We start from the raw sequence: 60948 nt of genomic DNA, 5'->3' as shown, positions 1-60948 counted from the left end.
ACTTTTTACAACTTTTGCAGTCAGGATGAACACTGATGTTTGATGGCTTATTACTTTCAAAAATTCAGAAAACATCTTCCATAGCTATCTTCAGTTGGTTATCTTGTACTTTGTACTCACGGAGGACACTGGACCAGACAAAAGGCTTCCAAACAAACAAAGCCTTTAAAAGTCCTGGGCTGTCCCAGCCTGGAGCGGTCTCATATGATTCCTGAGAGAAACCGCTTTTCACAGTCATGAGTTAGCATGTTTTTCTGACTTGCGGCAAGTTTCCAACAACAAGGCCTGTGTATTTACAGCTGTAAATTAGAGAATGAGAATGGCGGATGCCTCAGAGAGCATATACAGTGTGTATTTATGTGTGTGCATATGTGTTTTTAGGAGCTTACTGAAGTACAGTTTGTGTAATATGGCTACTGTTTATTTTCACGTTCTCTTATGATAAATCAATAGCAGTATCTCTTACAGAAATTATGTTTTAATCTGTATTTGACGCCCCCTGTTAAACAAAAGGCCAAGGAAGCACCTATAGGACCCTCAGAAAAACTTGAAATGGGACACCGACCTTGGGGACACATGGCGGCCATGAGACAAATCTATTTTACAGCAGATCTGTCCAAAGCCCAGACTGCTTCTGGACCTGCTCTCCCAGAGGAGCGGAGGATGGAGACCACACAGATGGCAACAAGGCATCGAGTTTCACGAAGGAGACTGATGTTACATATCAAACAAACCAAAGAGATTGCTAATCCAATTGTCTCACACTCACTTGTGCAGCCAAATATATCAAAATCAGATTCCCTCTCACTCTTGCAAAGTAAAATTTGATACAATCAAATTTCCCCCAATCTCTTTCATGACTTATGATCTAGCAAGGTCTCGCTGAGTCTTTCCATATTGTTAAAAGAGATCTTTATTTGTCATTGTAAATCAAATCTGGTGTAAGCTTGAGTCTCAAAGCATTCAGACGTTGCACCTCATGTCATTGTCTTGTACCTTGTTTACAACTTATGTTCATGTGTTCAGCAACACAAATAAATGAATTGTTCTGGAGGAAAGGCACGATTTGTGCCGTGTCATTTTTTGTGTGTGTGTGTGTTTTTCAGGTTTGTACAAGTTTACCCTCTTTCCCACAGTTTTACAAAGCTCACTAACCGTCCTGACCAGCTTGGTGACGCAGCCTGAGAAATGAAGCAGTGTGAAGTGTATCAGCAGCACGCCTAATCACTTCATAAATAAACTAATGTTGATGCAGTCAATAATGTGTCTTTATCTGGCCCTTCTCTCTCTTTAGCAAGATCAGTATCTCTTTATCTCGTCACATTAGCAGATTTGTTAGCCTAACTGTAATTCACGTGTGAATATGTGTATTTTTGTTGAGCGGAGTAGGTGACAGCTGCCTCCAAAGCATGACAGTAATTAGCCATGCCAGTAGCATGGCTGAAGGAATTGCAGTGGTTGCTCGCCACTGTGGTCCAGACGGAAAAATCAGATTATCATGTAACTTTGTTGATTCACTGAATTTTCTAGTGCTAGCAGAAGGTAAATGTTTCCACTTACCCTATGAAACATTTCAACATTGACTAGGGCAAATACTAATACTGAGCAAATATTAAACATCAACAATGTTATAAAAGGCTGATTTTGATTTCTAACAGTATGTGCTGTAGTGGAGACATGCATTTGACAGACTTACAGAAGTACTGACTTACAGAAGCTACTGGAAGGTAGGAGGTAGGCATTTGTAGTTCCATGCTCATGTGACATCATGACCTGGGCTCTCTATAAACACTATACTTGATTCTTAACTTCCTTATGTTAGTATTGTTGTTGGGAATATAGTATGTGGATGTCAGCACAGGGTTCTAGCAAGGCCTAATCATTTTCTTATGCTAATATAATTTTTTAGTCTTTATCTGGTATTTAAAGTGGGGAACGTAAAGAAGGAAATAAATTCACATCAGATACATCACCAGTTCGGCAACAGTTACTTTATAACTGTATGTTCCCTACCACACTTTGCATGCATGTCTTGTTAAGCAAAGTCCAGTGAATAGCAGATTTGTTATCATTATGAGGAGATCTTTCTTCCGCCCCACACACCACAAGGGCTCCATTTTTCTATCAAACAAAACCTCCCATTGAACTGTTTTGGGTACAGTTGTTTCTTTTCTAATAAAGTTGAAACTTAAAAAAAATATTATGACATAATTAGAAATAATGTGGGCTTTCGTAAAAAAAAAAAAAAGTTATTTGTTCCACTTACAAGAACCTGCTGACAGACCACAGTTCACATCTGACTTACTCAGTTATTGCACTGAACCCTCAATGCAACAATTATTTTCCATTTTTAGCCCAAGTACAAAAAACCCCAGATCCCTGAAATAGCAGTTCACACAGTTTTTGCTGCAAGAAAACCTACATGAAAACCTTAACTGTTGATCCTTAGCAAGCAGGTATGTTTACCAGTAGCCTCAAGCAAATCTCTACTCACTCTCCATCCAATACAAGCTCCTCTGCAAGTTCCCCTTGAAGTTGCAGCTGTAGTTTGGAGCAGATATTGACCCTGCTTTTGTATTAGCACAGGTCTGCCTTAAGGGTTTAACAGTTTGAGCAAACAGAAAAAAAAAATAAAACCAGTAAAACAAGACTGAATAATTACAGCAAATAAGGGAAAAGTTGCTACAATTTAAACTCCATATTGCATTTTCAAACAAATATTTGTCCTGTTGAAATGATGAAATATATTGTGTCATGACTGCAGTTAAAGTTTCAGTTAAACAGCATGTCAGCAAATCATTTGTCAGATTAATGTTCTGGAAAGGTTGGCCTTTCAAGATGGTATTAAACCAACTGCAGATGTACCCAGCTATGGTCTGACGCTTCACAACACCACATTTTTTTACTGGCAAAGACCATTTGTGGGGCACACCCCAGCAGGTTATTAAGGTCAGGGTTAAAGCTAAGGAAAGAGTGTCTGGATCCCGAAGATCTACCCATGTCTGCAAGTAAGTATCATCAACTCAAATCATGTTGACTTTCCTCATGTTTAATTTTATCTCCAACCCTGAAGGCACAAAACATTATCTAGATGCTATCTCCCTCTACTGGGCTGCAAAGGTTCCTCTCAATGGTAGTGTCAACAAATACTGTGGAGCTTTCTTTTCACATGATTAAACTTAATCTTAAACTTAAACAGTCACACAAACCGTCACACTGAGAAAACTGGGCGGTATAATTTATGCCTTCATAATTGTTGGCAGCTTGTTGGCTCAGTACATGACAACCTGGAGGTGAGATTGCTGCCCTCCAATGGCTTTCTTTCAGATTGCATCTGCAGTACTGACACAACTCACTCTGCAAACTTTAAATATTGATATTTAATAAACTATGCTATTTTGTGTCATCACTACATTTTATTGCTAGTGTTACATCTAAGTACATCTACCGGATAACACATGCTTGTACTTAAGTATGATACTGGACTTGTAATGGAGTATTTTCACAAGGAATACATAGTTGCATTAGTACTCTTTTTTATGTTAAAGATCTGAGTACTTCTTCCTACCACTAGTTATGGGTGTGTATTCCTGTGCTTTTATATATACTACATGCACATGCTCATACACAGAGAAGGCCTTTCTTTTACTATTCATGTGTTGTTCACCTGAATAATATATTGCCAAATATCTGTAATGAGTACCACTCATCAAAACGCTCTCTGGTGTCATTATTCTTGTCTGCATCTTTTATTGCATCTTATAACCTTGTGGATAAACACTCAGCATACTTTTTTATTTCATTTTTTCCCCGTATATTATCCCCACATACAGATGATATTTCTTTTTGTTTTATTAGTTCTGCTGTTTTGTTATAGCTGTTTAATACTTCAAAATCAAAGACAAAGAAAAGATGTTTTTTTTAATTATAAATCATTTATTGCAATATAAATCATCTGAATGTACATGTAAAATAATGAAACACTGTATTAAATCATCATGTTTGGGGCGATTACCTATAATTACAGATACTGTACCATCAAAAACACATCACTCTGCGGCACAAACATTCACATCCTCGCTGCTTTAAACATGTAAAGCTAAAGCAAGACCGTTTTTTCAGCTCAGCCTGGCTAACTCTTCTGCAACATCCAAAATAACAAGGAAAAACAGGAAAGTGCAACTGATTGCAGATTATATCACAGTCAACAGGGATGGTTACAAAGAGTCTACATGTCATTGGTGTATGACATCAATGACATGAATCTGTAGATCATCTAGTGTCTTAGTATAACTAGAACCTGCTAATAGACTCCAGGACATCGGATAAAATATGAGAAAGAAGGACATAACCTGCTAATAAAGCATTGCTATGGGATATACAGTAATTAACATGTTTTAGGCCATACTCTCATGTTTATTGGTAGTATGGTCCGTACGAAATTAGTTTTTCTTTTGCCTTACAGATTTTATGATTCCCATGTCATATATTACAAACGCAGGGACAATTGTTTCCTTTGTTGTAATGCAATCATCAAAAGCACTGGCTTCAGAAGCTTAATGTGTGCTTACATAAAATACTTGAGTGTTATCCCAATAATTATCTTTTATAAAACAACTCTGGAGCTATTTACAATACAATCACACTTTGTTTAATCAAAGCCCATATGACAAATATGCCTGAGGTCTTGTCAGGGATAGAATGTGAGAACTTTTAGTTGTATTTGGGCAAAAGGTGAGACACTGCACAGATGCATGCCACTTAAAAGCAGTTTTTCCATGACCATTCAAACAGCTATGGTCAGTATCCACTCTGTATTCACAAATAATACATGTTTACAAAATGATGAAGTAAAAAAATAAAACTGAATTACTGCACATATTTAACCATTGAAAATACTATATTGTCATATACAAAAATGCACATAGTCCAGATTTTGTGCTTTTATTGCTACTGATTGTGCCAGCATCAGGTACTTCTTTTGCAGCAGGTGAATGTGGAGTGAGTTTACCTACCAAAATTGCTGCTTTTATCTGACTAGTCTAGTTTAAATAGTGCAGTTGTAGTGGTTAAATATGTATCATATGAATGATATCATGTGATGTTTGTTCATTTAGAGCTGCTGACCAATGTGTTTGATTCATCCATTCTTGCTTATACTGCTGTTAAAAGAATGCCCAATAGAATAAAGCTCTGCAAATTAAAAAGACAATCTTTTTATCTCTTTTATATAGATAGGTCCAATGCACAGGCTCAGTGGCTGTGGTTATTTGAGTCCTTGATGTTTTCATCAATGCTCACCCGCTCCTCCAGCCCAGAAGAGGGCACTGTCCAGGGACAAGTGAGAGGTATACCATACTCTCACCACCAGCTTATCCAGATTGTAAAGTGGTTCTATTCTGTCCTCTGAAAGGGATGACAGGAGGAGGAAGGATGACGGGGCTAGAGGGCAGACAGCAGTGTCTTTGGTTGATATACAAGTCTTTCTCTAGCTTGCTGTGTCCTTACATCCCTTTTCCTTGCTGCTCCCACTCCACAGGCTGGGCAGTTGTCACAGAAAGCTGTCCTCCACCAAGTCACTACAGTCCAGACACATCTCGTCCAGCAGTGTGATGTCCTCCAGAGTCTCACCCTCGCGCTTTGCAAAGGTGGAGCTGCTGGAGCCCGTTTCGATGGCACTCTCCTCAGAGGTTTGAGAGCTGCAAAGAATGTGATTAACACTTGTTAGTGCCATCTTAGGTGCAATATAGACAGTAGGAGACTGTAGGACAGGTACATGTTTGGTCCATTTACCTGTGTCTGTTCCTCTTTCCATACTCATCATCAGATGCAGGGTCCAGGTCAGGGAGGGGAATAATGTAGCCGCTGTCAGAGCTCAGCCGCTGCTCATCAAAGCCACTTTCCCTGTCCTTCAGCTTGCCCTGGTTCTTATAGGTGATGCCGATGTAGGCGTCATCGTTTTCCATGCACACCCGAGTCACAGCAGGGTGGTCGCTCTTCAGGAACTCGTGATTTACCCTCTCATAATGCTGCACAAGGCAGGCAGATACGTTAGATTTAAAAGCTGCTCCGTAGTGGAAACAGAAAAGATATCAAATTTATCTTCTTGCACAGAAGCAATGATGATACAATATAGTTAGTGTACAATGGTAATAAGGCTCCACAGAGTCACACAAGAACTGTGTGTGAGTGTGATAACTGGGTGTGTTGCCAGCTAGATAGTGTGATCCAAAATGAAAATCACACACCCCATCCAAAGCTGAGGTGCTAAAACAAGAGCTGGTTCCTCCTCTGCCCCGAGCTATTAAAACTCTGTGAAGGAGGCAGAGGTGAAGCTGTTTTTGATGTGCCATGTGTGGTGCAACCTTTAACTGCCTAGTTAGGGTTAGGTGGTGAAGGCAAAAACTGGGGCTGCGTCATCACCCACGCTGAGGGCAGTCACTCTGACATCCAGCTGCTGCATTTGCACTCTAATCACTTGTAGTTTGGGATTTTACAGCAACACAGAGAGCCCTCAGAAACACTCCTAATGTACTCTCAGAGGAAGTGGAACACTTTTTAAATGCCACTCTCAAAGTGTTTTTAAATGAGTCTAAACTTTGTTAGTCAACATGATAAAAAAAAAAGAAAGCATGAAAGAGGATATTTCCATGACAACTAAAAAGTCAGCTCTCTGCCTGAAAATGAAAAAATAAAGAGAGGAACAGAATGCACAGGTCCAGCAATGAGGTCAAGTATGAGAGGTGGTAAATTAGAAAGCAGGTGTTAAGAATCCAGTGAGGCTTGAGGAAATAGAGACTCACCCTCTTGTAACTGGAGGGCAGCAGAGAAGCTACAGTTTCACTCAGACCAAGGAAGGAGGGCCTTTTTTCAGGCTCGCTGTTCCAGCACTTCATCATCATCTCATACCTGCAAAAGGGAATACAGCCAATGTTACCATGGAGACCAGTACGACCTGTACTGCACCTGTATAATCACAGCTTGGAGACAAACTGCTCTGAGTTTTCAGCCAAATTCATCCCTTGTTTGACAGGATGTTAGGAGAAGCTTTGTGCCACACACAGCAGCAGGGAAACCAGCATGTGAGTGATCACGTACACATCATGAGGTGCATGCTCAGGTTTGGACATCCTGTATCCACTCTTGATCTTGTTGTAGAAGCTCGAGTCCACGACCATCCCTGGATATGGGGTGCCACCTTCAGAACAAAACAATATTCTCATGATATGAGTATGCTAAATCTTCAGAGGAACTCAATTTGTTTGCTCTACCCAAAAATTTGCAGGGACTCACCTAAGGAGAATATCTCCCAGAGGAGGATGCCATAGGACCACACATCACTAAGAGTGGTATACAGGTTGTCGAAAATACTTTCTGGGGCCATCCATTTCACTGGCAGAAAAGTCTGTGTGATGAAAGAAAAGAAACAGTTGATCGTACATGAAAAACCATTGAGGAAAAGCACAATAAAATTACGCTTTGGTCATAAAATAATGTACAATCACTTACGCTGCCTTTGGAGACATAGTTGTTGTCGTGCATGATGTCTCTGGCTAATCCAAAGTCACAGATCTTCACTATCTTGCCCTGAGACAGAAGGACGTTTCTGGCTGCAAGATCCCGGTGCACGCACTGAAAAAACAGCAAAAGTGATTAGCATCTCGTTGTCTCATGCACATTTGTTCCATCCAGTCTCAAACCAACATATTCTGCTCCCGCGGATACTGACTGCATCTATTTCTGTTAGTATTTCATTTTAGCTGAGCTCATTTTTAATGCTGTTTTGTTTTGCTTTATAAAGCATGGGCTTTGTGTAAACATGCCAGTTGGAGGGATGGCTATGACCACTGGATATTTAGGGATAATAACTATGAAGCTGAATGAATAGTTTCTGGCTACAGTGTCCCTGCCTGGTAATTCTAGTCCTGGCTGTGCCGCTACTATATTCAGCCCCTGGCCTCTCTCCTGAGTGGACTCAGCAGCCTTCATGGGATGGCTTATCATACGACTGCCCCCCCCTCCTCCTTAGGACAGCATGGGATCATGTAGCACAAAATCCACAACCAGTGGGATCTACATGGTATGCAAACCCTAGCACATGTGTGTGAAAAATAAAGGTTTGATTTTCATTAAAACATACATTTTTGGAAGCCAGGAACTCCATGCCTTTGGCCACTTGGTAGGTGAAGCTGAGCAGATCGGTGGTAGTGAGGCCCTCGTTCATGTCGTCTGAGAGCAGGTTGTCCATCTCGCTCTCTGGTTTAGAAAACATACAAACACGCATGTAGAAAACACCATGAGGTGGTCCATGAGTATCATGTATCATCATGTATTATAAATATAGCACTGGCTGCTCAAACCTGGCTTTTACTAATGGTAGGGAGAAAACCGGGCATTATTATGTGTGTGCTACAATTATCCTCTCCATGTAATTACAGGGCTGTACCAGTCCTAAATTCTGACAAGGGTGTACCCCTCAACCAACACTGACTCAAAAACAGCATTAAACCCAAGCAAGTACACACCAATAACTCAGAGAAGGACAGACAGAAGAGAAAGAACTGCAGTGCGTACCACTTGAGTCTTTCTGGGAGGGTGGGTGGTCGTAGTTAGACCTCTGGATGTCTGAGTACTTGGAGGTATTGCTCATCTCCAGCATGGGCACATACTGAGTGTTGTCAGCTTGCTTCATATCCATGTAGTCTCCTTTGTTCTCGAATGACAGGATCACATAACTGTGCACAAAGACAAGAGAGGAATGCTGTTACCGATGACATGAAAACGGGTTGCGAGCCACATAAAAACCTATGGTGTTTATACATTATGTTAAACAGTTTATTCAGTTCCCTTTTTTGCGTGTATGTCAATGTGTCTATGTCCTTAAATCCTCTCACTCCCTGTGGCTGAGGCTGGAGGAAGATGTGGTTGAGGCTAACATGGTAGTCAGGATTAAATCATGTTATGGTCATTTCGAGGTGTGGTCACTGTGAGTCATCCATCAACACAGATGAGCCTCGAGGAGAGAGGGAGAAGGAGAGAGAGGGCTGCTGTTTCACCACGAATGTCTGGGTGGACGAAATTAACAGGTACCTCAAGTACAATGAAATTAGGCTGAAAGCTTAGACCACTTCAGGCTGCAATTTGATTAGGTAAAGATGCCAGGCAATCTCCTCAGCCATGGAGAAAATGGTGATAGAGTTACAGATTAGGGGAGTGTATGAGACTGCTGAGCAAACTGTTGGGTGGTTGTAATTTCTGGGAGAGTGCAGTGATATATATATAAAATGTGTTTATATATATATATCACCATTCCTCAACATTTTCCAATCTTGATTAAGGTGTGAATGTGAAGAAAAAAGCTTAAAATACATGTAAAAATGAATTCGAATTCAATTCGGTGGATAGAAATAGAGCATTTGAGATAAAAGTGAAATGTGGTACCTCCTGCTGCTCTCATCTGCAGGGTTAATTCCAAAGATATCCAACTCTTTTTTATTTTTCTCTGGGCTCAGGCTGAGGAAGTTCTCTCTGTTCTTGTGCAGGTAATTGACGAGGTCTCCATAGAAGCAGTACTCTGTGATAATGTAGATAGGACCTGGGAACAACACAGCAGATAAAGTTTTCCCTCGGCGTCAGTCTGCAGCCTAATCTTATCAGAGGTTTGTAAAGGCTAAAAGCACAGCCAAGAGACAGAGCTTCCACTTTCCCATAAAAAACCTACTAAAACACCACACCCACCAAGAGCTGAGACAGGGGTGGCAAAGTTTTTTGGCTGCGGGAGCTGCCAAATCTGACTGAGCGTGTGTATGTGCATGCATGGTTTTTGCAGCGTGAATGTGGGTGTTTTTGTACGTGTCTGTGAAGTGGTGACTGAATTACAAAGGAGAGGCAACAATGGTTGAGCTAAGCTGTTGTTATACAGCATGTGTTTGCTTATGATTGAGTGCGTGTGTCTGCATCTCTAATGCGTCTTTGTGTTTTTCACCTGACTTGGTGCATGCTCCCAGGAGATTAACAATGTTGAGATGGGGTCCCAGATGAGTCATGATCTTCAGTTCAGACATCAGGGCCTGCTTCTCACTGGATCGTGCTGTGGCTGAAAGAAGGTACAACAACCATGACTATCATCAGTGCAAACATGCCTATCAACATTTACTCCATACTCCCCTTTGGAAAATTCCTTTATAACTAGGTATAAAGATACATATCAAATGAATGGTAGCAGCATGGCTTAAAGTTCAGAGATAATGCATTAAACTCACGTTTAAGCATCTTCACTGCCACCTTCATGACCGGTTGGGAGCGGCTGAGTCCGTACGCTGTGCCGTCTACAACCTTCCCAAAAGCCCCAGATCCCAGGATACGACCTGAGAAACAGACATACATATATGTTTGCTTTGGACGCCTCTGTTTTCTCATCTGTGACTCCTTAATTGGCTGAATGTCCCCTTGATAACTGAATCAAACCAAACCCCAGCCAGCAATCCCCTACAGCCCAAGCCAGATTATCTTATCAGAACCTCTGACTGAGAAAGAACATCCCTGCATGGAAGCTGCAAAGACACCAGCACAAGACCACAGCATTAGCACATTAAACAGTCAGCTCACCAAGTACAAGTCTATCACGGGGGAACTCCCATCTGGAGTCATATGGAAGCTGCATAGGATCCACATAGATGTACTCATGGCCGTCTGGGCTTACAGACTCTATGACCCTCCAGCGGATCTCATATCGTGGTTTCTAGAAGGCACAGAAAATATAAAGAGCTGATTGATTTACCTCTGTCAAGTTGCAGCTGGCTGTTGGATTTGCTGCCAGGTGTCATGTTTATCTTTTCACACTATAGTCAGTAATTTTCTATTGGCCTCGTAAAATCCTCAAACAAATGCAATATTATTTCTTGGCTCAGAAGACATTTGCTTAGATTAGGAGCATTGTTACTTGCTGGAAATCCACTTTCATGTGAGCTTACTATCCTTTAACCAGCCACAGTAACAAACCAAACACAGCACTTAATAAGATACATTAAATACAATGCTGGTAATATCTGATTTTAAGAACAATTTGTCATCATAAAAAGATGACTATCAGTTTTAGACTTGATATTCCATGCTAATGTCTTTTTTCAACACACTTATTTTTAAATCAATATGAACGCTCCATATGGGTCAATAAACGAATGACTTTGAGAGTGAACATGTGAGAATGAAAGCAGAATGATGACAGGAGTACCTGTTTCCAGATTACAACCAAGACAATGAGTGAGATGATGACAATGACCAGGAGTACCAGCACAGCAGCAGCTACAGTCAGCTCAGGGTGAGGGCCTGTTCAGGAGGAGAGCCAGCAGTCACATTAATTACATTGATGCAACAGGTTTTAACTGCAAATTAAATGTTTAAAATACATTTTATGTGGTGTGTAAGAAATTACATCTGCCAGGACAAAGAGGCTATTAAATCATCAGGGTGTTTACTCTGCCCAAAAGGCATGCTGGCAAGATAACATGGAAATGGGGGATGGGAAAGGAGACAAGGTAATGGCCTAGAGGGGAGTGGGCCTCATAGAAGGAAGTGAAGATGGGGGTGTAAAGCTCAGCTAGATGGGCCAAATGGTCTAACGATCTCTGGCTTCCCTGAATTAGCTGTCAGAATAAGAGCCCCTTCCTCATTGACCCCTCACCACAAACTCATCATCTGACAGCTGCTGCAACACTGAGAGCCCTAGCCTGGCCCCAAACACAGTCACTGACAAAGCCTGTCACACTTTGAGTGTCAGACACAGAAGGAACTTAAGAAAGGAAGAAAGGAAAAATGGTGCAAACATCAACAACATCGTCAAGTGTCAACTCAAAGCTGGGTAAAGAGGAGAGTTACTTCAAACAAACAGGGATGAAACGTGTGCATGTTCTTACCACTGGACACCAGTTTGACCTCCCTGCTGACAGCAGCCATTTCATTCCTGGCCAGGCAGCGCACAGCTAGTGTGTTTTCCAGATGACCAAACATGACCTGGCTTTCCAGGTTTTTGTCCTCATCGAAATGTGACTCCACTGTTATCTCTGTAGAGTTGGCAGGGAGGGGCACCCAGGAGGATGAGTCATTGGCACAACTGGGTGGTAATAAAAGAAAAGATACACAATCAATTGATGTGTCATGACTGTATTTATGTAGATTGAAAAGTATTTATGTTGTGCGAGACAAGGCTGAACTTACAGTTTGATGTTCTTGCAGATGAACCACTCTACTACAGGACTGGGCTGCCCTCTAGTAATGCACACCACAGACTGGCCTGCAGCTGAGCCATGGTGTATGTCCATCAGGTCCACAATCACTGCAGGCACTGTAACATAGTCCCACAGCCAATGGTAAGCACAGATAGAAAGACACATTGGGTTGTGTAAACAGCATCTAATGAAATAAAGTAATGAAGGGCTTGTGGCAGTCCCCTCTCTGACCTTTGACTTCAAGCATTAAGCTGACATCTTGACTTTGGTTTCCATTCTCCACTCGCATGGTGTAGTTCCCGCTGTCCTCCTCTTTGGCCCGGATCAAGGTGAGAACGCTCAAGTAGCTACACAGAACATCAAAACCAGAAACTGCAATGAGTACACAGTCACAGTATTGGAATGTTACTTTCAGCCTGTCGTTTGTGCTGCTGCATTAATGGACCTCGAATGGGAGTCTCACCTGGTCTCGCTGAGCTGCCGTAGGCTGGTGGAGATCTCAGCTGTGACATCACTAAGTGGGATACCATCTTTGAGCCAAGTGACATGAGCAGTGGGGAAGGAGCTGATTTCGGCCGTGAACTCACGGACTTCGTCTAAGCCTGCCGATTCATATTCTCCAAACCGTGGCAAGATGGACATAAACTCACTTGCTGTTGGAAAAGAGGCAGGGTTGAAATGCCACTCATTTATCACTACAAGAAAGTAGAATTTATGAAATAATAGCACATGCTATTTATTTGTAAGTACATATTATATATCTTTCATACCAAAAACTCTGATAGCCAGCTGCTTTGTCTGGCTCTCATTGCTAATAATATCAGTGATGGAGCAAGAGTAGATGCCACTGTCTTTGGTTGACGCTTGCGGGATGGTCAGGGTGTAAAGGATCTCGCGATTCCTCTTATTTTCATGCACTGTTTTGTCAGCACGATTAGCCTGTCAAGCAAAAAGGGACACCCGGTCAGCCACGACCAACAGTCATTTCTGGGTAATAGAAAAAACACATACACACAATCAATGTGAACCATCTTTTGTGATGCAAAGGATGACTTGTGTCCTCACCAGTTTGCCAGGGTATTTCCAGTGGTCTTCCAGAATCTCTGATCCCCGGGCCAGACACATGACAGTGATGGTCTCTCCCACAAGCAGAGCAGTCCGCTTGGCTGTCAGCTCAACATGCAGAGCAGCATCACCTAAAATACAACAAGGTTGAGTCAGGTTACAGATCTGCCACCAGATCTGAAAGGCAGAATAACAATTCTTGAGTTATGTCACATGCCTCCACTGACACAGATTTACACATCCACAAACTTTTGAGCACATACCTGTCCAGCCGTGAACAATATATTCCCCGCTATAGTGTTCTTCTCCGTTTATGAGGGCCTTGCAGACGTAGGTTCCAGCAGTGAATACCCCCAAAGCACCCCTCTTGCTATCATAAACACTAGGCACAGGCTCCTGGGTGTCAATGTTAATCAGGGTCACATTAGCACTGGGATCAGATACTCGACACTGGATCTCCATCTCCTCATGGTCAGACAGGATATGATTACCAAAAGGCACCGGTGATGGCACAAAGGGAACATCTGGATCTGAATTGGCGAACAATAAGATTCTTACATTCAAAAAAAATAATAAAATAAAATAATAAAACAAAGAAGCAAAACCTGCTGTGCACCACAAACCTGGCACATAGATGTAGATGCTGCTTTCCTCTATCTCCTCAGTGGTGTTTTTGCTGTAGAAACATACGTAGAAGCCAGTGTGCATTGCAGTGGCGTTGTTTACGGTAATTGTGCTGACAAACAGGCCGCTGTTGTCCTCCTGTGTTTGCTCGACTACATGGAGCGGTGTCTCCCAGGCCAAATTTGATTCTGCTTTGCAGGTCAAGGTGAAAGCAGTGTGAAGAGGCACCACCATCTCCTCTATTGGTGGCAGCAGCACCGGGGCGTAGGATGGAGGGAACATCATTGTGGTGGGAGCTAAAAGACATGTGTACAGCGCTCAGTCATAGATCATAAATACTTTAGTATAGACATATGCATGTATGTATCTTACCTTTCACTTTGAGGGCAAAGGAGAACTGAGCACTGCGAGAGCCACTGAGGGCTGTGATGGTATAATTCCCATTATCTTTTTCCAGAGGCCGGAGTAATGTCAGAATGCTTTGATACCTGTGTGAAGAAAATCAGTAAATCAGTAAAATACTTTTCTTATTCAAATGAATTGTTGACATTTGATTTGCTTTCTTGCTGAGAGTAAGATAAGAAGATACCACTCTCATGTCTGTATGCTAAAAATGGAGCTACAGCCAAAAGCCTGTTAGCTTAGCATAAAGACTGAAAACAAGGGGGAAAATTGGCCCGAGTGTAAGATAACAAAATACATACACATTTAAAGCCCGCTGAGGTCATGTATTAGTTACATATCATTGACATCTTATGGTTTCACAGGTCATAATGTGCAGCAGCTACTGATTTAGGAAGTTACTACCCCCTGCCAAGAAATAGTCCAGCTCCTTTTGGCTTCAATTTCACATTTAACATACAGATACTACAGTATTAAAGTCCCCTAATCCTCTTCAAGAAAGGCTTAATTCTTTTCAGCTATTCCTTTAAATGTTTTAACTATTGACAGAGACTGTCTACTTACAAATGATGAATTTTATTTTATACTCACTGATTGCCTTCAATGTGGCTTTTAGTGAGGACGTAGTAGCTCTTTGGTAGAGGTTTGCCATCTTTCAGCCACGTCACTTTGGGGGGTGGGTAGGCATCAATGAGGATTGTGAACTCAGTCTCCTCCAAAAGGCTGACAAACTCCATCGACAGAATCCCACTGTAGTCCAGTACCACGAAGGAATTCTCCTCTGAAGATGACACACACAAAAGAAAGAAAATAATAGTGATCATGAATGAAAACAGGTAAAGAAAGGATTTGAAATGAGTAAAAACAAAGGGACAGTGGAGCTAGGCAAGGACTGAGATGACGACAGTGACAGAGAGGGCCGGGGTGAACTGAAGGCCTGACACACATCTGTTGAAAACATCCCATAAAACACAGTAGCTGATGTTGAAAGCAGAGGTGAAGCTTTACAGTCGAGTGGTAGATAATGACTTCCACACACCTCTGAAAGCACATCTGTGAAACAATGACTAATTTAATTGAACGATGCTGAGGATGTTAAATGTGGATAAAGTGACTGTAAGTGGTCTGAGCACTTATTCACATTATTACAGTATTGATGAAAACTCATCGAGGGTGTCTGGGAAACATTTGTGAGGAACGGCTTACCAAAGACGCTGACAGCCACGCTGCTGGCTCTGACCTCTCCGCTCATTTCATGGGTGATGGAGCATTCATAGGTGCCAGTGTCCTGAGACGTGGCTTCTGGGATACTGAGGGTGTAGATGATCCGGTCAGGAAATGTCTGTTTCATCTGAACTGCATCCACAGCCTATATGAGAGATGAAAAATATGAGTTTGAGATAGTCCACAGCATTAAAAAGTTATTGGATTTCTTTTTTGTTTTGGCTTTCATTGTTTTTCCGTTTTACAGGTACAGGTCTTAGAATCTGTGTTTTATTCTGCTAAAGACTAATGGTTAAAACACTTGCAGGGCCATAGGAGATAAATCAGGATCGCCGAGCCTTTTAAAAGTCAGTAATTGCAGCTGAGCCCAAAACCAGGAGCCAAGCATCCTGCCCTTACCATCTCTGGAAAAGGACTTATACAAATCCCATGCAGAAAAACAGGCCATACTCTGCAGTTTAAGAATCTCAATATAAACATAAACAAACATAAATTGCACTTGAAACTCTTTCAGATCCCTGCAGTTAGGACTTCAAAACCATCAAATGTTTAGCCGGCTGTCTTGTGTTGACAGCATCTGTCCTACACGTCTCAAGGTCACTGATGTCAAAGGATTTACTATCTTGTTTTGTCTTTTGAACTGTCTATTTCCCTCAGATCCATTTTTCCTGAACTTTAACTTTCCTGTCAGTTTCTTTTGCATGAAGCCGAATGCACCACTTCATAATGAAGACACATACTTTGTAATCACTAAGGGCTGTCCTCAATGCTATATTCCACTTGCCACTACTAGGTTTAGGTCCAAAACCATTATTTGCTAAATTTAAGGCTCAGTGCTGCTGGGTAGAAAATGACATGGAAATATGACAAGGGGTGGAAGAAAATAGTGCAAGACAGACAGGGTAGACGGATGAAGCCACAGAAGAGACAAAACAGAAACTTGTAAGCACACAGAAAGGAAAAAAGACTCCTTTCTTGCCTGTTTTTTAGGATGGAGCCACTGCTGCTGAAAGCCCAGTCCAGAGGGAGCAACACAGGTGATGTTAAAAGGCTGCCCTGCTCTCACTGTCTTCTCACTGGCTTTTACTTCCACACTGAAATCCTCCATCTCTGCAGGGGCTACAGGGCGACCAGCAGAGAGCACATATCAGCACAGCCACTTCATAGTTCCCGCGATAGTGGCGACTTATTAAAAAGAGCTCATTTATCATCGAGTGGTGGCTCAATAAGCCGTCATTACTCACTCTCACACACATATACACTGTAAAAACAGGCGTCTTAAGTCATCTCCCCCTGTGATAATAACATAATGTCATGTTGCTCATGCAGTGAGATCATCCTTCAACCCTCTCATGGTCAACAGAGTTGGGGAGTGCTTCCAGCTGTGCAGTTTTTAAGTCCATACCCCTCATTTTAGTGCTTGTTGGAATGCTGACTTCATTATTAATTGTAATGTTTTCATCTCATAAAAACGATGCTTATTAGTTACATGAGATGAAGATCTCAATAGTGTCCGTTTTCCTCTCATACGACACATTCAGAGATTTAAAGACACAGTGTGATGTCTTGACTTACCCCAAGTTCTCACTGTATATGTGGCACTTCTGACCATCTGCCCATTCACAGAGGTCTCACACTGGTACTGCCCAGGGGAGAGGTTCCCGAAGAAGCCCACCTTGTTGTCGTAGTAGGCAGACATCTCCTCCCCGCTGGGCACACTCCTCAGGGTGACGTGAGAGTTGGGGTCAGACACACGACAGGGGATGGAGACTCCAGCCATTTGCATGGGCACAACTAAGTTGTCAGGGCTCTCGGGAACAAATGGCACCTGTTGGTCTATGTGCACAACAACAACTGAGTCATGATTGGGTTTGATTGAAAGGTACTGTTGTGAGCCACTGAAGTCCTTAAACTTTATTTAATAACTACTGTGGGAAAATACTGTGTTGAGAATACAATAAAAAATATCCACTGTTCCACCCAGCCTCACTGAAACCTATGGGGGGCTGATGTTTGGCTGTGGATGATGCTGTGTTAACACTCACTTCATGACCCCTGTGCTTTTGTGTTACTGTTACACTGTTTCAGCATTTACTGTTATCCCAGAATGCTAAATCTGCTTGTTGCCATAACAGCCCCTGTGCCAGTGACCAAGTCTCTCTCTCTTTCTGTTCCTATAGGCACCATGTTGAAAGCCATATTCACCTGGCACAAACACATATATTTCCGCCTCATTCTCCTCTTCCGTTTCCGTTTCCTTCTGCAGGTCACCGGGCTGGGGGTCGGTCACACACGTGTAATAGCCGGTGTTTTCCACTGTCGCGTTGTAAATGAAGAGCGTGGCCGTGTAGTATCCCGGAAGAACGAATGTGTTTTTCGGTAGCGGTTCGGCCCAGACGACGTTTCTCTCCCCGGTGCAGCTTACGTTGAACACGGACAGGGGCTGCAGGACGAACTCCTCTTCGTTGGACACGATGGCTGGTGACGACAGTCCGGAGGTAACTGGGAGACGGTTGTGAACACATTAGAGGGAGCAAACACAAAATATATAAAAACCTTCAACACGCACAACATTTGACTCACCTGAGAGGAGCACCACCAACATGCTCCCAAAGACGACGCACGTCTTTACCCCACCCATAATGTCCCGGCCTGTGAAGACAAAACGAGTTATTTAATCCAAAAAAAAAAAAAAAAAATCTGCCATATATATTTAAATTTTTGTCCTTCCCAATAAAATGTGACACCACTCATTCAGCTTTTTATCCACTTTGACCACATTTTCACTTAATCAGTAAATCCAAGGCCAAGTCACTTCTTAAGTCAAGCCCCAGTTATAATATATAATAATATATGTAATATTCTCTTTCAATAATCAGCCCATAAAGACCCACAGAGGGAAAATAAGTTATGGACCCCCACATCACTTTAGTGCCGAAATCATAAAGTCATCACAGAATTACATGAAGGTTGAGATAACATGAATGTTGATTCTCCTGAGTTAAAAAGAAGCCACAGGATGGACAGGACACACCGGGCGCTACAAGTCAGCATGAGGGCGGGCGGTAGAGGGCGACACAGTTCATCTTTTCAGGGCATCCATCCTCCTCGGATCCCAGCAGCCACAGCTTGCCCAATGAATTTTCACTCGTTTTTTTTTTTTGTTTGTTTTTTTCCTTTTACTGGAGAAAGACTTTACCGGTGCTTTTTATTAATTTATTCTTTTTGGACTAATGAAATCCCGGAATAATGGCCTACACGAGTTATAAATTTCTACTACTTTTGTTTAATCCTTCTTTTTTTTTTTTACAGGACCGGACACTTTTTTAAACGATATATCAAAATGAAAACGTCCTGAAATACAGTCCAGACTCCACACAATTCATCACATATATCCTGCCGTGTTTAGCTTTGTTACGGAGCTCTGCAGAAGACAGCTTTGGTCTGTCTGTCTGCGGTTGGACCAGGGGCCACACAGCTTGAGACGCGCTAAATAAGAGAAAACACTTCGACACCATTCGACATTTCGACAAAACATTTCAGTTCTTGCTAAAATCACAACGCAAGTCACTTAAGAGATGTTTTTTGTTTTAAAATAGTTATATTTCTTAACTTTGTAACTTTGGGTTAGGCCTACTGAGGACCTGTGGATATTCTATGGGATCTTCAGGGTCCCTCTTCAGCGTCCCCAAACAACAACACTTGGCCCTGAGACTGCGCTCTGGCTCATCAGAAACAGCCTGAACTATTCATGAGCAACCTGGTTTTGTTTAGCTCTATAATTAGTGGAGGCACTCAACACAAAACTACATATTCGCGTGGGAATCCGCTGACAAAATGTTTAATCCGTTTTGACATGTGTGTGCACACGCCCCATCTCAAGCAATTTAAAAGTGTTTTTCTCTTTTTGTTTATTTTTTTTGTTTTGTTGTTATTGTTGTTTTGCCTAAGCTTGGCCCGGATCCTACAGCCACTGCGCGTAAATCTGACTGGAGTGGCAGTCAAGCCTGCTCAAATGTCCTGCTCTTATTTTATTCCTCCCGCTCTCCCCAACAAGCGACTCAACAAATGTGCAGATACCAAATACATCGCTCTGCTCTGTTGGATGCATATGAGCAACAGCTGATGTGGCCGCTCTTAACTTTCTGCAGATGGAGAAATGGTTCAGTTGCGCGTCAGAAGTTTGATTTTCATGGTAATAGTGAAAAACGACAGTATGCTGTCTGGAGAATACCGTTATGCGATATGCATTAAAGAACAATAAAAATGTTTTGTGTTCAGTTGGCTAAATATTTGAGAAATTTCAGTAGTGTTCCTACGCCACATTCTTTAGTGACCCAACAGGGTAGGTGGTTAATGAAGAATGCGTTGTAGCTCCAAAAACACTCTCAGCTCTTCTTCCCCCCCCCCCCCCCCGAATCCATTCAGCTGCAGCTCTGAAGCTTCAGCCTCATTCCAGTGCCGATTTTCCATTTTAATTTCCCACATTCCAGGGACGGACGAGACAAATATGTGAGGTACAATTTCCAATGTGTTCCCCATTAAATGCCAGGAAGCATCCCACAATGGTTGCCTTCAGTCTATCGAGGTGACACCTCCAGCTGTGAGGCCCGAAAGCGAGAGCTTTTATCCAGCAGAGTCAGCGACATCTTCCAGCTCGGCGTCCAGGGGGGAGACCATACGGTGCATGGAGGAACCGACATCTAATCTAAAAACGTGTCATTTACTGTCCAAGGAGGAATTTGGATAGAATTTGCAGATTAGGAGATTCCCAGTTTAGTGAATGAAACTTAGAGAAACTTTTCCAGCACTGCCACCTAAAATGAAAAGAGTGGAGGGTAATCTAATAATTGGATAAACCAATTAAGACCGTAATTAAACTCCCCCTAGACCTATACAAAGCTATTCTGTCCAGCGTTTATTCGATAACAAAACGCCCAAAACCTTTCTAAAAATGTTTGATTCATCTTTCGGATTCCGGCGCAACCTTTCAATTACCTTGTACTAATCCGCTCTTTATATTCCTATGGTGTTAAGTATATCCACAGTGAATTGGTCGCTCCAAAAGGCGCAGTAAGGGTCCTTTGCAGCGGTAATAATCCTCAGAGATCCTGCGCTGTGAGAGCATATGTGCGACCCTCTGTCCGCATCCACGACCGCGCTCACAACTGCGCTCCAGCTACAGCGACCTGTAACTGATTCAATGTTACAGTCCTCCCCCTAACCCCCCCCCCCCCCCCCCCCGAAAAAAAGTAATCATCTGGCTGAAAGTAAATAACTCTCAGGAAATGACACCCCCCTCCTCTCCTCTCTGCTAGCGCTGCACCCCTTTTCAAAGTAAGAGTCTTTTCGGGGCGAGATGCAGATGAATTTTCTTGCTTTAAAAACGGGAAAATGGCATTTTCAGTTTTTTTTTTCCGGGATAAAAGAATATTTCCTAACACAATAGTAAGTCTGATGTGTGTTTGCAGAATTTGTGTTGCATCTAATCGTGTTTCACCCTAACGCTTTCTCACAATTGTTCTTGTTTTGTGGCTGCAAATGTTGACGTGTCACCGCAGCAAACGTTTTTTCCAAATTCCAATAAAAGCATTGCACAGATTTGTTTCTTTAGGGTTGCATGGCAGCTGGGTAATGAATGGACATACAGTATTTTGTGCATCAGTCAAACTGCGTAACAGAGAAGCGGTGAACTCACAGAGGGCGCTCTAACACCGTCCTATCACAAGCAGACATCTCTTTCCCTCATTCTCTCTCTCTCTCTCTCTCTCTCCCCCTCTGTCTCTCTCTCTCTCTCTCTCTCTCTCTCTCTCTCTCTTATTTCTTTCTCACTCACGCACACGCACGCACACTTACACGTTTTACAAGAAATTGCAAGCATCATGATAATTCGTCTTTCCTGCACCACAGAAAACTAATGAAGCCTGTTTACTTGCTTGCTTGTTTACTTGCGTCAGCTGTTTACCAAGTCCTGAAGCACAAGCTTTTTTTTTTTTTTTTTTTACCCCATTGCCCTTTACCCCCCGGCTCTCCTTAAGGCTAACAGAAGAAGAATGGGCCCCTATGAATCACCCACTGTATCTCTGGGCAAGCACAGAAGAGGGGCATCAGACCGGTGTCTCAGCATGGAGCAGCAGAGCCCCGGGGCCGATGCTTGCCGACCCCCTCCTCCCCCAACTCCGTGCAGCCGCTTGGCGCAATTACTTCCACATGGTGCCGAAAAGAACAGTGTCCTTGTTCTCTAAACAAAGGATTTCAACTTCGGAGGGGCGATGTTACCTCAGACCGGGCTGGGGCTGTCACTTTGGAGGGAGATTCTGCTAATGGAGTTCACTTAAAAACTCTATAACCTACATCCACTTTTGAAGCCAGGTGAAACACTTTACAATTTATTAAACATTTTATTTATATATTTATTTATTTTTTGTTCTATTGAAGAAATAAAGCACAATAATAATAATAATAAGAATACCTATTTAATTACTATAGTCAGGATGTCTGCACATCATGCCTAAAAGAAGAACCTTGCCCTACTATCTTCTTCTTTCTGGCCCTGCCTCCAACTGTCCACCAGGGGGCTTTGGGAAAGTTCAAAGCTGTATTTTAGCAATTCTCTATACCGTGTGTGTACGTTCAGTCCTTACAGGGCAAAACAAGAAGCACATTTAAATCACAGCGAATACACCGGGACGTTTTAATTTGACACATATTATGCCCTTTCCTGTTTTGACCTGGACCAAATACCCGAGAGTGACAAGCACTCACACGCCTAGCGCCTGACAAAAGCAGTGCGTAATGCTCTTCACGCTTTTAAAGAAGAACAAACAAGTGAGGGTAAACATATTCCTGCAAATTCCCCCCTGTTTTATGCCAATGGATGTTAATTAAACTCTGATCAACAGCCTTCCGCGATAAATTAGTTCCTTGTGTCAGCCTCCGAGTTGTAAGTGAATGATTGAGAATATTTAAGATAATAGGTCTAAATGCAGTAAGCTATGTCATGCAGTCATGTAGACGTGGCAAGTGTGTGAAGATGACTCCGCAGACTGGCCGTGGCCTTTGGGCCCTGTGGGAGCTGTCCAGCGTGCTGAAATCTGTCTTCGCAGGGTTCGCCTCTCCGCCGAACTAGAACTATCTATTTGTTGAAGTTATAAAAATTCTAAAAATTCTCTCTCCTGTATTTTTCAACAGCTTTGGCATCCCTGAAACAGTGGCGTGCACAGGAAGGCCTTGTGGAGAGCTAATTCAGTCATCCAAACGCAAGTATGGCTGAGTTTATTTTAAATAATAAAAAAAGCGAGCAGGTCTTGCATAAATAATAAATAAGCAAAAATTTATATATGTTGGATACCACGAATCAGCTATGTAAACGAAACAGACTACGAAGTACCAATTACTGTAGCAGGCAAGGGTGAGTACCTGACTGGCTACGTCAGATTTCATAAAACGCATTTCTTATCTAACTGCACCACGCATAGATCAAAGTTAATTCTCAGTGTCATGAATAAATATCTAATGTGCCACTGGTAACCACAATGGCAGGTGACCTGTCCAGGGTGTACCCCTGACTTTCACCCAAAGAGAGCTGGGATAGGCTCCAGCAGATCCCTGTGACCCTAAATAGGAATAAGCAGGTATATATGATGGATGGATGGAGGTAACCGCTATGATTAACAACCTCTTTCCCTACATATCCACACACACACTTAAAGAGAGAGAGGTTAGACCATCAACACTGTGGCAGGATGTTATTTACAATATACCAAGCCTATCCCACTCAGAACACGTGGTTTGAAAATAGGAGGCCAGTATCAAAGTTTAAGATGTAGCCTACATGTAACTCTACAAACGGTTTAGGGTTAGTTTAGAAGAAATGTCTTGTCTTTCGCAGGGCTCTTTACCACCATAATGTCGGGTTTAGATGAGACCTATAGGAGGATGAATATTGCACGTGTGGTCCATAAATAAAGTGGACGTCTCTTCGAGAAAACGCTGTTCCCCTCTTTCCACACTGGTACTTCAGCGTCTTCTAGCCTGTGTGTCTCCGCATGAGACAGCAGCTGCAACCGGCTCAAAAGCGCTCTTATTAATTGTCTTTTGTGATGCGTAATTGCCACATTTTCAATGGTGGCCGAAGCCTGACGTCTTTGGAGTGTTCTCGTTTTTTTTCTGTGCATTGGTAGGTATAGTCTTTTTCATCTGAAATGCATATTCCACACTCTCTACTTGGCACTAGTTGAAGCATTTTTTGATAAAGCTGTGTGATTAGAATTTCTGTCAGTGTGACAGTTTTGAGACCTGGACAAATTCTCTCGAAATGAGCTTCACCCCATTATTTGTATTATATGGGGCTGAAATGGGGGGAGAGGAGGGGGGGTCTTTCTCCAAACGGCGGTTTATTCTATTGTCAATCGCTTTAAATGCTGCACTGGTCTTTCACACCTGCAAGGGAACTCTAATTCGATTAATAGGAACTTCAATATATATTCATTAGATGGTTTTCCCCCAATAATATATGATCACCAGCGGGACGTGAAAGGGGACCATTTATTCCCGCTCTGAATGGGTCTGCGTGGGACCAAAACTTCACCTGCTTCCCCTCTCAATTAGGAATGTATCCCAAACTCTGACAGAAACGAGTTAAATTAGGCGTCAGCTAATTTCCAATGGCCCCTCCTACGTAATCCCTCCTCAGAGTCTTTCCATTTGAGCATGCCCCCTTTAATTCACCGTAAGTTGAAAGGTTCAAATAGTGCCTAATGAAACAGTGACTAAATCGTCCTCTGTCGCTCGGAGGAACCCTGTAGCTGTCTCTCAAAGCTCTCTGAGCACACAGCCGTCGGGGGTCTCCGGCTAAATGCGAGTCCCGAGGCAGGACAATCTAACCTGTCAAAGCCTTTGCCCACTTCTATATATCCTTGTTCTGTGGTTCGACGCAGTAGCAGCATAATCAACCAACGTGGGACCGAAAACGCAATTAAACTCGCTTTGGACGAGCAAAAATCTTTTCAAAAGCGCACATTAATGAACTATTGGCTGCACCCCAGGGACGTTATCGGGTACCCTTTTGTGGTCAGATCTAAGGAGAAATTACAGCTACACTTTATAAGCTCAGTCCATCCATTTAGAATCAAATAGCTTATATCATGTAAATCGAGCTGTGCTATATAATGTTTCTAAATAAAATACGCAGTGAACATCACAGGGATCTACCAGTTCATTGAACATAACGCCAATAGCAGAGTAATGACAGCTTAATAATAAGGTGACAGAAAAGACTTGCAAATCTTATGTTGTGAAACATGAAGTGGTGGATGTGATGTTTTTCGCGCACTGGCCATAAAAATAGAAAATGTAGTGTAATGTAATCCAGTACACTCTGATCTCTGTGAAATATTTAGTTGTTTTCATGTCAAAGGAAACTAAGCCAAGTATTTTGTCATTTCAAAAGTTAAAGCTAGTGATGAATCTTCGCTGGGTTATAGAAGATTGTTTTTTTTTTTAATTATTTATCTCATGTAACATACCGAAATTAGGTTGGACGTGGGTCTGCCTATCATTATGGGTTTTCAGTATAATACTATGAAGTCAGCGTCATCGACAGTGTTTATGTACATTTTAATGAAGGATTCTTGTCTTGCGTTGATGCAAAAATGCATATTTTGAAATGATTTGATCAAATTCTTATCAGTAAGGAAAATATTTGCAGTAAAAGAGCTTGATTTTTTTATAACTGAACCCATCATTGGTCATGTTAAGTCAAGTCAAACTGAGAAATAGGTCAACTCATCATGTTTATTACAATAAATACAGATATACATAGTTTACAAAGTGTTGCTTGCAGGTTCCACACAGGTTAGGCCTCACTGACCGTAATGGGATATCAGGCAATAATTGAAAACATTTACTGGGTTTGGAGGAGCTGAAAATACAGTGAGTTATGCACACATAGGTTATGGTCCCAAATATTTCGAGAACATATATTCACACATTTTCCCTATAATTTAAAAGCAGGGCCAACATGAAGTGAAGAGCACATTTTCAACATACATTCTCATACTTCATGCAGGAGATTTTTGGCTCAGGGTGATGCCATAACCTATAACTGTAGCAGAGCAGAGTAAGTGCCAGCAGTGGTGATTAGGGAGTTGCGTTGCTCTCAGATAGGAGAGACCTCTTTCTCTTCCGAAGCAGAGGCCGGAGACAGAGACTCCTCGTCCTCTGACCTTGAATAGTCTGTGTGACCGGTTGTGCACTTGCAACCGCTGTGCGCGCTCCTTTGGGTGGCTTTCCCCTCCTTCTTGTGCTTCACCCTGCGGTTCTGAAACCAGATTTTCACCTGTTTCTCTGACAGGTTCAAATAAGTGGCGATTTCTATTCTTCTGAGTCTTGAGAGATACATGTTTGTGGAAAACTCCCTTTCAAGTTCCAGGAGTTGCGTGCTTGTGAAAGCCGTGCGCATCCTCTTGCCATTCTGTATGTGGCTGTTCTCGGAGGCGCCTGTTGGAGGAAAAAAAAAACAATTTTATGTCAGACTTTTCTTTTCATCGCTAGAAAAATAAAACCTTTCAAAGATGCAAGTAACGCAGACATATCGCTGGTAAAGCAACGTGCGTAAAAGGCGAGCGATAACATTGGTGTAATTGCTTGACAGTGCATCATGAAATGTGAGGAGTGATCAAACAGGTGACTAACTCTTCCTAGTTGTGTGCTGAGCCTGTGGCGAACAGGTGGCTTACCGATAGACAGGCAATGGTATCTCCTGGGGTCTGTGACGCTAAAGGTGGGCGTGCAGACGGGTGTATGCCCAGGGTGCGCGAGCGCTGGGGACTGCTGATGCGCTACTCTCTGACAGTACTGCGTCTCCGCTCCTGGAAACTGGCTCTTCAGCATGGGAATGCCGCCGCGGGAAGAGTGGATGTGGGACGTGACGCACAGTGGGCAAACACAGAAAGTCCCATTTTTCCTAGACGGGCACACCGGAGAAGTAACCGTCATCACGCTGGGAGAGTGCATGCTGATGGGAATAAGGAAGTCTTGTCCTGGATGCTCAGCTGGTCCAGGTCGCACCGTATCCTTGATTATTAAAGAATCAACGTAAAAAGACCTCGACATGGCTGCCCCGTGGAGAAGTGATCGCTTCGTGCGCAAGATGATAGCTGTTTCTCATCTGAACCCCTCGGGACCTCCAAAGGTGCTTATGTTTGATGCTTCAACAAAAGGGACCCCGAAGAGGGTTGGCCCTACAGCGTCAACCACGTGCGCTCCGGACTCTAAGGGTTTATACTGTCAGCGACCCAAATCACGTGACGTCTCACTGGGCCTCCAATCACAACTTCCAGATTTACTCATTTTATCCACGACTTTAGAAAAGTCGTCAGAACGAAAATATACCTAGCCACTTTTATTCTACTTTACTTATTTTTTCAAGCCAAAGTTTTGCGGTGGCTTTATCAAACAATTCAGACGTCGGCCTATCAGTTAGAAATATCCTGGAATTAAAAAAAAGAATCTTTTCTCAGAATATTTTCACAAATATTTAAATATTTGTGAATAGTGGGATCTAATTTAGTGTATCAGAATTTAGTTTATATAATATCTTATATATAGGCTTATTTCGTTTTATAATAAAAATCTATAATTGCACATTTGGAAATTGGATAAACTTTCATCACCATGTAACACTTTAAAAGCCACACTAACCCAACTGAAGGATCAGGTGCAATGAAAACTGAAATGAAAAAAACACATAAGACCCATCTGGTTCTATTAAGGTTCCAATTAAATCGATGTGATTTGGTCAGTAGGCTATTTCATTTTTTTCCAATTAGACCTTGAGATCAGTTCGAATCAGTTTATTCTCTAAAATGACTGCGCCTGTAGTCTGGCATGTAAAACACAGCTGTATGATAGATTTGGTCCAAACAGACATTTATACAATAACAATTTCTTTATTTATTCTTCCAAATGCGATTTTAGGTATTGTGCACCTGACTATAAGCACAAATTGCTTTCCGGCCTCACTTGGATCCGGTTGGACCAGGTTTAACTTCCAGCAATTAAAGAATTATGAACTGTCGGCGAGTCTGGCTGCGCTTATTTGATGGCGATTAGGATTCAATTAGAAAGCGTTTATAATGGTCGGTCTGTGCGGGGGTAAACAGGCAGCTATTTCAGAAATGCGTTAATCCCTCGTCTTGTGACAATAATTAGCGAGTTTGATCCCCAAGCGGGTCACCGGTAGGTTTAGCCTCTGCTTTCATCTGCCAAGTACCGCCTCGGACCTTCAGACAGAGGCGAGCCGCCAGTGGGTTTGTGGTGCAGACTGTCCGGCTTCAACACAACATGTGTTGGTTTCTCCTCTGACCTCATTTACCACACAGAGACACAAGCCTGTTGTGGTTCCCGAGTTTCCAAAAGTTACTTATTGTTTATATTTGACCTCTTTTTTTCTTAACAATCATATCGGCCTCCTCATTGTGGAGCAAATACAGGATTAGAGCAAACACACACCTGAGCGCTTATTGAACTGAGAGTTTAAATGCGAGGAGAAGAAAGTCTTTAAAATGCAACAAACACGTCTGTCACACAGACAGTAATTGGTATAATAAAGTGAACCCAGCGTTCGGCAAGGAAGACGCGCAGAGTCGTTATGGTACAGATAACAGTCTGAAACGAGAGAGAGAGATAAAGAGACAGAGAGAGAGAGGCGGAGAGATGGAGAGAGAGCAAACCAAGCGGAATGATGCGTGGCGCGCGCCCTCATCACACCATGCGAGCTCTAATATTATTTTTCCATAATTCTGCACGATAAAATTTCATTGTCTATTAAGTAATCCCACAAATGAGATCCTTTATGAGGCTATAATGAGGCCTAATTGCCAGGACTAGTGGAGCCACGTGGAAGGATTTAGGAAGCATTAAGCCGTCGGGTACTGTGCACAGGCTGTTACCTAGCCATTACTTTCATAATTCAAGGAGAAAATTAGTCCATTTAAGGGAAAAATCCTTTGATTCCCTTTATTCTGCTCGGGGTGACAGGGCTGCAGGGTTTTTGTCCGCTTGAGTTAAGAAGCAACAAATGGGGCCGGTGCAATATCACTCACTGGTTAAATGTTAGATAAAAAATAAAAGAAGAATTTAAGAAATGTAAAGCCTTTAGGGCCCCACCTCTCACTTGCCTCTTCTTTCTCTCTAACATTGTGCGCCTTTTAGTTTATAGTGCAGCGGTTAGCCGCCACTGTTCACCCTCTTTTCAAATCATGCTGATGGGCAATTAATCACTGGCCTATTCAGAAACTTGAAAATTAAATTTAAATAGGATATTTTCAAAAGCTTTATTCTCTTCAGAGGTTGGTTGGTGTCAGTTTATTCTCTTAAGTAGAAAGCAACATTTCCAGTATGAGGATGAACTTCTCTACAAGTGCATCAAAGAGAGGAAAAAAGGTGTGTGTGTGTGTGTGTGTGTTGTCCTCCCAGTACTTAAACACACAAACTTGTTAAAGTGCACTGCTGAAGTTCTCCCCCCCCGCCCCCCTCCCTCTCTCATTCACATCACATCCCATGCTATATTATACCGTGAAGAAGTCCATTAATGTTTTGTTGAACAAGCGTCATTAACTTGTATCAACGCCTTTTTACAAACCTTGCATTGTTGTGCAGGGCCAGTCTGCGGCCCATCTTGGCCAATACAGTGGATGATTTGCCCCTTTATTAGTTACCAGGCAACAGATCCTGAATACCAAAACTCAAAGGAAACACTCTGGTCCTCCATATAGATCTCAATGGTGATGGGAGAAATGAACAATGATCCTGTGGACAACATAATGCCACGCAATGACTTTTCATTAACAATTATCTGGTTGGTGTGAATAGCAGCTGCAGTGGCTACTCTCCATCTCATGGTTTGCGGAGAAAAGGGGAGCATGGGAGAGAAAGAGGCTTGCCACTGAATAGCATCCTGCAGGAGTTTAGGGGGCTCATGGTCTCTGTGAATGTGGAATCTAATTTATATCTCGGTGAATAATTAGGTTTATATGCAAAAATGAGTTGGAAATAATTACATCTTAAAGCAGCGTGACAACTCAGCCAGATAAACAAAGAAAAGCAGCCCCCTTTAATGTCTCTCATCAGGAGTTTCTGAGCTTCTTGATTTAACGGTCAAGCTCAGTAAGCTGCATTGAAATCCCACTGCAAACATGGATCAGGAAACAACTTCTCTTTCAATAAAAGATTGTTGTGTTGCACCCATATTCCTGAAACCACGTGTATCTGTGATTGGGCAACACACGGCACCAAGAGCATGGCCCTCAGTCCTACAGAAAAATAAAATGATAGCCTTGGTGTAAGAGGAGGGTGCTGAACAAAGCCAGCGAGGGCTGTTTTGATGGCACGTAGAGATGTCCTGCACCAGGCTTTCTCTAATTAGAGAGAGACGCTTCTCGGTCTCACAGAGACCGCTCAGACCAGACACTCCAGACTGAAGTGTGCCCCTGCGCTAGCGAGCGTGTCTGGATGTCCACACTCAACGTGGCATGTGTGCGTGTGCGTGTGTATGTGTTTCTGTGCTTTGCGGCTCATACAATTAACGAGTCCCAAAAATGAGATAAACACCGACTGATAGTGATGCTGATCACGGTTAAGTTCCCAGAGAAATGTCTTTATTAAAGCTTATTGTTAGAGCCCTGATTTACCCCTGTGCCTTCTCGGTTGTTTCCAAAAGACTAAGCAGATGCCATTACAGAGGCAGCACAGAACAGCCCTTATTTCAATCTGATCTTGCTTGAGTTGTCAAGTCCTGAGTTTTCATCCTTTTTGTAATGGATGCTCTTCCATTGTTGGTCACTTTGTGGTGCATCCCCACACTGCAAGAGTTATCAGCTGTAAGGACTCATTATCGTGCTCCTCACTGGTTTCCAAGAAGATCAAGATGTTGCTTTAGTTTCATTAATGATTGGACTTTTATCAGAATTATGCGTTCAGCATGATGCCTTTATACTCACACACATAATGCAGAGATTTTTTACCTTGGATGACATTTTTTTTCTCAGTATTTGTAAAATATCACAAATTGAAAGCACCTGTGGCTACAGATGGAAACTAAGACCCTCCCTGAATGGCCTTAACCAAACCTTGAAAGGTTGTCATCCCTCCTCTGCTCACATAGAGAGCTCCTGACATCCCATGAAACCTACATCAGGAAATGTTTCAAAGAGTGAATGACAGGAGTCCCTCCAGCCTGGTTACTCCCTCAGTCTGAAGGAGGTGATATGGCAGCCTCTTTTTCTCTGCCTTTTGAAAGGGGAAATCCCTGGGATTGAGCTTGTGTGCTGGAGCGGAAGCAGACTGGAATGTGTGTCCGGGCCATGTCTTTTGTCACCGACCAGGACCCTGAATAGACATGGGCTGCAATCTCTCTGTCCTCTGTTTATCAGACTGTGAAGAAGCAAACAAACCAAAGTGTTTCATTTGCATGTTATCGGCACTTTATATACCTGCCAATAACTTTGTCCCCCCTTTTCTTATGGTGAACTTTTCCAGTAATAATTTTCACTCAATTACATCTGTAATCCAATCAACATGTTGGAAACAAATCCAGGAACCTGCAGATTTTTAGTTTTAATCAACATCATCTTTTCTACACTGCCATTTACCAGATCTTGTTAAATGTCACCACAGGCGGCAGACCAAGACTTTCATGCATGTAGTCTCCTTTCAGATTGACTCTATTTTTAAATAATTAATATTTCAGATTTATTTTTTGGTGTGTACTCTTCTAAGATTAATTATTGATTGGGAGAAGTGTCACATCCAGTAGAGTCTGTCATTATGTTGATTTTCATTGTTGCCTGTTAGTGTCAATCACGCAGCTTATTGCTCCCTCCTCAGTCCAGCTTTTGATGTTTTGAGTCATGTAGAGGCTTTCAGACAAATGGGCAAACTTGTCTTAATTGAGACGATGTCCACATTTATCTTCTTTATTGTGCAGACACTGGGCGATATGTAGAAGTTTAAAGGAAGGTGGAGAGTCTGTCAGGCTGTTATAACCCAGCTTCTTTTTGAGCCTTACTCTGCTCATTTGGACAATGAAGAACACATCCATCTGATTTTTTTTTTTTTTTCCTCTTGTTTTTATCTTCATCATTGTTACAGCTTATTTATGTTTAGTTCTCTTTTCTGCAACCAGAGGCCAATATCATCCAAATCCTCCTCAAATGTTGCACCATTCTTTCCTGACAGAGCATGTCATTGTTTTTCTATCACTATATAGGGGACTGTCTGATTTATAAATTGGCAGCAACAAACAGTGGTTTTCTGTGTTTTCATCAGAAGAAAGTGCCGCACCTTAAATTATCCAAATTTAGAGCTAAGACAAAAGCTTTCAAAACCTGTGGGAAAACGTTTCACATCCGAGTACCTTCATACCCGATTTAAATAAGCATTTTATGTGATACAGTCATTTCACAGTAAATTTAAATAGTTATGCTAATGTTTTATTTATTTACTTTAGATCATGACTGCCGATTAGTCATGAAAACATAGCTCAACATGTGAAACTTCCTGCTGCACTAAATTTTATTGGTAGTTTGTAAAAAAAAAAAAAAAAAAAGCATATCTGTGGCATTACTGAGTCAGCCAGGTTTAGTGTTAGAAAAAGAAGCTTTACTCAAAAGCCATATCAGAATGTCTTTTATTTTTTATTTTTCTGGTCTATCAAGGGCGTGACAGGGTTTAATATTAGAGTAAACTCACAAAGCCCAGTGGTGGTAGTTATACAACAGGCATCTGCTTGTGTGGTAGGTAGTTTGGGGCATCACATGAACAGGCTGGATCTTGGTGTGCTGCTGCTGCATCCCACCTCCATCTCTGTGAGCCATCAGGCCTAGCAGCAGCAGCAGCACAGAGCTGCCCTCCACAGGAGCACAGCCGAGTGGTTGGTTTCATAATGTGTGATGTTTATGGATTTCAATATGCAAAAGAAAGCTCTTTTCAGCTAGTTTGAATTTTTCTTCACAATTTCATTTAACACAAAAATAGTGTGTATGATGTCTTTCTGTGTAAATCTTTAAATGCTATGTTGTAGTCAGAGGCAGTTTCTCATATATACATATATATCCTGGTCCCATTGAATAATACTGCAGTATTAATCAATGGGACCCATCCTTTTTGCTTCAGTTGTAGGAGGTACTAAGAAAACATTTATATGTTATGAGAAGATGGATGTCCAGTACCTCAGCCCCATATGATGTTATATTAAATTGGTCTTAAATGAAAACAATATTACATGCTATTAAAAGTCAGTACTTTCAGAATTTATGTTTTAGAGTAACCTCAGCGCTTAAACCTTGCTCACAGCCTTAACCATCTGCACAGAAGTAAATTAATTTGTAGAAACCTAAGTGTTTTGCTTCACACTGTTTGCATCTCCAAGTGCAGCAGGCTTCCTTTTCAATGTATCTAGACAGTTGAGGTCAGGGCCAAGAGCTCCTGTCTGCATCATCCCAGCTCTGTGCTGGCCAGATAAATGGAGAGTGTTTATAGGCTGTCTGAGCTTTGTGTTTGCACAGAGTCACAACTTTGTATGGGGTCGAGAGGGAGTTTGGGGCGGCCACTGAGATTTGTATGCAGACAACATCGCTCAGCCACCCCCCTGGTCCACTCTATGTCCTCTCACCTGCCTGTTGCATTAAATCATAGAACTATCAAGTGAAGCGTGTTGATGGGTTTGCACATGCAAGGGCTTCGCTGCACCTGTCTTGTCTGCGTGTGCACGCGCAAGTGTGTCTTTGCAAATGTTTTATCTGTTTCTGAAGATGTTTACTTCTCTGCATTCACATTTAATGGCTGTGAGTGATACTTCCTGTAGGCCTGGAGGTCAGGGAGGAGAGAGAGATCTGGTAATGGTTAATGGTTTGGTAAATGTGTGTGTGTCTGTATGTGTGTGCATATGCATGTTTCTCTGTGTAGTAGTAAAGATGGAAATCGAGGTAGCTGGGTGTCAAACAGGAGGTCTGCAGATGCCTGTCCGGCTGAGAGCTGCAAGGTCCCTCCCTTTGACAAAGTATCCATTCAGAGTCAATGAGCTGGGTCAAAGCCTGCACGTCAGGCTGCAGCTCGGCCTAGCACTGGGGCGGTCCAAGAGGTCAGCCTTATTCACATGTTGCTGTCATGCAAATGAACCCACCCACGCTTAAACAACTCTTGGAATTTTTATGTCTGCTCTCTGTCCTTTTTTCCTCCATTTCCCTCTTTTTTTCCTGCTTCTTCACTCCCTCTCTCCCTCATCTCCTCTCCAAATCTCTCTCCCCTGTATTCACAAAGTCATTGATGAGACATTCAAAGCTTTTCAAATTGGCCAGCTTCATTGTGCCTGCACTAAAGTGGGGGGGAATGGAGAGAGTGAGAATGTAAAGAGAAGTGGGCCTAAATATACTCTGGTCTGAAAGTAGTTAGATCATGTTCTTTTCATGGTCCGATTAGAATCAAATCGATCCCCCCGCCCCTCCTGACACTCCACAGTTTGAAGCGGAGCGACCAAACAAAGATTTCTTGGCCGAGACAGGGGGAATGAATGACCAAACCTGAATGCTAAACACACTCTTAAAAGTCTCATTCTGAAACATGACAATGCCCAAAAGAGTACATTTGTTTTAAGTGTGAGTGAGAGATGTTTGTGTGGATAGGGAAAAGATATCTCTACGGTGATGATACTGTAGGAGCATCTTTGGATTAGACCTGATCTACATTTAAATCACAAAAACACACAAACCTCAGTGGAGGATCTTCTCAAAAAAAGTCTTTAAGCCTCATGATGATAGAGAAGAGGATTTTAGACAAAGGCACTTTATCAAAAGAAGTATCTTTTAGTGGAAGGGTATTTTTGTGTGTAACCCATAATACATTTCTTCAGGAGCAAGGTTACATATACAGAGTACAAAGGACTGAATTTGTGTGTCTGTGTGTGTGGTGTGTGTGTGTGTGTGAAGGCTGAAGGGCCGGCCCGTGGGGTCCGATGATGGAGAGGACGACTGCTGGACCATGAGAGTAAGGGACACGATGGGAGGAGAGATTTGAACTTGGTGACACCCTTTCTGCACCTGCAGAACCATCAATTATAAATAGCATTTTCTACCAAAACAGCCATAACACTCGTTTTACTGGCATTTGCATTTTCAAAAAGCACCTAATGTACTTTTGCATATATGTGTTTTTTTCTGAAGTGCCTATATCAAATATTTATTGATTTTATTGTTTATATTTCTTGTTTACTATGAACATTTGCTTTTTTTCATTTGTTCTTCTGTGTAAACCCTGTATGTCCAATATGTCAACTTTTTACAAAAGCTCTGTCCCAGTGCTTTTAATAGTTTGAAATGATTTATTTAGCCTTAGAAGTACTTCTCACAAGTCATAATGACATAATACAAATTTTTCAAAAAAAATAAATTACACCTATTAAAAAAAGGCAGGGCATGTGCAGATCCAATATAATTAGTTAAAAGCAGCCAAATAGTTGCCACTTAATTAGCTATAGCTAAAAAACAAACTAATGCAAAATAATGCAGCAGTCCTGCAATAAAGGAGATATATGTTGAAACTGTTTTACAGAGGACATGATTCAACTGTGGGAGAATTTTAGGGGATGCAGTCTGTTATACTGTTGAAGGCTACTGTGTTATACTGAAAAAAGTTGTCTACCTTATATTAACGAGGGTAAGCACCTAGTTTTATTGAGACGTAGCTGATAAAATGGCAACTGAATGTCTTTTCCATCAATAAATACACTGTATTACAAGTTGACCAACGTAAAGAACCAAAACCATTTTTCTGTGATTTAACTTAATGAAAGTGAATGTATATGTGTCTATTCATAAAGTTCAGCAATATACAGTCGCTGCTGCACTTTAATAAGCATCCATAATCTTTGTTTACCTTTATATATTGACACATTTTCTTTCAAAATACAAAAATGAAAAAAGGTACTGAAAAACAACTTATGGTAAGGACACTGTTCTCCAGGCTTCATGTCTTAAACGAACTAACAAGCACGGACAACTTGTTACACATTTTGACCGATAAGAAGCCACTGAGGTCCTAATGGGTCCAGCTTGTTTGTTAGCAAATTATGTAGAAATATTTTTCTCTTGTGGCTTGATCATAACTCCTTTGTAAATAATGAAGTATAATTATCTGTGTAGTGAAAGGTTCCATCTTAAAGCTACTTAAGCATTTGGAAAAAAGGTTTTAACATCTGAAAATCTCCCTTGTCCCGTTCTGATGGTTCAATGTTGAAACCTATAGTTGAACGTGTACACTTTTTTCTTCTTCATGCATGTTTTTCTTTTCTCTTTTCCACCCATATCACTTCTTTCCATGGTGTCTCAGCTCGTGTAGCATGAAGTTGTTTGTGTTCTGAATCCTAAGAGAAGCCAAACAACCCTCTCGAAGTGGAGGGGTGGGACCACCCTGCAGCTGCCCCCTTCTCTCTCTCCAACTCCCACCTCATCCCTTCGTTCCCTCTCCTATTCATCCTGCAGCTGCAGTCTTGTGCCCCTCTCTCTCTCTCTTACTCTGTCATACAAAGTTTCTCCCTCTCTCTCTCTCTGTCTCTTTTTCTCTATTTGTCCCCGGGACACAAAGATGGATGGAGAAGCTCCTGGAACGGGACACACAATAGGTTGTGCCACAAGGTGAGCAGCCTCAGCTGCATACGGCCCAGTGCTGCCTTTTTTAGCTCCTGCAAGGCTCCTTACCCAACTGGAGTATGTGTGTGTGAAGGGGGGTCCGAGTGGCACAGTATGGCAACAGATGCTTTTGTTCAGCCAAAAGTCTGAAAGGGGCCTTGGGTTGGGGGGCTTAGCGGTGTCAGAGCACAGAGTCATTTTTCTCTCTTTTTTTCTCTCACTCTGCCTCTCTTTCTCTGTGTCTCCTTCTCCCCAGCTGTGCCTGCCGTGGAGGCTGAGCAAGAGGAAATGTGAGGGCAACGGCATGATGGAATACGTAAGTGGGGCGCGCGGTTTTGGCCTGTTTTGTGGGCGACTTCATTAAAGGGTCGTTTATCTGGCCTGTGATCCCATTGTCCTGGGCCTTCTTTATCAGCCCCGGTGTGTCAGGGGGGCGTAATTGGCCGATTGGCCACGGTCTGCACATGCTGAGGTGATTTATAAAGCTGTGAATGGAGTTGACTCCTCTCCGGGCAGCGCTCCCTCTCCCATATAGGAGACACTGCACTGCAGAATAACACTGAATAAATGCAGAAGAAATGTGAAAAGGATGAAACGTCCCCAAAGCTCTTTGTGCAAGTGTGAAATCAGAGGCCTGAATAAAAGGACTCTGGAATCACTCTTTCTTGTGTCATCTTTTTTATTCACCTTTACTCTATATGACTGTTGTTGTTTCACTCTCTTGATCACCCAACTTTTTTTTCCCCCATTTCCTCTATATTTCACCCTATGAACCATGGTCAAACTTTAAGCTTTTATCTTCCAGCTAATCACATACTGTGTTTTTTCCCCCAGCAGTACAGGAATTTAAATTAAAACAGAAAAACCTTTTATTTTTTACTTTGTTTTTGTCTCTTTATTTGTGACTTTTACCCATACAGCTCATACGTTTCGATATTTAGACCGAGGAAGCAACCTTTGTTCTGAGCCTGAATTTGAATTTAAATGACTAAAACCCGACACGTAGTTTTCTGGAGCTGTCAGCTGTGTTTGAATGAAAGTTGGAGTGCACATTTTGTGATTGCAGGTGGGAGTGAGTGCCGGCTTTATGTGGTCCCATGGTGTGTGGAGGTTGGCTCTTAATGACCTCCTAATTAAAGCAGGCCCTCCTCTCAATGGGCTGATCATGTAGTGGAGGTCATAGGTCATTTACAGGGCTGCTGGTGGCCGGGGTTCCTCCTCTGTGCTAATTGTTCTCCCGTATACACAAATTAATACATCATCATAATTCTGGCTAGTAAGCTTGAACAGTATATCGGTATCAAGATGTTTTTTGTTTCTCCAGTGTCTCTGCTCTCAGTGCAGAGAGATTGTCAACATCAGTGATGTTTGCATTGTCCTACCACAGACCTGGAGTTGATTAAGCCAGACTGGCATTTGTCTTCAGGCTAGAAGGGACGACTTAAATCCCCAGTGAGTGTTTGTGGACGTGCAGATAAGGTCTGCAAACAGGTACCATGTAAGGAAGGATTCACTGGAAGGTTCCGTCTTGCTCCCATTATGTTAAATGCTTTTGCACTAAGTGTGAGAAGACAATTATATCCACATTTTAAGATGAACGTATAAACCATTCAGTGATATAGATTGCTGAACTGATGTTTAAAAGCCAAATGTTCACATAAAAACTGTAAACTTGTCATTCACTCTGATGAAATGCAGCTTCTCCTTTTTTTTAAATGTCTTTGATTTGGAGAAATTTAGAGCTTTAACTTAAACCAGATTTAACTGTAACTATTTATGGTATGTTGCAGCTAAATCTTTGCACTAAACAAACTTTTTTTTTTTGGTTACTACCTTCTAAAGTTCTCTGAAACAGTGCACAGTAGCCTCTGTACAGGCGAAGGAGGCCCAGGCGAGAAGGAGGAGGGGCCTGGCTCGGGTTTAATGTCGCTGATTGTGCTCCCATGAAAAAAGGAACAGTTTCTTCTGTGTTAATTTTCAATTTTGTTGCTGTCTGTGGGCCCAGCCTTTGTGTCCAATTCTTCTTCCCTCCCTAAACGACACCACCAACCTTCTCCTTTTCTTTTCTTCTCACTCGTTCTCTCGTCAGGCCATCTAGATTATGTTGCTAAGGAGATTTTTCTTTCTTTTTTTTTTTCTCGTTTTTTTTACCGTTTCCCATTGATTTGGTGTTAATGCGTTTTGAATGCCCCTTGGTGTGTGCCGAGCGCTGAGGGAGGAGGGGAGCGCAGGGTCTTGCCGAGTAGAGGAATTTCAATCTGAAGCGGTTAGGTGGGGGTGCATGTGGGTTCAGGCCCAAAGAGAGGCACTCAACTGAGAACTGAAGTGGTTTGCAGAGCTGAGGAACATCTCAGGCGGGCCACTCCCCCACTTCTTCCCCCTCTCTTTTTCAGGGTCACTCCTTCATTGGCAGCCCACAGGTGCACTGTCAATCTTTCCTTTTCATACCCAAAAAACGAACCCATGAGTAAAACAAACAAATTTCTTCCCTCAGTGAGATGATGGGAAGAATAGTGCCCACCAGACTGCATGGCAAAGATTGTTCAAAACAGTTCAAATTCAGGGTTTGATGCAACCTGTGGTTTGGGGTGATGGTGATGGTAAGTCCATAATGGATGGACTTCCACACTTCATCATCATCCCTTACTAATAAAATATATTTAAAGTTTATTTTATTGCTTAAACTTAAGTAAAGTCTATAAAGTAAAGTGTATTTTCCAGGTACACTTTATATTGTATACAAATATCAATGTACTACTTTTGAATGTACTATTTTAAGACTTCTTGAGACTAAATTGGCCCACTCAGTTTCTATACTTTAGGTGTAAGAGTAGTTCACAAATCATCATTTTGAAATATAATGTTGAACTGCAACTCTATATACTACTTATATACTTTTACCCTACTTTTTAGATGAAAGTATACTATAAATTATACTGCAAATAAACTTGAATGTATACTGGTAGTTTACTAGTCACATAACACTCATATCCTTACTAAGGTCATGTCTAACTGTCAACTTTCAGTGTTTCTGTCCACTAATGCAGAAAGTAAGGTTGGGGTGGTGAAAGGGTGTATAGTGGTCTGACTTTCTAAACCAAAGTTTTCCTTCTGTTACTGATCTTTGCCTCTTTATTAACCTCTTTCTCTGCCTTAGCTTACCCATGTGGCAACATCTGTATTTTACAAAACAAAACAATGCAAAACATTGTCCTTGGACTTTAAAAAAAAAGCAACTGTCATTAAACGCAGCTTTTAGTCTTGCAGAACTGGACAGCACTCAGGGCAGATGACTGGGTGAACATGGTGTTTCCCTTTGTCACCAGAAACCACAGTTTGCATCCTGTTTCCTATACCAGCGGATCATACTGGTTTGTTTGAAAAATGACTACAACCTTTACTTAACCTTAACCAAGTTGTTTCTGGGCTTACATCAGACCTTCTGGGTTGTTTTGGAAGGTGTGTGTGGTCGTATCCGCAGCACTTAAAAACTTCTAGGTCATTGGCTGCTGCTTTCGCTTGGACTAAATCTGCCATGAGAGGATACTTCAGCATGGTGGGGACAGAGGAGGACTTCATGTACTGTAGGTGATGCTATTGCAAGGGCATACTAAATAGAGCCAGCTTATCAGTACTGAACTGAATGTTCTGAGACAGCAGGTTCAGGACAAAAGGAAATGTACAATTACATCCTGGTGGTCCTGGTCGTGATTCTTTGAAATGATTAACTACTGAAGTACAGTAGGAAGTGTAGACTCATTACATTAGTATCTTTTACAGAATATATCTTCATTACTGACACTTATTCTGCTTGCTTTATAGGATTAATTCATCATTAGACAGTAAAGACAGATAACAGCATTTCACCTCCTATGTGGAGCATCCTACTTTTAGGTTTTCAGTCTAATATTATTATTCCACCCCCCCTTTTGCTTTGGTCTGTTTAATGGTCTAATTTGTTTACTCAGCCTCATCTGTCCCTCTCTGTAACGTTATCTCACTTTCACTCACAGAAACACACAAACACATCTGTCCCTGCCCTGTAGCTATGTGAGGAGAGTCCCTGCATAATGACCTCTCAGACCATTTCATCGGCATCAGTGCTTAATATAATTAGACAATCAGAGATTCGCCCCCAGCAGAGGCTGCTGTTTCTAGAAAAGCTCCAGCTTGCAGCAGCTGTGTATATCATTTGGGTTCCCCTCAGTGAGGCTCAGTGCAATGTGCATCATTACAGATGCAAACACAGGATTAGAGAAAACACTTAACCCTAATCATATTCCATCTATGCGTGTGGGTTTTTTTCCCCTTACATAAAAGCACAGAAGGTTGGTGAAAGTTGCTGTGTTTATTGTTGTTATCCATTTCCAGAATTAATAATACATTTGCTATATGACTGATTTCCTCTGTTCAACTTTCTAATTTATTCAGGTAGAGTTTTTGTACAACCTAAAAGGTTAAGTGGTAAACAAAGCTGGAATGATGACATGTCTTTAGGGTCAAGTACAATTTTTGGAAAATGATTTATGATTATTTCTTTATTAAATATACATTATCTTTGGAAAAAAATGTCATTTTATATTATACATCATATTACAGGTATATTACTTTGTCCATCAAAAATAAATTACACCACCACTTTCCAGCCATGTAGAGAATCCACTGTGTTTTGTTTTCTAGCCCCCTTGTGCACGCAATGATCAGGAACCTGTCTATAAGCAAGTGTTTGCAGTATTAATGGGATACAAATGCCATTCTAACATTATAACAATCAGCTGGTCAGGTTTAAATAAATATTTGTAGGTGAACTGGCAGAAAAGCCTGTAAGCTGCAGCCTGTAAGGCTCTGTTAACATTTGAAATGTCTGGACTCTGGAAATTTACTTTATTCATTATGTTTGTCTCTGCAAGACTAATGTTACAGGTGATTGCCTGAGGTGGTTCGCTCTGTGACAATTAAACCAATTCTAGACCAGGGCCAGGGTTGACATCTGACCTGTGACCCTAATTTAACTAAGTCTCCACCAGTGCATTACAAAGAGACAAACACTCCCAGCTGCTGAGGCCCTCAATGGCCTTTAACTAAAGGTCCATTATAGAAGGAGCAGTCAAAGTAGGCTTGAGACTTGTAGGACACTTGTAGGAAGTCTCTTGAGATGGTTGTGTCAGTAGATAACAATAAGTGAAATGTGCATGGACAGAGGACATAGGATTTAAGCATAACTGCATTGTAAAGAAGACTGCAATCGACTCAGCTGACTTCAGGGGCTAAATTTCTTCAGGTTCCAGAAAAACTGTGTTTATGTTGACATTCCTATAAAATATGAAGTCTTGGTACTTGCAGTCCCTTCTATGTTTATTTTCAGACTTTGCTGGGAATTTCTTTGTGTAAACCTGTTCATTTATGCCTGGCATGCTGTGCCAGCATAAATCATACAATGTGTATACAGAGAAAAGAAAACTACAAATCACCTAACACATTTCTGATTTGCTCTTTTATTTAAATAATGACACAGGGTTTTGGATAGAATTACAGATTGCTATGCTGCTTCATCCTCAATTATGGTCTGCCCTGTTTGTTTAGTTGGTCTCCTCTTTGATTGGATAATGGTACACTGAGCTGTAACGAGAGGTATAGATGAACAAAGAAACATTTCACTCTTCATGTACACCAGCAATTATCTCTTCAAGCTTTACGCTCGCTGATAAACTACAACCTTTTGTCTGAGCAAATATGGGTTTACCAAAATTTCAGAAAAGCCCTCTGATGATCAGCTTAGATCACAACTACACATCAAATGTGATGCTGTGCATTTTATTCAATGATATAATCTCTTCAACACAGGCTGGAGAACTTGTGTGTAAATCCAAGTATTTGCCTACTAAAAAAAAAACGTTGCTGGGTTGAAGCATTGTTGGTAAAAGCTTAGGAAAGCTATGATATTTCTATTTTATTGTTATAAACACGAACATCAGACATCGTTATGGCCCAGATAAGGATATTGTGGATTTACAGTGTACATTTTTTACCTGTAAGACAGAATTTAATGGTTAATTTTTAAAATGTATTATTTATCCGCTTTATATTCATTTAATGTGCATTTTGTTCTTTTCTTCCTTTAAATAGATCAGTGGTCTTCTAATCCTAGTTAAGTTGCTGTCCTCTTATATTGACTTCTTGACATGATAGAAATTATCAGGCCTTTTTAGTTTTATTTACTTCCCAAATCACAAATATCTGAGACAACAAAAATAATCCTTACTGACCGATGTAGGCCTATGGAATGTTCACATGAATAATAATAATAATAACTATAATAATAATATCTGTTTTAATATTTTAGTAATGATTTTTACTTTGGGCAGCATGGTGGCTGAGTGGTTAGCACTGTTGCCTCACAGCAAGAAGGTCGTGGGTTCGCATCCCGGCCTTTCTGTGCTTGTGTGGGCTTACTCCGGGTACTCCGGTTTCCTCCCACAGTCCAAAAACATGCATGTTAGGTTGATTGGTGACTCTAAAATTGCCCGTAGGAGTGAGTGTCAGTGTGTGAGGTTGTCTTGTGTGTCTATATGTGGCCCTGTGATGGACTGGTGACCCGTCCAGGGTGTACCCCTGCCTTCCACCCAAAGAGAGCTGGGATAGGCTCCAGCAGATCCCCGTGACCCTGAGCCAGGAAAAGCGGGTATAGAAAATGGATGGATTCTTACTTTAAACTGAAGTCAGTTTTTACTTTTCTGCACTTCTTGACCTCTGACTGTGGATGTTCACCAACTAAAATCCTTTTGTTTGCCTCCTTTTCTATGAATATCTTTGTTTTCCTGCAGCAAAGGCTGTAGATGTGACATGGACCTTCAGCTGAGCCAAGGACTGATTGAGATAAAATCCTGACTGATCTTGTCTAAATATATGGTGATTGAAAAAGAATCTTTTTGTTTGCAGGAAACATAAACTGCCTGTTAGGCATCGGTGTAATATAATTTAGTGTATAAAATAATGCAGGTTTTGGATGGATGGATGGCAGTGACTGTAGTGGAGGTTAGGTTATCTTTAAGTCCCGTGGGAAACATGACAAACATTCCACTAATGTGAGCGCCTCCTGTTCATAGCCAGTTCCACAGACAAAATTCACAAGGCCAAAAATGTTTACAGACATCCATTGACAACATATGTAGGCCTCACTCCTGAAGCCATCTGTCTTTCCCCATTACATATCGCACATACATAAGCACACATTTGTATGTGCACACATATGTTTACACATATTGGACATACTTACATATCCAGCAGCTGCAGTGGGGTGCCATCACTGGTCATGTCTTCGTACGTTTGATCCTTTTGGCAGGGAGCTTTAATGCTGGAGGAGAAAAAAACAGCAAAACTGAGCTAATGTGTGTCTTTGTCCTCCATGGGAGGGGAGAGCCTTTCTTCTCCCCAAGTACAAATCGCAAGACTTTGGCTGCATTCTCCCAGGACAGGGGGAGGCAATGGCAGAGAGAAAGATCCCAATCAGACATTGATCTGAACCAAACTAATCCTCCATTGGTGCCAATGTGACCTTAAAAAATCGGCTTAGAGCAGCTTGGTTAAACTGGACACGGTTTTCTATTTAAGTTGTCCCGACACAGCCCACCCTAATTTTGCCACCCACAGACATTAATAGAAGAGAATTAAGACACATACATTCATAACACTTTTCATTTCAGCGAGGGTGGGGTTGTGGGTGGTGTATATGCCGCTCTCACGCAACAAAATAGCTCTACAAGTGGGATAAGCCTCTGGGCCTGAAGAGAGGAGATGGGATGATATTACCCATTTTATCTGTGAACCTCTGGTGCCATTGTTTAATGTTGAATTTTGGACTTAGAGATTTCTTTCCCATTTTTTTCCAAGTATGGAAATGGCAGTGTTCTCTGGGCTCATGTGCTTTGGACTGCAAAGAACGGATTTAGAGGTTATTTTTAAAAATTGGGTAAAAATATTTTAATCTAGATTTTTTCACAAGGATACTTTTTTTTAAGTATCCTTAGTTTTAAGGTGGGTTTCTGATAGAAAACTGACTTGCAGATTTTATATATGATTGCATTGTCAGAACATTACTATGCCTTTATTGGCATTTAGCTCTAAGCATCACTGTGCAGCCACAGACAGCCAAGTGATGCTAGCGTAGCTGTAAACATAAATAAATATAACTACAAAGACATAGTGTACGACCTTTAAAAAGTGTATGACCTATAAAAAGGCAAAGGTCAGAGGTCAAACCCTGCCCCACTCTTATCTCTTTATTTGGGTATTATCACTGCACTGGGAATTTTTAAAGTGAATCTTCTGGACAAACTATGTAATGAGGACACCATTTCTAAAATGATGTCAAGCACTAGGTCTGTATTATCCCTGCAATATACCAGAGTGGCTGTTAGCAATTAGCGATTAGTTCTTAAAAAACAACAAAACCCATGAACACTACAAACAAAAAGAAAGCAAACTATGAACAAAATCCATCTGCCATGTTCTGTGTACTAGCCAGTGTCACATAGGCTAACATTCACTTCTGCTTCTGATTAGAAAGCATAAGCCCCAGCAGCTATAATCTCAGCTGCTGTGCGTCTGCCCGCCTGTCTGTCTGTGACTGTGTGTAGGAGGCTAGAACATGGATAGATATGAGGGATACTTTGTTTAGAAGACTGGTGTTTGCACTGTAAAACTAACAAACCTTAAAGAGGCCAAAGAAACATTAAAGATGTAGATCTGTGTTGTGGCTTGCTGGTTTAAGGGCCCATCTGAAAACAGAAGGCTATTTTGAGCATGGGTAAAAAGTATCTCAGCTTTGAGACTGTAGAGATGTAAAACATCAACCACAGTAAAAACCAATCTTATCCTGTGATTTATTTGAGCACCAATACAGCCTCGATCCTCTAGCACCACTTCCAGGGATCAACGGCTAAACCAACAGGCAATAAGAAGCATTTGGGGTTGCTGGCAGTGGGCCAGAGCCCATAAGAAGGGCTTCCATTATAAAGCCAGATCCTCCTATTATAAAGGCTGCACCACAAAGACTCTACTGACAGACATGAGACATGAGAATCACATAGATACGCTGCACACAATTACACACAGAGCTGATATATTCTGTGCCATTCATTTTATTTCTCTTGTATGACACAGTTCTGTGTAATTACAGACACAGTCTGAGCACTCATGTTTAAAAATAACAATGGAAATATATTTCAAAGAGTATTTTCCTCTTTTTTTTCAGACTATGAAGTGTTATGATCATGTTGCATGTGGAAAATATGAGATTTAGTTTTGTTTGAATCTTAGGCAACACAGATGTAAACTCTGACTCTGCCCTCTGAGGTGTCTGTTTACTGTGTAGTCTGCACCGTCCGACAACACAGGCCTGGCTCGCGTCCTGTCTACCCACTGTGCCTCTCTGCAGGGAAGCAATCAGTGTGTGTGTGTGTGTGTGTGTGTGTGTGTGTGTGTGTGTGTGTGTGTGTGTGTGTGTGTGTGTTCGAGCACCTTCATAAATCACTCAGTGGAGTTCTTCTGGACGTCTGGCTGACACATCAAAAGACCAGCACTCCAATCAAGACATGAGCAGTAATCTCACCACCTACAGTAAGAAAAACTGAAGCTCACACAAAACCCTAATATGTCACTGGACACCACAGTCACACATTTGTTTTGTCAGAGAAAGAGGAAAGGGGGGGTTGATTGCTAATCTGTTTACTAGGATGCAGTAAAGGGATTTGGTTGTGAGTTAGGTCTGAGCAAACCCTGAGCTGAACTACCTACACTTTACAGAGCATAGAAGCTGGATTCAAAACCTGAAAACAGCTGTTTCCTTGAACTGCCTCTATTTCAACAAAACATGTCACTGATCAGCGATAACTGTTTGAACAAAGATCCAACATAAATACGTTTTTAAAAAAACGTTTCATCAAAACCACATCTGATCTGGCACCAGCGTGTCAACTGTGACAGCCTCAACAATCCCACATTTGAAGAGAGAAACAATCCTCTTCGTCTCTATTTGTGCGAGTCTATTTCAGACCTCTGTTATTTCTGATGTTAGCGCTGGATAAAAGGCTGGAGTTTTCCAACATTGTTCTTCACACGTTGGAGCGCAGGCACGGAGCTTGCTGGAGACACACTCTCAAGGTAAATGAGGGTGCTAACAAACACCACACCACTCTTAACTCCTCGAGAGAGACAGATGCACTTGAGACTATTCTTAAGATGCTCTCAATGCAACTCTTCAAAGGAGACAAAAGTATAAGAGCACTAATTACGGTAAGTAATGATTCTTAGGATCAACAAAGCACTGTAGAGATGCAAACCACAGTAGAACACAGTTAGATACTCCACCCAGCACTGTGCAGGAGACAGAAGACATGACAGGAAGACTTGGAAAATATGAAGATGTATTTTTTGAGAACTTTTTTTGGATATTGTAACTAATATACCTGTGTGATTTTTTATTTTATTTGATTAAAAATGAGGCATTTTATTTTTTAATATGATGCTTTAATAATGAGTCACTATCCATCTCAGTGATGCCTGTTTATCTACAAGAATCTCATCTCTGTGCTTTCTGTTAGACCAGCTCTTATTGAAAAGACAAACACTGCCCTCTGTCTTTGTCATGTGGAAACACAGAGATCTGATCCACCTTCATTTGTCGTATCCACAAACAATATAGTGTCCCCAAACTCTCCCCCATGGCCTGCAGTGACTAGTGATTATGTTTTTGTCCTTGGATGATATAACATTTTTGATGCAGCTGTGGCATTTGCCCTCACTTGTTTCTATCAGAGAATTAAGCTGCAGTGCTTTTGTCGACCCGGTAAGAAGTGCGGTCGGTGAATCGTTAAATTGTTTCTTAGAGGGATTCATTTATCTGTCTACTGACAATGTGATGTCTTTTTTAAACCTGGGGGTGTGCTTCAGGGCCCCTTCACTCACTGAATCCCACTAAGAAAACAGCCATTGTGACACTGTCAGCCTGATCTGCATGTCAGCACAGTATTGCTTTCTCACACACACTATTTTATTAGTGAGGTTTTTTAAAGCAAAACAAACATTTTCAGTAAGTTCTTCTGGAAACAAAACATTTGACTTGTCCACAAGGCACTTGTGTGGACGGGTGTTAGAGGCAGGATATAACTGAGGATGTTTCTATGTTGCTTTAAGCTGAGGTTTTCAAAGTAAAGCAAGTCAAAGTCTTTCCTCTGTTGATGCTGCTTTAGTAGCCACTGGCAAACGTCCTAGAAGCAGTGTTAAACATAGATGAAAGTATTAATTATACATAACTATGTAATGTTGCTCTGATGTTTCAGCAGAGTAAAGGAAAAATTCTATTTATATCACGCTCTGTATAAGCCCGTTTATATGTTTTCCTTTTCTGTATTTGAGAAGATGTTTCAGGTTGAATAACATTTTACTTTGGTCATTTCTTTGTGTTGAGTGAATAGAAAAGTTCAAGTCTGGCCTACAATAATACGAGGTGCACATTTGAGCACTGGTTTTGCTTGCCATAATCATTACTCTTGTTTATATTAGCCAATTCAATATTCCTTCCTAAAGCACTTTTAGTGTCAGTGATGAAGTTCAAAAGCTGCATACCTCACTTACATTACACCCCTACACTTGGTAGGGACTTTGAAAGGAATGATTATAGTATAAGAATCAATTCTTTCATTGTTTATACTGGCACCTGATTGTTGTGTTAACATAAAAAAATGTTTATTTAATTTTTATTTTTTTAGGTGTATGTGTATAGAGGTTTAAGATTTCTAGATTGGTATTCATGCAAATACACATAAATAGATTAAAAAAATAAACACAAATCATTAACAACGAAATACAAAATTTACCAATAAAACCTAATGACAGGTGCCTGAACCATTCATGACTGCATCACTGATCCACTATGTAAAATATGGTAATATATACATCTAAAAAAGTGATTTTACTTTTGTAAAGTTCCTTTTGATTATAATGTTTATACACTTTCTCTGACTTGTAATGGAGAACTCTAATGAGTCTGATTGCTTTTACAATCTTGCTCATCATTTTCTCAAACTTTGAAAACTTGCTCAACACATTGTCTATTAACCTTTAAATTTACCTTATTAACTTCTGACGAGGATGACACTCATCATTAATCTTTAAAGACACACATTGAGCTGTGACAACATAACAAACACACACTCCCTCCTCAGGAGGCTGTCTTTTCACCTGGCCCACAGACAGCCATCCTCCCTCTCCAAAGTGTCAGTCCCCTTCCTTATAACCATTATATTGGTTTCAGACGTGACAGCTCATCAAGTCTAATCCCCACTGAGGTCGTCTGGTTTCCATGGTGATGGTGTGTGGCTGTGTGCCTGCGGTGGCTCCTGGGGAGGTGACCTATTACGGTGGATGAGGAGCAGCTACAAATGACAATGACCTCTGTGGCTCTCACAATAATCTCTCTCATTTCTTCGATCAGCGTGACCTGTCGTTTGGCCTGCAGCAAGATGAAAACCCATGTCGACTCAGTAATGACTTCATAACTTTTTTATGCACAGAAGGAGAGTTTTAATGTTATTTTCTGTCAGTAAAGATATTTAAATTGTACACTTCAACGTCAAGTATTTATTTTAGCTCTTGGTTCTTGTTTTTCTATTTAGTTATATGATGACATGCAGCTGCAGGATAGGAATGTTAAAAGTGTTAAAATATGCTGATTATGTGGGTATGGTTGGCCTCTTGGCCTCTGTATTTTAAATCATCTAGGTTGTCATCATCATCATCATCTAAGTCGTTTTTCATTTTTTGATCAGTCTGTGAAAGTTAATAGTTTCAAGTATCTGGAACATATCATGACAACAAACCAAATTTGATAATGATTCTATTTATAAGAAAGCTAAACAGACTCTTTTTAATCTGGAAATTAAAAGGCTCTGGAGTGAATGAAAAGGTTCTGGAAAGGGTGTATGTCAGCTTGACTGAAAGCATCCTTGTGTCTCTGTCTAGTATGGTAATCTGATTATGAAAAACAAAGTGGCTAGAATTATAAAAGTTGCTGGAAAAATTATAGGTCAACGACAGGAAAGCCCGCCTCAGTGTTACTGACACTGAACAGCCCCTTTATCCTGAATGTGAATTAATGCCCTTCAGGGCAGCAGTGTGCAGTAGGACACCTCTGACAAATGCAGTGATTATAATGAACATGCAGCTGTAAAATATCCTCATATTTCGATGCTGATGTTGGACTGTATGTGTGCATGTTAACAGTTTGAATTGCCTTGCTGATTGCTGATTTTGATGGCCGGTGAAAGACGTGCTGCAGAGCTTCTTCTACCTTTGCCCAGGCTCCAGCTCTTAGTTCTGCAGTTGAAAATCCAGGGATTTGCATGTAACATTTCTTAGTGTGTTACTCAGTCCTAGCAGCACCTCTGCTCCATGTGGGGGCTCGGCTTAGTAACCTAACTCCACCTTTTCCCCTTTTCCCTGTGTGAAGGAGGCGGACCAAAGGAGGAACTTTAATGGCCACTAGGCCTATTTTTTTTTAACTCTGCTTGAAAATTGCATACCCATAATGAAATGAGCATATCTCTGCAACCGCAAGGTCTTTTTGAATGCTTTTGGTGTCATATTGAAGGGAACACTTTAGAGCAGGGGTATTCAACTAAAATTTAAAGAGGTCCAGTTAGAGAAAATTTCTTGAAGCAAAGGTCCGGAAGATCATAATGTCTAACTAGTTAGTGTGATATATATTTAAGTAGCCTAGTAGTTTTATCAACATCTGCATGTAATCAATACCTGACTGTCAAATCAAATGAATTCATAAATCTTTATGTTGTGTCTCATAATGGCGTTTCACATTGGCACTTTTAATAAGTGCCACGGTTTCTGAACATATAAGACACACTGGTTTAGTGTTCCCAGTGGGAAGTATGAACAGAAATGAGTCTGTCCATTCCGGATTAAATGCACTATTTTCGCTGTCCACTTTTCTTTTTTTGGAGGGCGCCATTTGTTCCTTATTTTTCTCTCCTTTTCTCCGTCTCACTCGCCTGTTTCTCTCCCTTTGTTTTCTACATGTATCGCCTTTTTTCTTTTTCTTTGTACCGTCTTTTCACGTGTAACTTGCTTCTAGCTCTGTTTAGACTGTAGAGTCGCAATGTTTACCGCCTGGAATGTACAGACTTGATTGGTTGAGTGGTATCACGTGGGATGGCTCAACTCGCATGCAATTGGTCTGTGCGTTTCCACTACCGCAAAGTCTACAAAAGCGGCGCCAGTGGAAATAAAAGCGCCCCGTTAGGTTTTAAATCATAACCTTCTGTTTTGGCTGTAGGTCCGGGTCCGTATGGGGCAGCTTTTGGGTCCGCACCCGGACCGCGGTCCGTCTGTTATTGACCTATGCTTTAGAGAGAGGTTTTAGTACAGTAAAATCCAGGCAAGTATTCAAAAAATGGCATTATTGCATAATTAGTCGTGTACTATTTGCCCTGTTATAATGTTTAAACCTATATATTTTATTTATATATCACTAATGGTATTCAATACTTTCAAAAACAATAATTAAGTGGAAAGTTTCGAATCTGCCATCCCAATTCAGCTTTTTTCCTCCCCAGATGTCAATGCATTTTTATCCTTCCGCATATGTCATTGCCCAGGGCTGTATCTCTGCAATGGATTGGCCGATTTGAGTAATTGACACCTCGTTTGAATCGTTAGAGCCAGTAGAATGACGCTATAGTCGCCAAAATGAGCTTGACAATCAGCCAAACAGAATCCATAGAACGCCGTGAGGGAGGGAGGCCAGGCTGCTGCTTTGGGAGGTGTTACATTTCTCTTTTGCATCCTAGATTCCACAGAGACGCCCGGAATGATTTCATTGTAACACAGGCATCCATCATAACACAGTGGAGCACGGATTTATAGGTAAAATACAGTTTTTGACGGCAAAACAACCAAGGTAAGATACATTTTCACAGTTATAGTTTGGCGAAGGGATTTCTGCTGTTGCTGTGTTTTGGTTTCTATCTTTTGAATATTTTGTTGAACCTTGTTTTTACGAATCTGTGGAGTCTCCGCTTTCATTTGAGGTGCATATTGTGCGTATTGCATAAAGTACAGTAGCGGTAGACTCGTGGCGAGTGGGTTGACAGTGGTGGTGTCTGGACTTTAATATTTAATCATTCATTTAGTCGTCATTTTTGCTGTGTTTAGAGCATGTAAAGAAGGTTTATATAGTCTTGTAGCCCAGGCTCTGCTGTTTGATTTGATGTGGATCATCGCTATATTCTGTCGGTGTAACTGTATTGTTTCAGGTCCACAAAGTCCCCAAATTTGGGGACCTTAAGGATAATTAACGTATACATGCTGGGGAATTTGACATAGTTTGTTGAAGGGCTGGCATGATTCTCGGAAACTGCATTTCTCTGCTCTGTTGAGCCTTTCTTAATTCACACAAATGTCATTTTTTTGTAGCTTCCTGTTTTCGCTTACCAATTTTACCTGGCTATTTAATTTCCTTTCACCACTTCCCATTGCAACTTCCTCTACCATGTTGTAGCCTACTTTGTATCCTGATTTGGTAAGCTAACCCTTTCTTTAGCCTGTGTAGGTTAGGGGCTAAAGGTCAGGAGTACTGGTCTGTTGGTATGACCTCCTGTAAACCCTGTCACCTACCCCACTCTATGAATCACTCTGTATCCCGACCCTCTGGACTTAGATGCACAGCATCCTGACAAAACAAGAAAAAAAAAGTTAATTCATGCACATGTAAGTATATTCCAAATGTGAAAAAACAAATACCACCATCGACCGCTCACAATAACAGTGCTATCATCTATTTTTAAAATAGCTTTGAGTGCCTTGTAAGCTGCAGCAGGTTTGTGTGTGATCTCTGTGTTGCTGTTCTCATCCATGTTCTGCATTCCAAACATGCAGTGTTTTATGGCTCTTGGTGTCGGCAGTGGGGAAAAGCCAAAATCCAAGCTCTGTCTGCTGAAGTCATTAGGATTGTGACGGACAGCCTCTGAAATGTTTTATAGTTAAAGGCCTGGTGCCCGGGAACTCCCGCCCTCTCCCATGCGAACCCCCACAGCCAAGATTCAGTTTGTACACACACACATACGCACAGACTGCAGCTGCGTGCACAAAATCTACACCCAGGAGGCACGTAGTAGGCTGTACACCCATTGTTTTCGTTGCATAAGCTGACACAAAACACATCTCAACTCAAGGCATAACACATCAGGCATTTCGGCACACACACATGGCACACGCATGCCTCACATGAACGCAATAATACGTTTTACAGTTGTCAGCGCCCCCAGACCTAAAAGCTACAATCCAAGCTGTATCACCTCCCCCATCCCTACGCTCTTGTTTTTATGGCAAATGTGCTTTGAGCTGTTGACCAGAACACAAACTCTAGACCCTGAGATCTTGTTTTTCTCCCATGAGCCAGCACACAGAGGATGGCACAGGCATGGACACAGAGGTCATGTGTCTGACAACAGAAAATGAATGGTGTGCTTATCTGCTGACTGACCAGCATGAAAATCCGTCATTGTGGCCTGATGTTAAACACTTTCACAGAGGTGTTTGCTAACCTCTAATCCTTTGGCTATGGGGTGAGTGGTGCAGCAGCATGTAAACACCAAACACACACATGCATACCTACAAATAAGCAGTGGCTCATGTAAAAGCTTCCAATTACACATGACTCATTTACAATCTTGTCAAGCAGCAGGAAAGACCAGAATCAGCGTGAGTTTCAGTATCTCTGCATCTGTAAACACTGGAATCTTCTAGATAATTGAACACAGATCATCAAATGATCTGACAATGATGCTTACCTTACTGGAAGTGTTTTCCATTAAAGCAACAGATTTACTTCCAATGAATATGTCCCAGCATTTAGTCAAACATGATTTAGCAGTTTGAGGTTAGAACAAAATGGTCTGCTGATTTGTAGGAATGATCACTAATGACTAATACTACAAATGTAATGAGTGTAGATGAAGATGAAAATAGCGGGAAGCCCCAGGAGAATTTACTTGGCAAAAACCTGCCTCAGAGAGAGAAGCTTTAAATGCTCCATAGTATAAGAAAACACTTGCACACGGACATTCGGTTTTGGATGTTTATTCATTTTACCCTTTGAAAAGTCCTGGTCCTAGGCATTTTTAAGAGGGGTGTCATGGCAGGGGCTCTGGTGTTCATGAGGCTAAACAGACTCCAGATGTTGAAGGAGAGCAGAGGACAAGAGTGCAAGGGCCCTGACAGAGAGAGAGAGAGAGAGAGAGAGAGAAAACGCAAGCAAGAAATGCTGCTGGTCCCTCAGGAGCCCACAGGGGACATGACTAACCGCTGGGTCACATCCGTCTCCTTCTTTCAACAAAAAGTCATTCCTTGCTTTCCTCCTCTCCCTTCACAACACTACAAGATGTGTCAAAGCCCTTCCTGGCAGCATTCCTCACGTCCAGCCTCCTCTAGCTTATCAATACCATATCTGCTAAATTTACTATTTCCGTTGCCAATTCTGTCCTAATCTGCTTCTTTATTCTCAGTTTCATCCCTTTCCTGCAGCCCTTCTCTCTGCTTGTGGCCACTATTGCGCACATGCTATTTCTTCACAGTGATGTCTCTGTCTGTGGAAAACAGAGGAATATATTAACTCAAAACATAAATGCAAATGAATGCAGGACATGGTTTATTCTTGCTCAAAGAGCTAGCTTGTTTTCCTGACATCCCTATTGAGCACAAGAGGAGGAATCTGCAGTATTCATCAATCATCTTCAAAAACATGCAGAAATGCTCCTGTACTTCAGATATATTTATATCAAAGCCCTTAACTTCACGCAACAAATCAGTTTGGAAAAATTAGGTTAAGCAATTTTTTTCATGTGAGCACTCTGCAAATGTACATTTATTTAAAAGTGACTAAATGTGCTCTAATTGTGTGCTACTATTTTAGGATAAATGGGATTTTTCCATTAAAAGGATTTATCTTGGTTATCAAGGGCTTTGGGTGGAGGCACAAACATACAGACAATCATAGAGCTGCAGGAAATCTGTGCGACACTGCCATCTACAGAGACACACGGCTATTTCCTGCAGCATCACACAGCCAACATTTGTGTGTGTGTGTGTGTGTGTGTGTGTGTGTGTGTGTGTGTGTGTGTGTGTGTGTGTGTGTGTGCGTGTGTGTGCGTGCGTGCGTGCGTTCTACCCAATGCCTGTTGACACTTTAAAATGGTGTAAGTAGTTCAACCAAGAAACATGAGTTTCTGTTTTCTTGCAAATGTGATTAAACTAATGTTGAATAATTAGTTGGTTAAGTAGTTGAATAAGTTGTAAGATCGAAGTAAATTAACCGAACTTGAGAAAAAGACCTTTTAGATTTACAGTTAAAGCTATAGTGAAAGTATTAATCCACATGCAGGACAAATGTTTTTGTTTTTCATTCACATCCTCTCACTTTAAATGTGAGGCTCTGATTCAGCTCTATGTGCTCTACTTACATTATACCCTTCTTCTCTCACTGATCATGTTTGTTTCTGGTGTTGCATTGTCCCAGGAAAACTTTCTTCAATACCATATCAATAAATTTATGTGAATAACTTTTGAACCAGTACTGTATTTGGATCAAGTAGCTTGAGAAAGATAAGGTGTGCAAAATTTAATGGGGTACAGCATTTATGTAAATATGCATGAATATCAGCAGATAGAAATGTTAATCTAAAAAAAAATCTCTAAAATTTATATATTTACAAAAACAAATGATTGATTCCACTAAATTGTGGAAAGATGTTTTATACTTTATACAGTATATGCACTCATCTATGCATTTATACAGTCCAGCAATACTGTACTCACGCGTGTGTCTGTGATGGACAACAAGAACATTCATACATGAAGCTGCTCATAAAATTCACAGTCCCACAACCTGCAGAGTGTAGCTGGACTGAGTCTGACTGAACACATCCTTCCCACCTGATTACTGAGCTGGCTTCCCCTGACCCTGCCTCAGAAAGTCACACTGACCTATTGTGACTAAAAGGCTTCAATCACAGCAGCGAGCCAGCGCTGTAATGACTTCCATCACAAGGATGAAATTGGACCAAACTTTGGGCTGTTTGACTTGGCGACATGTAGAAATGCAGACAGTGGCACACACAGGTAACTTACACACTGATTGACAGTACGGGCACGTATGCCGTCAGCTCATGCTCATTCCTGTCCTCCCTCTTCATTTTTCTTATCAATACCCCAGCTTGTGGAAGCACTACAACAAGAAAAAATGCTGCAAAGTGAAGGCTCGGATGTGTTTTTCATTTCCTCTTCAGTGCTCAGCCCAATCCGATTATTCCCGAGGGCCACAGACACATCAACCCCCTGCAGACCATCCTATCAAAATCAAGGGGTGCAACATCCAACAGCCAAGAAAACCTTTTAAAGTCAGCTTTCCCACAGAGCTATTCAGAGGATTTATTGAGTTGCCTGATAATCAGAGAACGTATGCAAGCAAACCTTTTACGACCAAGTAATTTACTACAGTTCATCAGAATTTTTGGCCAGATCTTAGCCTAGAGTTTCAAAGTTGCACATTTATGGTGTGATAAAATTTCAGGGTCATGTGACATGTCAACCATATGACCAGACTGCATCACATTGTTTAACTTTGGTTCAGTTTGTGATATTTCCACTATAAATACATGTCCCACTTCTATGCCATAGCAGCATATGGCTTACAGAGTCCTATATCTCCCTCCGATAAACATTCTCTCTGGCAAAAATCACTGGTCAGCTGAGCAGCGGTGTGTTTGTGGCAAGAGAGAAATGTTTATAGTCACAGTAAACTATCAACGGGTATGTATGCAATCATCAAAAATACAAAGGCTCGCCAAGAAAGTTTGTGTTGCTGCAAAACTCCAGTCCAGATGTTCACAGAGAGGGAGGAGGTGGAAAGACAAATATTAGTCTACTGGAGAGCACAGAGGGGTGGGCTGTGGGCTCAAAAATATCAACAAGAAATGTCTGAACACAAAAATTTTCAGGAAAGAGGAAAAGAAAGGAACGGGACACTTGTCATGACATAAATAGAAACCTTTGGGTGAAACCTCTTGGTAACTTGTAATATATTCTTTGTTCAAATCAATAAACTGTAAAACGTCATCTCAACATGGGCGTTTAGAGAGAAAAATGGTCTCTCAGCAAAACTTTGTTTTCACATATTTATGGAGAGTGACTAACAGTGGCATAGCTTGTTCATAAAGTATAATTTGTGGTGGGAAAAAACACGGTTAGCAGGCACTGAGAGAAAATATTTGTTTTAGTCAACCACATGGAAAATCAAAATGGAGAGTTATCTTAGATCACTTCCCTTAGGATATATGAATTATAGAGTCCTGATGGTATATGCTGCATTGGCCTTTCTTGCCAGTTTGAAGTAATTAAATGTTTCCAGTGAGAAACAAAGGTGGGGCAGTGAAACAACCTGCCTCTCTTAAAATTGTAAATGGTATATGCCTGTGTGGATGTGTTCATGTGTAAGGTTAAGAACTGTCTTAACTGCCCTTCACATCACTAAAGAAATCACCATGTATTTTTGATGTTATTGCAGATTTTTCCTTCATGAGAAGGTCATGGTGGTCATGGGTGGCACCTCAACACACCCGGCTTGTCTCGGCTCATCTGACCCCAACACCAGCCCAGAGAGGCACACACATCAACATAAAACCAGCCTTTCTGTGCCTCTGGAACCTGTCAAAGGCAGGGCACTGGGTGTTAAGTGACACTGGATTGAATTAGCAAATAAAATGGACAGGCTGTAGCAGGGTAATTTACCATGTCAGGGCAAATCAAATTATGCCTGAGGTGCAGATGGCAGTGTATCCATTACTACAGCTAAACTGGTAAATGCAGGCTGCCGTTATCTTTAGAATCCCAATTTCCTTTTCGTTGCGTTGTGTAGGAGGGAACATGTTAAGGCAATAATGATGACAAAATAACCATTAGCTGATTAAACGGGATTTAGATTTAAGACACTGAAGGAAGGCAAGACAGGGACTTTCTGCATTGTTTTGCGTTTCTAGAAATCAGAGACATGTGGGGACATTGCAGATGCTGTCGTCATCACAGTTTTCACTAGATCAAGTAGGAAATGATTCAGAAACACTGAAACAAGACTCCAGAGCCATGCTGTCATCAATGCCAGTGCATTTTCAACCATCTCTATTTATGCACAATTTCAGTTTAAATAAAATGTGCATTTGAAGTTTGACTGGCATGTTTTTCAATAGCTCCATCTTCTTGCAGATTTCTGGCAGCTGCAATGATTTAATTGCACCCACCTTGAGACTTAGCGCTGCCAACTATTTAACCCCTATGAACTGACAAGAATGTTTTCCAACATCATAATTTACTTCGTTAGCACGCTACTGTAACATTTGCTAATAAACACAAAACACAACAGCTGAGGCTGCTGGGATTGTAAATTGGAAATCTGTGTAGGCAGTGATAAATCAAAGTTTTCAACAAATCAAAAATTTAAGGAAAATCTATTTAATACTTATTGAGGAATTGAAGTTAAAGAGAAGACCAGACTGATATTGCCATCCCTGGAGCTGTGCAAATAGCATTTCTAAAAAGGCTGTTATTACAAGTGTTTCACATAGCAAAAGATGTGAGTCAGGAAAGAGTAATAGCGAAAATGCTCGTACGGTAAATTTCATTTTTGTGCCCTCTGCGGGTTTCTTCCTCAAATGATACTTCTTCCTCGCCCATCCCCTTACACAAATATTTAGATTCCCTTGATACATCTAATAAAACTGTTTAGAATGTTTTCTCAGTGTTTCACCTCAGAGGATGGACGTAAACTATTTCATGGCGCAGAAAGAGAGGAAGCAAGGAGTAAAGAGAGACTGAATGTCTACGCACACCTTATGTAAATATTTAAGACATCTGCAGATTCTGGGTAACCTTTTCTGTCTTTAGAAAGATTAAGTGTTTCCTGTGATACACACTCCGCTTCACCTTTCTAATAAATAGTGTCTCACTTACTATCAGGTCTGCATTGCTTATCTGCTTGCCCTTGTCTGTGGTGTAATTAAAAAATTTCAGACTGTTAAAGGAAAATGTGATTTACTGAGCATGCGATTAAAATACACATAATAGCCAAAGTAAAAAAACACTGATAGAAGAGTGAATGAGAAAGATGTGACACTCTGTCGCCAAAAATGAAGCAAATATACCTCAGCACTTGCAAAAACCGAGCGTCCCTTGCTCTCCTCTTGCACATGTGTCTTCCTCCTTCCCAGTGGTGCAGAGACTTATGTAAGTGGCATCACTGAATTAATATTTAAAGTTTGTTTTGGGGATAGCACTCCTTGTTTTTGAGGCTCAGCTTTCTGCTGTGATGATATTTCAATTGAGTTGTTACATCATCTGGATCACGGCCAGAGCTGAGATAAAAGAGTGAAGGAAGCATGCTGCAGTATGGTCCATGTGATATGCATTAAGCGCTAACTGGAATGGATACTCATTAATATCAGTGTTCTTTGGGATGTGTTTCCAATAGCAGAAGCATTGGCAAATTGTAAATCCTGTGGTTATCACCAAGGTTATTTATCACGCACCCATCTGACTAATGCAATAAGACTGCATGATTAACAACCTTAACCGTTAGTCTGTTAACTTTCCTGATAGTCTGATAATTGCTAATATCTGTTTTTTTAGTTAAAAAGTGTTGTACTACTACTAAGTTTGTGTGCTCTGGCCTGTAGCAGTGTGGAGAAATAGGTTTTACCCTCAGGGGCTGGTCTCTTGCTCTTATAATGCAGTGCTCTCAACATCATGACAACCCCTGTCTGTTTTAAGGCCACAGTTGACTGAGTGGACCCCTCTCCATCTCCAAAGACGACATCGCCCACATCAGAGAGAAGCTGCAAGCTCAGTCTACCTTTCAGCACATTGCACCCGCCCCGAACACATCATCTTTTTATAAGACAGTTGTAGGCAGAGCTGGATGTGCAGGTAGATGTGCCTATTACCCACGATTTTGTGTTATTTATTATCATTTTTAGTTAAGAGTGCCCGATTTGAAATTCACCTTTTAAATCACAGTTACTAAGCTCTGTAATCCTCTGTTGCTTAGACGGGTTGTGTTTTGGCTTGTTCACTGTCTCACTGTGAGTTTGATGGAGGGTTGATGTTTTTTTTGTGTTCAGGTGACAGACTGGTCCATTAGTTTGACAGCTTGCTGCTTTTTAAAGCACTGTGTCCTGTGTTGCATTTCTTTATGTGTGAAATATGTGACGTGTGTGTGTGTGTGTGTGTGTGTGTGTAGAGGATTGTGAGTTGTTTAAAAGCACTTCTGATAGCTAGCTGCTCTGATCAGTGAAGATAATTTAACAGTAAAACTAAATGTCTTTGCTGCTGAGTTATTAGCAAAGCAATATAGTTTATTTTGTTTTTATTTACATGGAAATACAGTATCCATAGATCTGAAAAACTTCCTCCTTCGTGGCTTTACTTACTTTTAAGGCCCCAAGATGTAACTTAATGTAACAAGATGGAAACTAAAACATTAGGCTGAGGTGGTTATTCAGTCACAGCGGCTGTGAAGTCAGAAATCTGGCTGTGTCAGAGCGTGTTTCTTTTATCATAATTTTGAGTTGAGTAATTTCACGTTTGCTCATTATAGCACACTCTGGCGATTGTCAATTACCTGACACAGCCAGGAAGAAATTAAAGTTCCACCATAAAATAATCCCTCAAAAATATATTGCCTTCTGAGCTTTGTTATCACTATCATGTCTTTCTCTTTAGCCGGATTTTGTGAGTAGAACAGCAGTTAATTTCAAGCTTGGTTTACCACCATAAATTTTTATGTCTTAAAATGACAAAAAAATAAGTTACAGTAATGTCCACAAATCTAATTCCTTTTACAATAAATTATGAAGACATGGAGAAACATAAGGCAGAGCTATACTAAAGCTCTGTAAAATGACTTTTAATGATGCTCTTATTCTGAAGGCTTTAAGGATGATGATCTGCATTATTAATATCTTTCTTTATCTATAAAACATGAACTTTTATTCATAAGGAACTTCATCAAACACATACCACCAGCTGTTTCGCATCAGTAACTTTTTGCATGCCATCCAGACCCCCATATATCATGTCACTGATTAGTCTTTTTGTCTCTTTGTCATGTGCTGTATATCATATCATGGTGTCCTACTATTTTGACAGCTATGACCAGGGGTATGGGAGAGATGGCTGCCCATGTCTTTCCCCAGCACCATACCTACAAGCCTCAGGATCTCCATTCCCTGCCTGAGCCCAGAGTGAAATAGAGGACAAATTATTAGAGTACCAGAGCTATGTCCTCTTTTTCCTCCAATGATTGAAATGATTGCCCTCCAAGTTATGCTGTAATTGATCTGCATATTGAACCATGCTGTTGCATAACATTATTTATTTACTGCTGAAAGCGAGGATGTATAAAACTGCAGAATGGGGAGTTCCATCAACACAGCTTCTTTCTCCTACACTGGATCTGCGTGTTTTAGTGACAGAGCCTTCGCTTTATCAGCTGCACTTTGCATTACACTGCTTCTTTTCTCCATTACATGGAAATTTTAAAAGCACCATCCAAACTATTAGAGCTCAGCATGTTTACTTTATGTGCCTCAAGAATGAAGTTTATA

At 41.3% G+C, this 60948-nt stretch overlaps 2 protein-coding genes and 1 long non-coding RNA gene across 3 annotated transcripts; 1 reads left to right on the top strand and 2 right to left on the bottom strand.

Moving 5' to 3' along the window:
• Nucleotides 1–3921: 3921 nt before the first annotated feature.
• pdgfra (platelet-derived growth factor receptor, alpha polypeptide) lies at nucleotides 3922–20707 on the bottom strand. The gene is made up of 29 exons (XM_026304719.1): nucleotides 20541–20707; nucleotides 18126–18194; nucleotides 17748–18044; nucleotides 17118–17378; nucleotides 16522–16661; nucleotides 15525–15687; nucleotides 14910–15099; nucleotides 14289–14404; nucleotides 13916–14212; nucleotides 13556–13822; nucleotides 13293–13423; nucleotides 12998–13166; nucleotides 12691–12880; nucleotides 12459–12574; nucleotides 12217–12343; nucleotides 11916–12112; nucleotides 11234–11328; nucleotides 10609–10741; nucleotides 10263–10367; nucleotides 9986–10096; nucleotides 9442–9595; nucleotides 8575–8735; nucleotides 8141–8256; nucleotides 7510–7632; nucleotides 7294–7405; nucleotides 7099–7198; nucleotides 6804–6909; nucleotides 5794–6029; nucleotides 3922–5699 (listed from the first exon to the last, which is right to left on the bottom strand). Exons 2-29 carry the CDS (start codon nucleotides 18181–18183, stop codon nucleotides 5552–5554), a joined length of 4419 nt encoding a protein of 1472 aa, XP_026160504.1. The 5' UTR covers nucleotides 18184–18194; nucleotides 20541–20707; the 3' UTR covers nucleotides 3922–5551.
• Nucleotides 20708–20887: 180 nt separating this feature from the next.
• Nucleotides 20888–37088, top strand: LOC113128956 (uncharacterized). Its single transcript, XR_003295561.1, has 4 exons — nucleotides 20888–20990; nucleotides 21581–21914; nucleotides 22734–22805; nucleotides 36483–37088. It is a non-coding gene; the product is annotated as an uncharacterized LOC113128956 (long non-coding RNA).
• Nucleotides 25702–26657, bottom strand: gsx2 (GS homeobox 2). The gene is made up of 2 exons (XM_026304579.1): nucleotides 26282–26657; nucleotides 25702–26042 (listed from the first exon to the last, which is right to left on the bottom strand). Exons 1-2 carry the CDS (start codon nucleotides 26655–26657, stop codon nucleotides 25702–25704), a joined length of 717 nt encoding a protein of 238 aa, XP_026160364.1.
• Nucleotides 37089–60948: the final 23860 nt, after the last annotated feature.

Source organism: Mastacembelus armatus, chromosome 4, assembly GCF_900324485.2.
Source record: "Mastacembelus armatus chromosome 4, fMasArm1.2, whole genome shotgun sequence".
NCBI classification, from domain to species: domain Eukaryota; kingdom Metazoa; phylum Chordata; class Actinopteri; order Synbranchiformes; family Mastacembelidae; genus Mastacembelus; species Mastacembelus armatus.
Note: the sequence above shows the minus strand (reverse complement) of the source record. Positions and strands in the feature narration are given on the sequence as shown.

Coding starts and splice junctions, on each gene's coding strand:
- pdgfra (XM_026304719.1), bottom strand. CDS start 18,183: ATGGGTGGGGTAAAGACGTGCGTCGTCTTTGGGAGCATGTTGGTGGTG. Junction 12,113..12,216: donor ATCTGCAAGAACATCAAACT/GTAAGTTCAGCC, acceptor ATTACCACCCAG/TTGTGCCAATGACTCATCCT. Junction 9,596..9,985: donor GGGAGCATGCACCAAGTCAG/GTGAAAAACACA, acceptor TGTTGTTCCCAG/GTCCTATCTACATTATCACA.
- gsx2 (XM_026304579.1), bottom strand. CDS start 26,657: ATGTCGAGGTCTTTTTACGTTGATTCTTTAATAATCAAGGATACGGTG. Junction 26,043..26,281: donor ATACCATTGCCTGTCTATCG/GTAAGCCACCTG, acceptor TTCCTCCAACAG/GCGCCTCCGAGAACAGCCAC.